The following is a 60,793-nucleotide window of genomic DNA, read 5'->3' as shown; positions in this document are numbered from 1 at the left end:
AGGCAGGAGTCAGATACAAATGGAGTGTGTCCACGAAATGTCATTTTGAAATTTGTGGTTTGGCATTTGGAATGCATTTTCCTAGAGGAAAACAGAACTATGTTAAATGGATATTAGATTCCTAGACTAGACTTCAAAATTCTATATAACTCATAACATGGCTAAATACCCTATCTGGTTTGTGTTTGTTTTTTTCTTTTTTCGAGATGGAGTTTCCCTCCTGTTGCCCAGGCTGGAGTGCAATGGCGTGATCTCGGCTCACTGCAACATCCGCCTCCCCGGTTCAAGCAATTCTCCTGCATCAGCCTCCTGAGTAGCTGGGATTACAGGCATGTGCCACCACACCCAGCTAATTTTGTATTTTTAGTAGAGACAGGGTTTCTCCATGTTGGTCAGGCCGGTCTCGAACTCCCGACCTCAGCTGATCTGCCCACCTTGGCCTCCCAAAGTACTGGGATTACAGGCTTGAGCCCACCGAACCCGGCGTATACCCTCTCTTATAATGAGAAATTAGTAGTAAACAAAATGTCAGTTTGTAATAATAATTTTAGAAAACAAAGAAAAACAATTTCCGAACAGAAAATAAGAGTTTTGGCCAGGCGCGTTGGCTCACGCCTGTAATCCCAGCACTTTGGGAGGCCGAGGCGGGCGGATCACAAGGTCAGGAGTTCGAGACCAGTCTGGGCAATATGGTGAAACCCTGTCTCTACTAAAAAATACAAAATTTAGCGGGGCTTGGCGGTGCGTGCCGGTAGTCCCAGCTACTCGGGAGGCTGAGGCAGGAGAATCGCTGGAACCCAGGAGGCGGAGGTTGCAGTGAGCCAAGATTGTATCACTGCACTCCAGCCTGGGAGACATAAAAAACAAACAAACAAACAAACAAATAAATAAATAAATAAGTCATTCGAAGCCACTGAATTTTGGAGGTGGCTTTTACACAGCAATGGCTAACTGGAACTCGGGTTAAGCCCTAAAGTTGCTTTCCTACCAAGCTCACCAGCATTTCAGTTCCATCTACTCCCATGAGGATGTGTTGACCCACCCCAACCTGCTTAGTGGGAGGGAACATCAAGAATCTCCCGGCATGCCAGACACAGTGGCTCACACCTGTAGTCCCAGCACTTTGGAACGCAGAAGTGGGAGGATCACTTGAGCCCAGGAGTTCGAAACCATCCTGGGCAGCATAAGGAGACCCTATCTCTACAAAAAAATTTTAAAATTAGCTAGGCATGGTGGCAGGCACCTGTGGTCCCAGCCACTCAGGAGGCTGAGGTGGGAGGATCACCTGAGCCTGGGAGGTTGAGGCTGCAGTGAAATGTGATCCTGCCATTGCACTCCAGCCAGGGTGACAGAGCAAGAAAGAAAAAGAAAAGAGCAAGAAAAAAAAAAAAGAATCAGCACACTCAGCCTTCAGATCTCAATTAGTTTCTCCTTAAATCTTACTCACAGGCCCTTTGCTAGGTTAGAAGTCTAGAGATTATAATTAAGAAAAAGAAATAAGACATAAAGACCACGAGATCTTGAGTGAGGTTCATCCTGGAAAGTAACCAAGGTAACATTAGCTACTTGTAGCAGTCTGGTGGGGCAGCCTTGGTGGAACCTGGAGGTAATTCTGGGCCAATGATCCAGAGCTGACTGAAAAATTGTTTCCTATCTCTAAATATTCATCATAGTGAAAATCTCTTATGTTTCTGTATCATGTCTTTTTTTTTTTTTTTTTTTTTTTTTGAGAGACAGAGTCTCACTCTGTTGCCCAGGCTGGAGTACAATGGTGCGATCTCTGCTCACTGCAACCTCCACCTCCTGGGCTCCCCACCTCCTGAGTAGCTGGGATTACAGGTGCCCACCACCATGCCCAGCTAATTTTTGTATTTTTAGTAGAGATGGGGTTTCACCATGTTGGCCAGGCTGGTTTTGAACTCCTGACCTCAAATGATCCGCTTGCCTTGGCCTCCCAAAGTGCTGGGATTACAGGCATGAGCCACCGTGCCCAGCCTCTATCGTGTCTTCTAAGAACCAGCTGCTTCTAGAGACATAGAGCAGTGCAGGTGTCTGTTTTTCAGAGACTAGCTTAAGGAATTGGGTAACGAAAGACCTTCTGGGCACATTGCCGGAGATTTCTTGTGCTGTGGAAATGACTTGATGAGTTGTCAGTGGGTTGTTGTTGTTTCTTATGACAAGGCTGGTAGACTCATCGTTGAACAATTACACAAATTCAGTCAGGCAGGGTAACACAGCCACTGAGGTGATGGAGTTTCACTAATTCCTCCCTGTCAGAAGAATGAAGCATGTGATTATATTAGACGAACTGATAAGACCCAGAGTTTGAAGCCAGGGGAGGTGTCCCATGTCTGTAGTCCCAGCTACTTGGGAAGCTGAGGCAGGAGGGTCCCTGGAACCTGAGAGCTCAAGACCAGCCTGGGCAACACAGAGAGACCCTGTGTCTTAAAAACACAACAGCAATGGCCGGGCACGGTGGCTCATGGCTCACGCCTGTAATCCTAGCATTTTAGGAGGCTGAGGCGGGTGGATCACTTGATGTCAGGAGTTCGAGACCAACCTGACCAACATGGTGAAATTCCGTCTCTACTAAAAATACAAAAAAAAAAAAACCAAAAAAAAAATTAGCTGGGCATGGTGGTGCATGCCTGTAATCGCAGCTACTTGGGAGGCTGAGGCAGCATAATCACTTGAACCCAGAAGGCGGAGGTTGGAGATCACAGCATTGCACTCCAGCCTGGGCAACAAAAGTGAAACTCAGTCTCAAAAAAAAAAAAAAAAAAAAAAAAAAAGCACAACAGCAAGAATAAAAATAAGACACAGAATTTGTCTAGGGGTCAGTGCTCCCTACGAGATTGATAATCAACAGCAGTTGCTTTCCTCCTACCTGCAATGCTGTCATGAGGCACAGATGGCACTCAAAAATGTTTGCCTAGTGAATGAAACTATGACTTAGAAGTCCTGAAACTGAGTAGCTCGGAGTCAGGTAACCCATAGCGATCCTATAAATAGCAAGACTGAAAACAGCTCCATTCATGCAGTAATCGAGTTACACCCTAGCTAACTATACGGGGTGTCCATGCAGTCTGGAAACAGGCAAAAATACAGAATGTCATCAAGAACATCTTCAGAAAATAAATAGTGGGCCGGGTGCAGTGGCTCGCACCTGTAATCCCAGCAATTTGGGAGGCCGAGGCGGGGAGATCACTTGAGGTCAGGAGTTTGAGACCAGCCTGACCAACATGATGAAACCCTGTCTCTACAAAAAATACAAAAATTAGCCGGGTGTGGTGGCAGGCGCCTGTGATCCCAGCTACTCAGGAGGCTGAGGCACAAGAATCACTCGAACCTGGGAGGCAGAGTTTGCAGTTTGCAGTGAGCAGGGGTGGCACCTTTGCACTCCAGCCTGGGCAACAGAGCAACACTCGGTCTCAAAAAACAAAAATAAAAAACAGCAACAAAAATAGTAATAGTATGTGCATTTCCAGACTTCACAGACACCCTGTATGTTAACATCAACCATCTCAGATCTTTGACTGGCTTAGTCTCACAGGATGCGACAAATCCTTTGGTTTTCTGAGGCTTTGTGCAAATTCCTGTATGGCATAAACTCTCTTGTCAGTGCTGCCCAGGGGCCTCCCACAGGGAGGAACTCAGAATTGACAAAGTTGACTGGGAGTCCAGCTGTGACAGCCAGAGAAGCCGGCCCGGCGGGCAGCAGCGCGAGAAACGGATCACCTCATTCCAGTCCTTTCCCAGCAGCGCTGGGCTGCGGGGCCAGAGGTAATAATGGCAACAGGGAAGGCAGGAGCAGAGGTGGGGCCGGCCCACAGAACAAGGAAGGCCCTGATTCCACCCCCACGCCGCTCTCTCCCAGGCCTTTCTGGAGAAACAGTTCCCCTAACGGGACTTGCCTTTCTTTTCTCTCAGCTTCCCCAGCCAACCCAGTAGAGGGTCACCTCAGATTGAAGGACCTGGGAGAATCTTCGTCATTTGTCCTTGTGATGAGGTCAAGAAATAATACAAGGGCCGGGTGTGGTAGCTCACGACTGTAATCCCAGCACTTTGGGAGGCCGAGGTAGGCGGATCACCTGAGGTCACGAGTTCGAGACCAGCCTGGCCAATATAGTGCAACCCCGTCTCAACCAAAAATACAAAAAAAAAAAAAAAAAAAATTAGGCCAGGCGAGGTGGCTTACGCTTGTAATCCCAGCACTTTGGGAGGCCAAGGCAGGAGGATCACGAGGTCAGGAGATCAAGACCAGCCTGGCCAATATGGTGAAACCCCATCTCCACTAAAAATACAAAAATTAGCTGGGCGTGGTGGTGCGTTCCTGTAGTCCCAGCTGCTCGGCAGGCTGAGGCAGGAGAATTGCGTGAACCCGGGAGGCAGAGGTTGCAGTGAGCCAAGATCGCACCACTGCACTCCAGCCTGGGCAACAGAGTGAGACTCTGTCTCAAAAACAACAACAACAACGACAACAAAAATTAGCTGAGCGTGGTGGTGCACATCTGTGGTCCCAGCTACTAGGGAGGCTGAGGCAGGAGAATTACTTGAACTTGGGAGGTGGAGGTTGCAGTGAGCCAAGATTGCACCACTGCACTCCAACCTGGGCAATAGAGCAAGACTCTGTCTCAAAGAAAAAAAAAAAAAAGAAAGAAAGCATAAAAGGAGGTTGTGATCGTTAATTAACTACCAAGTAAGGAGGCTTTCCTGCTATTAAAGGTAGGTTAATGAAAGAGCATAATTGGCCAATAAAACTTTACTGTTTAGTAAAAAGGGTACTCTAGCATGGGTGCAGTGGCTCACGCCTGTAGTCCCAGCTACTCTGGAGGCTGAGGCAGGAGGATCGTTTGAGCCCAGGAGGTTGAGGCTGCAGGGAGCTATGATTGCACCACTGCACTCCAGCCTGGGTGACAGAGCAAGACTTGTCTCAACGACAACAACAACAAAAAAGAATGTTCTAGCATGTACAATGCCAACTGGTTTATATTTCTAGACACTATATTAATCTTCCAGGATCCTCAGAAAACACTTCACCCCTGGCTGGTCCGAGTGCAGTGGTGTTTACAACTAATTGATCACAACTACTTACAGATTTCTTTGTTCCTTCTCCACTCCCACTGCTTCACTTGACTAGACTTAAAAAAAGAAAAAGAAAAGAAAAAGAAAAAGAAACAGAAAAAGAAAACACTTGTCAGAAGAGTTTTACCAAGGAGGAGGAAGGCAATGATGATTTCTATGCCCAGGAAGGAAGGGGAAGGAACCTGTATTGGGCCTTTAAAAGAAATACGCTCCCACTATTACCACCATGAAACAATCACAAAAGATTCAAACTTTAAAGGCACATTTGAAGCTCTACATATATTTTAATGGCTGCGAAGTTCTCACACATCATGATGTAAGAAACAGTTTTAAAAGAGACAGTGTGGCCAGGCGCAGTGGCTCATGCCTGTAATCCCAGCAGTTTGGGAGGCTGAGGCGGGTGGATCACCTGAGGTCGGGAGTTCGAGACCAGCCTGACCAACATGCAGAAGCCTCTTCTCTACTAAAAATACAAAATTAGCCGGGCCTGGTGGTGCATGCCTGTAATCCCAGCTACTCGGGAGGCTGAGGCAGGAGAATGGCTTGAACCCAGGAGGCTGAGGTTGCAGTGAGCTGAGATTGTGCCATTGCACTCCAGCCTGGGCAACAAGAGTGAAACTCCGTCTCAAAAAAAAAAAAAAAAAAAAAAAAAAAGAGAGAGAGAGTGGGGCTGGGTGCGGTGGCTCACCCCTGTAATCCCAGCAATTTGGGAGACCAAGATGGGTGGATCACTTGAGGTCAGGGGTTCAAGACCAGCCTGGCCAACATGGTGAAACCCTGTCTCTACTAAAAATACAAAAATTAGCTGGGCGTGGTGGTGGGTGCCTATAATCCCAGCTACTCGGGAGGCTGAGGCAGGAGAATTGCTTGAACCCAGGAGGCAGAGGTTGCAGTGAGCCGAGATTGAGCCATTGCACTCCAGCCTGGACAACACAATGAGATTCCATCTCAAAAAAAAAAAAAAAAAAAGACCGTGTGCATAAAGGAAAAACAAAGTTGCGAGTCAGAAATACTGACTAGTTTCTTTTTTAAACTTTTAATTTTGAAATAATTATAGATTCACAGGAAGTTGCATAACTATAGTACAAAATCAAAACCAGGAAATTGCCATTGGTACAATCCACGAACTTATTCAGATTTTGCCAGTTTTACAGGAGCTCATTCGTGTGTGTGTGTGTGTCCCTATGCAATTTTATCACATGTAGGTTGCAACACATCAAGATGCTTAACTCTACCATCACCACAAAGCTCCCTTGGGCTGTCCCTTCATAGCCACATCCACTCCCCTCCTCCTCCCCCATCCCTAATCCCAGGCCACACTAAACTGTTCTCCATCTCTAGAATTATGTTATTCAATGAATGTGATATAAATGGAATCATGTGACATGTACCCTCTTGAGGTTGTTTTTTTTTTCCACGCAACATAATTCCCTGGGGATCTGTCCATATTGTTCTTTGTATCAATAGCTCATTTCTTTTTCACTGCTGAGTAGTATTCCATGGTATGGCTGTGTCAGAGTTTGGTTAACCATTCATCCATTGAGCAACATTTGGATAGTTTCTAGGCTTTGGCTATCACAAAGCTGCTGTGAGCATTTGTGTAGAAGTTTCTGCGTAAAAATAAGCTTTCATTTCTCTGGTATAAATGGCCAAAAATGCAAGTGCTGGGTTGTATGGTAAATCCGTTTTTAGTTTTAAAAGGAACTGCCGTGGCTCACGCTTATAATCCCAGCACTTTGGGAGGCTGAGGCAGAAGGATGGCTTTAGGCCAGGACTTCAAGAGCAGCCTGGGCAACACGGTAGTAGATAGATAGATAGATACATAGGCGCATAAATAGGCCCGGCGCAGTGGTTCGTGCCTGTAATCCCAGCACTTTTGGAGGCCGAGGCAGACAGATCACTTGACGTCAGGAGTTCGAGACCAGCCTGGCCAACATGGCGAAACCCTGTCTCTACTAAAAATACAAAAATTAGCCAGGTGTGGTGGCACATGCCTGTAATTTCAGCTACTAGGGAGGCTGAGGCAGGGGAATTGCTTGAACCTGGGAGGCAGAGGTTGCAGTGAACCAAGATCATGCCACTGCACTCCAGCCTGGGCAGCAGAGCGAGACTCCATCTCAAAAATAAATAAATAAATAAACTGTCAAACCATTTCCAGAATGGCTGTACCATTTTACGTGCCCACCAGCAATCTACAAGTGATCCAGTTTCTCTACGTCTCCAGCATTTGATGTCACTATTTTTTATTTTTGCCATTCTGATAGGTGTGTGGTGATATCTCATTGTGGTTTTAATTTGCATTTCCCTAATGACTAATGACAGCATCTTTTCACATGCTTAATTGCCATCTGTATATCCTCTTCAGGGAAATATCTGTTTATGTCTTTTGCCCTTTTTCTAATTGGATTGTTTATTACCAGTAAGTTTTTTTTTTTTTCTGAGACGGAGTTTTGCTCTTGTTGCCCAGGCTGGAGTGCAATGGTGCGACCTTGGCTCACTGCAACCTCTGCCTCCTGGGTTCACGCCATTCTCCTGCCTCAGTCTCCCAAGTAGCTGGGATTACAGGCATGCACCACCATGCCTGGCTAATATTACTGATAAGTTTTACGAGTTCTTTATATACTCCAGATGCTAGTCCTTTGTCAGATATGTGATTTGCAAATATTTTCTCCCAGTCTTTGTCTTTTCATACTCTTAACAGGGTCTTCGGCAGAGTAATTTTTAATTTTGATGTGGTTTCTCCTTAAAGGTTAAAAAAATAATAATGATCTCAGGCCGGGTTCAGTGGCTCAGACCTGTAATCTCAGCACTTTGGGAGACTGAGGCAGGTAGATTGCTTGAGTCCAGGATTTCCAGACCAGTTTGGCCAACATGGCGAAACCCCATCTCCACAAAAAATACAAAAAAAAAAAAATTAGCCATCTATGGTGGCATGTGCCTGTGGTCCCAGCTACTTGGGAGGGTGGGGTGGAAGGATCGCTTGAGGCCAGGAGTTGGAGGCTGCAGTGAGCTGGGATCATGCCACTGCACTCCAGCCTGGAGTGACAGAGTGAGACCCTGTGTCAAAATAATAAAAATTAAAATTACAAAAATAATAATTATTATTATCATCTCCTGGCCTGCCCTGTCATCCATGCCAAGTAAGGGCATGTACAAATTTCATTTACCCATTCAGTCAATGTTTATTGAGAACCTACTATGTTACAGGTTCAGTCCCAGGTGCTAGTGATCTGAAAATGAATAAAATACAGTTGCCTTTAAGTGTTCACAGTCTAGTGGAGACAGAGACATTTTTTTTTTGAGATAGAGTCTCACTCTGTCACACAGGCTGGAGTGCAGTGGCACAATTTCGGCTCACTGCAACCTCCGCTTCCCAGGTTCAAGCGATTCTCCTGCCTCAGCCTCCCGTGTAGCTGGAACTACAGGCCCCCACCACCATGCCTGGCTAATTTTTGTATTTTTAGTAGAGATGGGGTTTCACCATGTTGGCCAGGCTGGTCTCGAACTCCTGACCTCAGGTGATCCGCCTGACTTGGCCTCCCAAAGTGGTGGGATTACAGGTGTGAGCCACGGCACCTGGCCGGGACAGAGACTTCTGAGCATATGCCTTCCGTGGAAGTGTGGTAAGGGATGGAAAGCAGGCTGTGGGAGCTCAAGACAGAGCACCTGCTCTGGCCAGGGAAGTGGGGAAGGCCACTCCTTGCTTGTCAGTTACAAACCACTTGAAATCTTAGTATTATTCTTGCTATATACAGGTTATAGTATATTCTATAAAAACATTTCCAGCCATTATTTTCATCATGATTACCACTGGTTCATTTTCTGCAAGATTCTTTCCCCAAATGCCAAAATGGCTAATATCCAAACTGAGATCTTGTGAAATTTATGGAGGATTCACCCCTATAAATGACCATTTTTCAAAAATACAATGACAACTGTTAGTTCAACAAGTGGTCTTTGCTGTGAAGCTCAGGCATCAAGGAAAGGTGTAGATAGGTCTTATTGCATAACAGTCCTTGGTCCTAATATAGCAACGTTCATCTGAGAAGCTTAAAGGACTTGCCTCACATGACAAGCTGCCTCATTTTTGCACTGACTCTTCGAGGAAGGCAAGATAAGATTTATTATCCAGTGGCCTATATTCCAAGTAGAGAAGGATCCTCTCTGCCCAGGTAACTAGAAAAGTGTGTCTAATGACACATTTGGGAGGAACGAAGGGATCCAGCAGTAAGAAGGGGATTGAACCTTTGGTTTTAGGTTGCAGTTCTCCACCAAGAATTTTTTAAAGTGTAAGGCCTGATCTTGCTTATATAGGAGTGATTAAATTTTTTTCTTACTTTCTTCTTTTCTTTTCTTTCTTTCTTTCTTTTTTTTTGTTTGTTTGTTTTGAGTTGGAGTCTCACTCTGTAGCCCAGGCTGGAGTGCAGTGGTACAATATCCAGCATTGCAACCTCTGCCTCCCGGGTCCAAGTGATTCTCCTGCCACAGCCTCCCCAGTAGCTGGGACTACAGGTGCATGCCACCACGGCCAGCCGGCTAATTTTGGTGTTTTTAGTTGGAGACAGGGGTTACAGGCATGAGCCACTGCGCTCATACTAATTTTTTTTTTTTTTTTTTTGAGATGGAGTTTTGCTCTTGTTGTCCAGGCTGGAGTGCAATGGTGTGATCTCAGCTCACTGCAACCTCCAACTCCCAGGTTCAAGCAATTCTCCTTCCTCAGCCTCTCTAGTAGCTGGAATTACAGGCGCCTGCCACCGCGTCCGACTAATTTTTGTATTTTTAGTAGAGATGGGGTTTCACCATGTTGGTCAGGCTGGTCTCGAACTCCTGACCTCAGGTGATCCTCCTGCCTTGGCCTCCCAAAGTGCTGGGATTACAGGCATGAGACACCGCGCCCGGCCCTTAAATTTTCATTGCAATAAATACTTAGGCCTCAAAACCTGAGAATGCTTTTCAGCCCCATGTCTAATCAGGACCTTGTCTTGTCGATTTTCCCTCCATGAGACAGCTCTGGTGAAACAGTAACAGAGGGACGGGGAACACCGAGGTATTGATGTCTGGGCCAGAGCTGCCATCCAGGGCCCCACACCCCACCTTTGGTCCAGACAGCCCCTTGGCCCAGGTGTCCCTGCTGCCAGAACACACTGGACTGGGGTACAGGAGTTGCATATTCCATGACGCTGGTGTCAGGGGAAGCAGGAAATCTCACATTAGCCAGGTTATTCCTCTCCTCCGGGCCAATTTCCCTCTACAACCCAGGGGTTTCAGTCTCACATCAACTATCATGGTTTTTTTTTTTTTTTTTTTTTTTTTGTGGAGACGGAGTCTCGCTCTGTCACCCAGGCTGGAGTGCAGTGGCACGATCTCGGCTCACTGCAAGCTCTGCCTCCCGGGTTCACGCCATTCTCCTGCCTCAGCCTCTCCGAGTAGCTGGGACTACAGGCGCCCGCCAACACGCCCGGCTAATTTTTTGTATTTTTTTAGTAGAGAAGAGGTTTCACCGTGGTCTCGATCTCCTGACCTCGTGATCCGCCCGCCTCGGCCTCCCAAAGTGCTGGGATTACAAGCGTGAGCCACCGCGCCCGGCCACTATCATGTTTTAAAACAGAAAACGGCCGGGCGCGGTGGCTCAAGCCTGTAATCCCAGCACTTTGGGAGGCCGAGGCGGGCGGATCACGAGGTCAGGAGATCGAGACCACGGTGAAACCTCTTCTCTACTAAAAAAATACAAAAAATTAGCCGGGCGTGTTGGCGGGCGCCTGTAGTCACAGCTACTCGGGAGGCTGAGGCAGGAGAATGGCGTGAACCCGGGAGGCAGAGCTTGCAGTGACCCGAGATCGTGCCACTGCACTCCAGCCTGGGAGACAGAGCGAGACTCCGTCTCAAAAAAATAAATAAATAAATAAATAAATAAATAAATAAATAAATAAATAAAACAGAAAACATGCCTGTAATCCCAGCACTTTGGGAGGCCGAGGTGGGTGGATCACCTGAGGTCACGAGTTCGAGAGCAGCTTGGCCATCATGGCAAAACCCCATCTCTACTAAAAATAAAATTAGCCAGGCATGGTGGCACGTGCCTGTAATCCCAGCTACTAGGGGGGCTGAGGCAGGAGGATCACTTGAACTTGGGAGGCAGAGGTTGGGGTGAGCCGAGATCGTGCCACTGCCCTCCAGCCTGGGCAACAGAGCAAGACTCTGTCTCAAAAAAAAAAAAAAAAAACCGAAAATAGGCAAAATGTTTGTCTAAAATAAAACAAAAACACTGTAGGGAAGAGGCTTGAGTGTGCCGGTGGACAGGCTGCCCTGCTCACCTGTGGGAAGGGCAGGGCCAGCAAGGGCAGGAGAGCTCCCTGTGGGCAGCTAGGCTAGGTGTGGATGTGGCCCTGCAGGTGGTCCCAGGGAGGATGCAGGGACAGGAACAGTCCAGGCAAACAGCTCTCAGGTGAGTAGGGCTCTGCCTGAGGTGTTCTGGCATCAGGAGGCTGCCTGACCCCCAATGGGCATGACACAGTCTCCAGGGAGCAATGGGATATCGGCCCAAAGGATTAAAGCCCAACTTGGTCAGATCCCAAGCTTTACCTACATTATGTCTCTGGCTCTGCAAAGGGTATTCCCAACTCTGGGGACAAGCCGTGGCCTCAAGTGGCAGCTGGCTATGCTGCTGAAATCAGGACACATCTGCATCATACAGAAAGCTGTGCCATCCTAGTGTGACAGGCCACACTCCGTCACCCTAGGGGAAGCTGGAAAAGAACTCCAGATGTGCCCTGGAGAGCCCCCCACCTCTCAGGGGCCACCTCCCAGGGTGCCCCCACCACCGCATTCTTCGAGTTTGGCTTGAGATTTTAGGAAGCATAATTCAGGTGAGGAAGATAACAAAGTCTGGTCCCAGCCCACTCTGGCAAGGATCACTCCCCACCTAGTCGGCATCAGAGGAAGCCACATATACAGACAGGACACACACAGCACACATGGGGTGTAAGGAACCGTGCCTGCACACCACTCACACACACATGACATGACCAAGTGGCAGCCAGAGAGGCCAGGGCACGCTCAGGGGGCCGCCTTCGGGGCATCCATGTAGGCTGGGTTGGAAGGAGGCTGGCTGGTGGGGTAGGGCGTGGCTGCTCCTCCAGCCAGGATCTCTAAGTAGGCTGGCGGGCCCATGGGCTGGGCCGGGTAAGGTGATGGGTACTGCATTGGGTAGGGCGCTGCTGGCACTCCTGGATGGGGGGGGCATGGGGTGGTAGCCCTGGTAGTCCAGGGTAGCTAGGCGCCACACTTGGAGGCTGAGGGTAAGGGGCATGCACCACAGTGGTGGATGTGGTGGTGGTCACAACTGGACGTGGTCAGCGGCACATCTTGTAGAGGGAGCAGCAGGAGCAGGTGAAGCAGATGATGATAGTGACGACAGATAGCACAAAGATGGTCAGGCCGACGGCCACGGTCGCTCTGAATCCCATGTTAGCCTCTGCCTTCACCCAGGGGCTTCCTGTACCCCTAGACTTCCCCTCTTTCCATCATGGGCCACTCAGTTCCAATTTCTTCTCCTTTCGGAGAAAAGGAAAGCAAATCTCCCGATGATGTCAGCCACAGGAAAGACCGCTTCATGAACTTTCGAGTCCACGATGGCATCTTCCTCCTTAGAACAGCTACTGTGCTTTTGGTACTATTCATTCATTTGTTCCACATTTACAAAGATGAATAGAATGCAGGCCCCACCGTAGAGGAGCTCACAGTCTAGATGGCCGGCACTACATATTGCCTCATGTTGTGTCATAATCTTTTTGTGCATGTGTCTTGTGTCTCTAATTCCATGACAGCAGAGGCCATGTCCTAAACTTCTTTGTGTTCCCCAGAGCCCTTACTTAGCATGGTGTTCAATAAACATCTCTTTTTTTTTTTTTTTTTTTTTTTTTTTGAGATGGAGTCTTACTGTGTCGCCCAGGCTGGAGTGCAGTGGTGTGACGCGATCTTGGCTCACTGCTACCTCCACCTCCCAGGTTCAAGCGATTCCCCTGCCTTAGCCTCCCGAGTACCTGGGATTACTGGTGCATGCCACCACACCCAGCTAATACTTTTTGTAGTTTTAGTAGAGACGGGGTTTCTCCATGTTGGCCAGGCTGGTCTCAAACTCCTGGCCTCAGGTGATCCACCTGCCTCAGCCTCCCAAAGTGCTGGGATTATAGGCGTGAGCCACTGCACTTATCCAATAAACATCTCTTGAATAAGTAAAATAATTTGATTTGATTTGGTACTTTCCTCCTCTGTGGTTTACTTGTGCCACCTAGATAAAATAATGTATCACCCATATGTAGAAATGTATTTTATTTATTTATTTATTTTATTATTATTATTTTTTATAGAGATGAGGTCTCACTCTGTTGCCCGCTCGAACTCCCAGGCTTAAGTGATCCTCCCACCTCAGCCTCCCAAAGTGCTGGGATTACAGGGGTGAGCCACCGCACCCAGCCTAGAAACTTGTAAGTGAGGAAATTGAGGCACAGAATGGTGAAGTAACTTGTTCCAGGCTGCAAGTGACTCATGGTTGCTTCATCCAAAATATATGCTGGACAACTTTGGAACCAAAGACAGCTATATATCCTTGATGCCGGTATTTAGCTGTCTCTTAGATTCTGAGATGCAAATTGTGCCTTCATATACACACATACAGACTTTATCAAAATCATGTATATGTTTGAAGTCAGACTTTGATTTATGTAAAATGATTAATATTTCTTCTTATATTCAATATCAAGTTGTGTGAAAGGTAACACGATAGGTTCAAAAATATTCCAGAGAGGAAAGAGTGGGTGGCAGTTGGTGAGCTGCAACATTTTTCCTTTCACAGAACAATTCTTGTAGAAGAAACAGCATTGCTGACTTTTTCTATTTTCAGCACAAAGTAACAGTTAACTGATTAATATTCAAGTGAAGGTGTATAGCCACAAATCTCATTTAATCGACAAGCACTGCAAAACAACAAACTAACGCACAGCGGGGATGCAAATGGGTGGTCTGCCAGCGAAACTGAACTCACAGAAAGGGTTTCAAGAGTTCTCAACTTAATTTTGAATACATAAGAAATGATATTTATAATATTTCTTTTTCTTTCTTTTTTTTTTTTTTTGAGATGGAGTTTTGCTCTTTCACCCTCACTGGAGTGCAGTGGCGCAATCTCAGCTCACTGCAACCTCTGCCCCCACCCCGGGGTTCAAGCAATTCTCCTGCCTCAGTCTCCCAAGTAGCTGAGATTACAGGCGTGTGCCACCACACGTGGCTAATTTTTGTATTTTTAGTAGAGACGAGGTTTCACCATGTTGGCCAGGCTGGTCTTGAACTCCTGACCTCAGGTGATCCACCCACCTTGGCCTCCCAAAGTGCTGGGATTACAGGCGTGAGCCACTGCACCCAGCTGATATTTGTATTTCTATAAGGCAAGAAAAATACAAGAAAACCAAACACTCATGTACCCATCAACCTGGCTGAAAAACAGAACAGTACCAGTAGCCCTGAAGCCTTCTAGACACAAACAGTGCACTGAAATAATAGGAATTAGCTGCCAACAGTTACAAATTGGGACATTTCATACAAAAATCTGGATTTCCAGCCTCTCTTGAAAAAGCTGGCATCACTGTGCCTATATTCCCATAGGGAAATAAGGGGCTGGCCCTTCATGGGGCACCCATGCTGATCACCCCATCCCACCCTCATCTGTTCTCTGCTGCCTCCTCCATCCACATGACCTGTCCAGCCCTGGAGGCATCTACGTTGGTAACCCCTGCCATGCGTTTCCTTTCTGGGTTGGCTCCTTCTCCCTTGATGCTGTTCAAGCTCTCCATTTCCCTAGTTCTCCTGCCTGCGCTTTGGGGCATCTCCTTTCTTGGTGGAGCAGGACCTTTAAGAGGCCAGGCAAGGTGGCTCATGCCTATAATCCCAGCACTTTGAGGGGCTGAGATGGGAGGATCACTTGAGCCCAGGAGTTCAAGACCAGTCTAGGCAACATAGTGAGACCCTGTTTCTACAAAAAAAAATTTAAAAACCTAGCCAGTCACAGTGGTCCACCTCTGCGGTCCTAGCTACTCAGGAGACTGAGGCAGGAGAATCACTTGAGTCCAGGAGTTCCAGGCTGCAATGAGCTATGATCATGCCACTGCAACTCCAGTATGGGTGACAGAGTAAGACCCTGTCTGTTAAAAAAAAAAAAAAAAAAAAAGGCACTAGGCTCCATGGAAATGTGCAGACAAGGAGAAACGGTCTGCCCTCAGTGGACGTGTAGCTATGGAGGAAACTGACCTGTGGGCCCGGCGCAGTGGCTCATGCCTGTAATCTCAGCACTTGGGGAGGCTGAGGCGGGAGGATCACTAGGGGCCAGGAGTTTGAGACCAGCCTGGCCAACATGGTGAAATCCCATCCCTACTAAGAATACAAAAATTAGGCGGGCGTGGTGGTGCACACCTGTAATCCCAGCTACTCAGGTGGCTGAGGCAGGAGAGTTGCTTGAACCCGGCAGGCAGAGGTCACAGCGAGCCAAGATCGCACCACTGCACTCCAGCCTGGGTGACAGAGTGAGACTGTCTAAAAAAAAAAAAAAAAAAAAAAAAAAACTGACCTGTGTCTGATTACATATCATACAAGACAGGCAAAGCTGGAAATAGAAAGAGGGTTATGGGAGCACAGAGCAGGAAAGACTGTATTAGTCAAGGTCTTCCAGAGAAACAGAAGCAATAGGATGCATGGGTATGTGTGTGTGTGTATGGAGAGAGAGAGAGAGAGTGAGAGAGAGAAAGAAAGAGAGAGAGACAGAAAGAGAGAGAAAGAGTATGTATTTAATGAATCAGCTTACACGATAGTGGGGTTAGCAAGTCCAAAATCTTTAGGACAAGCTGCAGGCTGGAGACCCAAGGAAAAGTTGATGTTGCAGTCTTGAATCTAAAGGGAGTCTGGAGGCAGAATTCCCTCTTCCTAGGGAGACCTCAGTGTTTTAAAGCCATCAACTGACTGGATGAGGCCTGCCTGCAATATGGAGGCTAACCCACTTTATTCAGTCTACTGATTCAAATATCAGTCTCATCTAAAAAATACCTTTACATGGCTGGGCGCGGTGGCTTATGCCTATAATCCCAGCACTTTGGGAGGTTGAGGCGGGTGGATCACCTGAGGTCAGGAGTTCGAGACCAGCCTGGCCAACATGGTTGAAACCCCATCTCTACTAAAAATAAAAAAAATTAGCCGGTGTGATGGTGCACACCTGTAATCCTAGCTACTTGGGAGGCTGAGGCAGGAGAATCGCTTGAACCCGGGAGGTGGAAGTTGCAGTGAGCCAAGATTGCACCACTGCACTCCAGCCTGGGCGACAGACCGAGATTCCATCTCAAAAAATAAAAAATAAAAAATAATAAAAAATATATTTACAGTGACGTCTAGACTGATGTTTGACCAAATATCTGGGTACCGTGGCCTAGCCAAGTTGACACATTAAAATTAACTGTCATTGGCTGAGTGAGTGGGTATGCAGGGATTAGAAGGTGGAAGCACAGGTGCCGGGAGGGACGTGGTGAACAAAGGTGCAGAGGTGGGGAGATGCTGAGCACGCTCAGAGAATAGTGAGAAGTCCAGTGGAGGAGCAAAAAGTGCAGCCTGGGGGTGAGGTGGTAAAAGGGGGCAAAGTGCACAAGATGGGTGGGGAACCGTGGAGGATAGGAACCCTCGTGACTGGATGGGCGCTAGGTCTGCAATGACCTTGAATGCCATGGGAGGTGTCAGAGGTTTTCAAGCAGGGAAATGGCACAACAGGACTGTGTTCAAGAAGAAAACTGTGGTAGACTCATAAAGGGTGAGGTGGAGGGGGAGAGATTGGAAAGTTCTACGGAACAAATGATCCATTTTGTTTGTTTGTTTGTTTTTTGAGATGGAGTTTCGCTCTTGTTGCCCAGGCTGGAGTGAAGTGGCATGATCTTGGCTCACTGCAACCTCCGCCCCCCAGGTTCAAGCGATTCTCCTGGCTCAGCCTCCTGAGCAGCTGGGATAACAAGCACCCGCCAACACGCCCGGCTAATTTTTTTTACATTTTTAGTACAGACGGGGTTTTGCCATGTTGGCCAGGCTGGTCTTGAACTCCTGACCTCAGGTGATCTGCCCGCCTCAGCCTCCCAAAGTGTTAGGATTACAGGCATGAGCCACTGCGCCTGGGTTTGTTTTTTTTTTGTTTTTGTTTTTGTTTGAGACAGGGTCTCACCCTGTGCCTTAGCCTCCTGAGTAGCTGGGACTACAGGTGCATGCCACTACACCTGGCTAATTTTTTATGTTTTTGTAGAGATGGGAGCTTGCTATGTTGCCCAAGCTGGTCTCAAACTTCTAGATTCAATGGATCCTCCCACCTTGGCCTCCCAAAGCTGATATTACAGGCGTGAGCCACCAAGCCTGGCCCAGTTTTTCTTTTTCTTTCTTTTTTTTTTTTTAATTTTTCTTTATTTAAGAGATGGGGTCTCGATCTGCTGTCCAGACTGGACTGTAGTGCACTTATAGCTCTCTGCAGCCTCAAACTCCTGAGCTAAAGAGATCCTCCAGCCTCAGCCTCCCAAGTAGCTAGGACTATAGGCATGAGCCACTGTGCTCAGTTTGTATTTCTTGAGAGGACACTGGGTTGCACAGTTATAGCAAGATATCTTTAAAGGGCTGAGTGTGGTGGCCCATGCCTGTAATCCCAGCACTTTAGGAGGCTGAGGCTGGAGGACCACTTTAGCTCATGAGTTTGAGGCTGCAGAGAGCTGTAAGTGCACTACAGTCCAGCCTGGACAGCAGATCGAGACCCTGTCTCTTTAAAAAAAAAAAAAAAAGTCTTTAAATAATTCAAAGTTAAAACCTTGAAAAAGTTTTAAAAGTTTAAAAAATGATTAAATCTAATAGACATCAAGGAAGGTCTGTAGGACAATAACAGCAATAATCTGTAAGTAGGAAGGTGTAGGGGAGAGTAAATTGGTTTGAAGTACAGAGTATATAATTCCAACACAGGACTGCTATGCAGCCCACAGCCCTATCTGTGAGGTATGGCTAGGCTTTAAGTTCTGCATCACCTGAGAGAGTGATTGCTAAAAATGCCCCTACTACCTAAGAGGCAGCTTGGCCTCCTGAGGGCATATGACCCAACCCCCTTCACTATACTTCCAAGACTTCAGTCTTCGGTCATTTTGCATGAACAAAGGCAGAAATGCACTGAGCTTTGCTGTTTGAAAATATTTTTAGCAATTTTAGTGGTAGAAAAGATGCCCTTTGATACAATTTTGTTTTTGATCTTGTCTTCTTTGTGGAAGGAAAGCAGATTCCAGGCCGGATCTGCTGTTTGGGAGTATAATAATTGCCTAAGGCCAGGCATGGTGGCTCACACCTGTAATCCCAGCACTTTGGGAGGCCGAGGTGGGCAGATCACCTGAGATCGAGAGTTCAAGACCAGCCTGACCAACATGGAGAAACCCCGTCTCTACTAGAAATACAAAATTAGCCGGGCGTGGTGGCGCATGCCTGTAATCCCAGCTACTTGGGAGGCTGGGGCAGGAGAATCGCTTGAACCCAGGAGGCGGAGATTGTGGTGAGCCGAGATCGTGCCATGGCACTCCAGCCCCTGGGTGATAGAGCCAGACTCCGTCTCAAAAAAAAAAAAAAAAAAAAAAAAACCAGAGAGAGTAAGTATGGAACTGCATTTACCTCCACACCTATAATTATCCTCCTTATTATAGGGAAGTTCCATGTCTTTGAACTTTATTCTAAATCCACCCTAAAGAAAAGTATGGATCAGCTGGACCCAGGAGGCCCTTCCCCTGGACCTTGCAGAAAAATGACTGGCAATCATGAAATTCACTAAAGGCTTTAAGGTACCTATCTCTTGGAATCCCTTTTACAACTCCTTTTCTTCTAGCTTCGGAATAGTCTAATTATCTTTGCCCCAGGTTTTAGGTTACTTGGGCACATTATTTATGTGCATCGCGATAATGTGATTTCAGTCTATCTGTCTCCATTCTGCATAGAGAGGTGTGACAAATTTCCTGTCCTCTGTGGGCTCACACACAGCTACAGTACCACACGGAATTACAAGGGAGGTTTGAACAGTGGGGACTGTGGGAGCCCAGTGCCCAGAGCAACCTACTCTACGAAGGGAGTTGAGAGGATGGGGAGCTAGACACGTGTATGTGGATCCAGAGCCACTTGGTACTAAGCTCTTACTCCCTGCAAAGCACTTAAAAAAAAAAAAATTTTTTTTAAACACTACCTCTCCTCCCCCTCTTTTTTTTTTTGAGACGGGTTTCACTGTCGCCCAGGCTGGAGTGCTGTGGCGCAATCTCAGCTCACTGCAAACTCCACCTCCTGGGCTCAAACGATTCTCCCACCCCAGGCTCTGGAGTAGCTGGGATTACAGGCGCGCGCCACCAAGCCGTAACTCCCGGACTCAAGTGATCCCGCGTGCCTAGGCCTCCCAAAGTGCTGGGATTACAGGCATTATCCACCACGCCCTGCCTCGCAAAGCATTTTCAATTCATGCACAAGCCCTTGAATCCCAAACACTCTTGGAGGCAGAGACTACTTTTATTGCAACTTTATAGATAAGGAAGCCAGGGCACTGTCAAGGGAGTTGCCTGGTGCCTGTAAGCAGGGAGCTGAACTGCTAGTTAGAGGAACTGCAATTCCCAGGCTCTGGTTCACTGCGCTACCTCCAGGAATGGGGGTGGAAGTGGGGGGAGGGGGTGGTGTTGCAGGAAGTACATTTGCTTCAATATGAGCACTTAAAATGCCTGGAAACATTAAGAAAGGGAGGGTGCAAAAAAAAAAAAAAATTCCCTGGTTTCAGCCATTTCTTTTCTTTTCTTTTTTTTTTTGAGGCGGAGTCTTGCTCTGTCGCCCAGGCTAATTTTTGTATTTTTTTTTTTAGAGACGGGGTGTCACGGTGTTATCCAGGATGGTCTCAATCTCCTGACCTTGTGATCCGCCCGCCTCGGCCTCCCAAAGTGCTGGGATTACAGGCGTGAGCCACCGCGGCCGGCCTGGTTTCAGCCATTTCTAACCCTTTTTAGGTCACTTCAAATAAAATTTGCAAATAACTGCCATGTGGAGAAAATATGCAAATGTTCCTTAATGGAAAAGTCATTCGGAGTGCTGTGAAAGTTGGCTCATTTATTTAGCTGCCTCAAGTGTGCACATCATTCTTTTTCTGAGTGAATGTGTTTGAAGACAAAGCTTTGTATGTTTTCCCGCTTCCTCTCCAATTGGATATTCCAATTATAACATATTGATTAACAAAAAACCCTGGTGGTTTGAACCGAGTATGCCTATGAGCAGGGGTTAATTGAAAATAGGGAACTGCTGTATATTTTAATTCTTTTAGGTACTCCCATGGCGGTACCCTGTACTCGGCTCTACTCAAAAGTAAAACAAAGCCCAGAACCAAGGTAGTCAGTGCATCCCATTGTTGCTATATGCAGTTTGAAGAGCTGTCGGAACTCACAGTTTTTGAACCTGACTCATGTTTACCCTGGTTCATAGGAAAACGAAACTGAAACAAAACCGAGGTCCTTCACCAAAACTCCATGAGAATCCACGAATCTCAGGGCAGGAAGGGACCCTAATATCATTAAACCTAGTGGCTCTCCAAGGGGCATTGTAGAAATCTGTGCATTTCTGGTTGTAACAATGACTGGCGAGGGCTACTGGCATTTAGTGGGCAGGAGCCCGGCACGCTACGATGTTCTATGATGCTGGTCAGTCCCATAGAACGAATAATTGAACCACTGGACACTGATGTCGGTGAAAAACTAGTTCATCATAATCTAAGCCTAGAACTAACACTGTTTTACATATGAACACAAAGTCTTTGCCCAGTTTCCATATATCCTGAATTTTCCACAAATGCAACTACTGTTTCAATTGAAGGAAGATTGTACTATTTTATTTAAACATTATTAATAGTTCATCATTTTGGAAAATGAGGTTCTTAGTAGCAATGCTGCTCATGGAACTTGAGTTGTGAAATCAACACACCTTTCCAGTTTGCATTTGTGGCTCTACTGGGCAAGTATCTTCCCACCAGTTAGTGTAGCTGTGCGGCGGCATTTACATATTATAATACATTGTTTTGTTATAATCATTTTGCTTTCGTTTGTTGACAGATCATGTTTTTTGAAATTGTGTTTGTAGGTTTACATAAACAATTTAGGTTTTGTTATTTCAGTATAGGTAAAGGGGGCGTTAGAAAATACTAGCTATGAAAAGGAGTTGGGTCTTTCACAAGGTTATGGAATGTAGCAGACTCCTTTTATAGATGAGCAAATTGAGACCCAAAGCCGTTAAACAACTTGCCCCCGACAGTGTGATATTCTCTCCCTATCTCGTTCGAATTTCCGTCTCGATTTTAAAAATTGAGAAGGGAGAGAAGTTATGTGTATGGTAAATTATGTGATGAGCACGAGCCATTTGAATTCGGGCAGCAGAAGACCTTTTGGGGGGTGGTGGAAACCACTGCGTTTTATTTAATTCCGTAGGGCTGAGGGTCAGGAGAGAGAGGGGAAAGCGGTCATAAGAAACTACGGATGTGCGGGCGCCGGCTCAAATCCTGGAATCCACTAGTAAACACATTCTTCTATTTAAGGGCCAGCGGCACCGAAGGCAGGACTTGGGGTGGCCTGCCTAGGAGGGGGCCACGGGAAGAGGTTCCTCCGACGGCAGAAACCCGGTTCCTCCCGTTCCTCATCCACCGCAGCGGCCTGAGGGTCACCCCGAGCCTAGGCCGGTAACCCCGCTGCAGCCCCTCCGGCAGGCCCAGGTTGCACCGGCTACAAACATTCCCGACACCCTTGGGCCCTAGAAGAGCCGTTCGCCACCCGCGGGGTAACCGCAACGCCGGTGGTCACCGGCCCTAAGCCGCTGGGCGCCCCGCGGGAGGAAACTAGGGGCAAATGTAGCCCGCATTCCTGCGGAGAGCCGGGGTCCCAGGAGGGCGCGCCAGCGGCGGTTCCGGATCAGCGCGTGACTGTCTCATTGTTCCCTCACCGCGGGGGGCGGGGGCGCGCGCGCACACGTCGGGGGGTTGGCCGGGAGGGGCCATTGTGTGTTTCTAGGCGGCGCCCCCGCTGCCTAGGCAACAGCGCAGGAAGGTGTCCGGCCACCTGCGCGCGCCGCCGGCTCCCCGCCATTTCCCCCCGACTCCCGCCCCGGTCACCATCCTACCCTCCTCCTTTCCCCTTCCTCCGCTCCCCTCTTTTCCTTCCCCCTCCTCCCTTTCCCTCTGTTCTCTCCTCCTCTTCCCCTCCCCCGTCCCGAGCACTCTATATTCAAGCCACCGTTTCCTGCTTCACAAAATGGCCACCGCACGCGACACCTACGGTCACGTGGCCTGCCGCCCTCTCGGTTTCGGGACTCTGCCTAGCTCCGACTTCGGGGAGGCTACACGCGGAAGAGCGAGGGCAGATTAGACCGGAGAAATCCCACCACATCTCCAAGCCCGGGAACTGAGAGGGGAAGAAGAGTGAAGGCCAGTGTTAGGGAAAAAAAACAAAACAAAAAAAACGAAAAACGAAAGCTGAGTGCATAGAGTTGGAAAAGGGAGCAAATGCATAAGGTTGGAAAGGGGAGCGAAGAGGCCTAGGTTAACATTTTCAGGCCTCTTAGCTGGTGGAAAGCGGGAGACACAAGTTCTCGCGAGATCTCGAGAACTCCGAGGCTGAGACTAGGGTTTTAGCGGAGAGCACGGGAAATGTAGCTCGAGAGAACTGGGACAGCATTTGGCGCCCTAACCTCCAAGGCAGGACTGCTAGGGGCGACGGGACTAAGTAGGAAATCCCGTGAGGTTAGACCTGAGGGAGCGCGCTGTAGCCGGGCAGAAGTCGCCGCGACAGGGAATTGCGGTGTGAGAGGGAGGGCACACGTTGTACGTGCTGACGTAGCCGGCTTTCGAGCGGGTATATTAGATCCGTGGCCGCGCGGTGCGCTCCAGAGCCGCAGTTCTCCCGTGAGAGGGCCTTCGCGGTGGAACAAACACACTCGCTTAGCAGCAGAAGACTCCGAGTTCTCGGTACTCTTCAGGGATGAGTCATGTGGCGGTGGAAAATGCGCTCGGGCTGGACCAGCAGGTGAGCCGCAAGGACCCCACCGGGCTGGCTGCTGCGTGAATCCCTCCCCTGACCTAACCTGGCTAATGGCGCAGCGCTAACCAGCACCCTTACTTTTCATTTCCTGGGTGCCCCGGGCTGGCGGGTGTGAGTGCCCCGGGGCTATGGAGGGACAGGAGTGTTGGTTGGGGCTGTCGCCAGGGCCCGGTCTCGGCCCGCTGTATTGTCCCTGGGACGAGCACAATGGCGGCTTTTGTGTGTGCGTGCGCAGGCGGGCGGAGGGGGAGGGAGTGCGCGCGCTCTCGCGGGGACGCGCATGCGCGAATCCCGACTGATTAGTGACCCGGGGGGGTTTGCGGGAGTGCGTAGCGCGGCGGGACACGACTGGAGGCCTTTTTGGCCTGGAGGGCTGCGGCCTTCACGGCTGGCGCAGCCTGGATTCCCGTCCGGAGGACCCGGCGGCATCCGGTGTTTGCGTGCCTGCGAGCAAGGGGTAGAACGCGGCCCAGGAATGTGGGAGGGGGCGGCGGTGAGGGGGGGGGTGGCCTTTGCTCGGGGTAATGGCGGCGGCCTCTTTTGTGTGGTGCTGGGCGGCGCTGTGGCTCACTCCCGGGAGACGGCGGGTCTCGGGCGGGCGAAGGCCTGGAAAGGAGGATGGAATGGGTTTCTTGTTTTTCCCGGGTTCCTTCTGCAGGCTCTTTCGCTTCAGCCCAGGTTCCGCAGGGTCCGGGGGCCCTGCGCCGCAGCCGGGGAGGCTGCGTTTCCGGAGTGGAAAGTTTTGTGACGCAGAAGATTGGGGAGGAGTGGGGGAGGGGTGGGGGCGGGGAGGGGAGGCAGGAATGGGCCGCTGCGCGCAGGGCTCTGGAGATAGAGGTTGGACGCGGCGGGGAGGTTAGGGAGCCAGCGAGGCCTTTTCTCCTCCTTGCTTGTCCCAGATTGTCCCTGTGTGGTGTGTTAGCTGGGAGTCCTGCGTTGTTTTTCTGGGGTGGAGGGGTCATCGCGGGTTGTGGGAGTGTTTTCATGTTAGTGACTGTGATCCAGGAATCCGCCATTGGAAAAACACCCGGCTGAGGGGGGAAGTAAACAGTTTTGTTGTTGACTTGTTGCTGCCTGTGGAGTAGAATCTTGCAATGGGTCCGAGGCCCCCGGGTCTTTTCTCTTAGCCAGAATCCCCTCTTCTAAGGGTTTAGGGGCAGAGGAGAGAAAGATGTGTGATCCGAGAGGAGAAGGTTATGGGCTTTGGTGGCAGGAAGTCTGCATCCCACCGCAGCAGTGGCACCAGGCTTCGGATAAGCTCTTGTGTGGGTTATGCGGAACCTTTAAATAAACTTCTGTCTACGGTGATTAGGGGACCGTTGATTTCACAAACTTCGGAATAATCCTGAGACGAAGTTTAGTGGCACAAATTAATTGAATACATATTTTAATGTAGTCATATGTAATATTTTTTAGGAATTGATCTGTTCCTTTGGAAGCATTTTCTACCCGTTAATGAGCCAATTATATTAAATCCACTAATTGCTGACACTTCATATGTTGAATTGAACACAGGCATTTTAACAATCTACCAGCAGCACAGAGTATTTCCAGTTTTACCATTTTCCATTTAGGTATAGTGTCCTTTTAAGTTCTAGGCACCAGTGAACCTTATTTAAAAAGCAAAATTGTACTATAACAAGTGCAAAAGGAAAGTTTGTGTTCCTACCGTGCTTTAAAGTATTAACGGTAGCAAGAGAAAGCCCGGTGGTGTTTTTGCTCATAGAAATTCTGGAAATTAGGTGCCTGGAGTCTTACACTCATTTTTTTGAAGTATAGCATCTGCTTCCAGTTTTCAGTGACTCCATTGATGATGCATGCAGTTTGGCAGTATCATACTGAGCTTTAAACAAGATTTATAAACATGGTATGTAGTGCATCTTTTGCAAACAGGTTGGCAACGGTACTGTGTGACTTGGTCTTTTGTGGCTTTTTTGAGAAAAATGAAACACTTTGCCTCTACAGTTTTTCCCCCCAACTACTTGTGAGTAGTTCTTGGTTGTAAAACGTTTTGAAGGTAGTACATAACCCTTTTCTAGAACGAAGAGGCTTTTGAGGTACCAGTGTAAGAGGATAGGTAGAAATAGAGATGAAAGGCACTAAGATGTCCTACTCTTTAAGAGCATTGAACGCCAGTTGTGCCATTTATTCAAAGTCATCTTTGAACTTATGTTAAAGTGGGGTAATAAACAGGTAACTACTTCAGGCCGGGCTCATGCTTGTAATCCCAGTGCTTTGGGAGGCCAAGGCAGGTGGTTCACCTGACCTGAGGTCAGGAGACCAGCCTGGGCAACATGGCGAAACCCCGTCTTTACTAAAAGTACAAAAAGTAGCCTAGTGTGGTGGCGCATCCCTGTAATCCCAGCTACTCGGGGAGGCGGAGGTTGCAGTGAGCCGAGATCACACCACTGAATTCCAGCCTGGATGACAGAGGGAGACTGTCTCAAAAAAAAAAAAAAAAAAAAAAGTCAAACTACTTCAGAGTTGTGCTTAACATAGTATTCTGTAAGTGGTAGGTATATTGCTATTTTTTGGTTGTTCTGAAGAGTACTACCCGAGTAAAAATACTTGGGCAATATTTAGGGATGAAGTATCTAAAGAACGGCCAATTCAAAATTTGTCCTGACATTTTTCAGGTGTGCATTTTAGGTTTAAAATATCAAGTATTGCAGAAAGTTGGCATTGGAAACATTTATAACCGGCACTAAAACGAATCCCTTATCTATTTGACATTGAAGAATAATTTTGAGATTCAGTGTAAGCTTTAGTTTGGTGATTAGGGAGCCTGTGCTATGGAACATGTTAGTGAAAATTTACTTTGAATGAATGAATTAAATTTGGACAGTTTCTACTGAATAGCACAAGCATCTTGGTGTGCCGCCTTCTGTAGCATATACAATAGTAATATTGCATTTGTTTAGAGCATTGCAGACTTGAAAGCATTCTTAGTCACATTCTCATTAAGAGCTGGGTATCAGCCCTGTGAGGTGGACTGGGCAACTACTTGAATGCAGTACTAGCAAATGCTAGAGGGCAGGACTAGTTTTCTTTAATGTAGTATTTGAGCACATGGGGTGCTAACCATCTCACTCTCTTCTAGTTTGCTGGCCTAGACCTGAACTCTTCAGATAATCAGAGTGGAGGAAGTACAGCCAGCAGTAAGTAAAACATCTTATGGATTTATTGAATATTAGAGCTTAATATGTTAAGATTTCATTGGGCCTATTTAAAATTTAAGAAATTTGTCTTTCAATTTTTACTGCTTAAAGAATTATGTAGTCTTTGTGTTACAGAATAGTGTAATACTTAGTGATCAATCTAAAGCATCGTTGCCTTTTTTTTTTTTTTTTTTTTTTTGAGATGGAGCTTTGCTCTTGTTGCCCAGGTTGGAGTGCAATGGTGTGATCTCGGCTCACCGCAGTCTCTGCCTCTGGGTTCAAGCGATTCTCCTGCCTCAGCCTCCCGAGTAGCTGTGCCTTTCTGATAATAAAACATCAATGACTAGCTGGTTCTCTTGAGTAAAAGCAGCTAATCATTGGAAAGAACTTTATTATATCAAATTATCTCTAGTTTTTGTCCATTATAAATCCTGAGCCCAGTTTAGAGGTGATGGGAATGTGTCCCTGTTAACTGACTATATTTATTAAATTGAATTAAGGGAATGTGCATTTCATTGGTTATAGCTACTCCTTTCTCCTGAAGAACAGAAGACTACTGAATTTTGGATTGGTGGTTAGGTTAGGTTTTCAAATGTGTCATTTCTTTTAAAGAAGGCATTAGAAAAGTTGCTTTTTTTCTTTAAGGAGGGTTATTTAGAGACTTGTTAGAGGTTAGTGTTAAGGTAGGGGATCTTGGTGGTTTATTATAAGGGCAATAGACCCTTATTTTTAGCTCAGATCTCTTCCTACTTATTAAAACAAAAGTGAGTGTGGGCTATGATGTGTCCTCATTTTTAGGCAAGAACAGGTTCACTGGGCACAAAATTACTTCGTGTTTGCTTTAACTTTCACCTTATTTGTCATGCTAAGAATCTTTTAGGAACTGATTGTCCTAATAGAGATTTTTAAAAATGTTTAATTCAGTCTAGAAGTGAAAAAGAAAGTTAAATGACATGTTTACTAGTTATAAAGCAAATTTATTTGGGTTTATATTATTTGCTTTTTTTGGTTATCCGTGTTCTAGGCTGTACTCCTGCTCGCATACAGAGCAACTGTCAACTTTCCTTAAACTCAGCAAGCCCCAAATTAAAACCTGCAATTCCTTGAAATTAACTCCCCTTTGCAGCTTTTCCTTGTATATTTATTGTATGTTTTGCAACTTACTGGCATAGAAACAAAAGATTGTGAGATATATTACATGAGTAATCTTAAATTGTTACAGTAATACTTAATGCCTTTGTTGACAGTTTTGATGACAGTTCTCTTAAATCTAGCAGGCCTTAAAAAAAATCACATTAAATGACCACTAGTGGCTAAATGTGCTCAATTTGTGGATTTCAACTATTAGGTTCCAAATCAGCTTTTTTTAACCAAACTCCTTTCAGAGTTCTCCTTAGGAAGCAGTAACCCATTTAAAATTACATTCTTATTTTTCCCCCATCAGTGTCCAGGTAAGTAATCAGATTGGAAGGCTGGAGATTTTAATTTCCCAGAACCATTTTTTAGTAACAGAAATTTAAATGGAAGATTTTTTGGCATTTAATTATATATGTATATGTATTTTTTTTTTTAGAAGGGCGCTATATTCCTCCTCATTTAAGGAACCGAGAAGCTACTAAAGGTAGGTCCTCACATGTAACTTCGTAGGTCTATTTTTTGCCTCCTTTAGAAGTTAGTAAAGCCTAAGGAAAATTAGGCGTTTGGGGGAAGTCTAAACATTGTGTTGTTCTTCTATGCTTCTGTCAGCCTTGGTTCAAATATTAGAGCTTAATAATTTTGGAAGAACTCATCTAAATGTTACACAGTGGGAAATTCGGCATTCCTATGTCAAACTGTTCTGACGCCAAGGGCATGGTTTTGTACAGTTTCACTAGTCTTGTGCTGAATCTGTAATCATTTACAGCATGGTTTTAGTTAGGAAGAGGTGGGTGCTGTACTGTGTAAACCAAGCTGTATAATGATAACAACGTGGTTATTTCTGTTGGCAAAGTTGCCAGAAATGAGGATGGGCTTATCATAGAAAAGTTAACAAGTTACAGCGTTGGAGGTGATTCTCTGGTTTCATCTCTTTGCCTTGCTGCTTTTGAAAGGTTTTGTACAAAAGGTATTACGATATCTGGTGTCTTTTCCCATTGTAATTGTAATGTAGCGATAGATAACAGCTAGTATATGTTTCATATTATGAGACAGCTGTTCGGGTGTTTTATATTCTGTAAAATAGACCATCCAAAATTTGGAGGAAAAGGGTAAGTCAGGAAAATCAAAGATGAGGAGGGAAGATACTGTATAAAGAAGGCAGATAGGAAGAGTGGAGAGTCCACAGGGGAGCACGTGGTTTGCTGCTGTTCCTCCATCTCCATATGTAAGTCTGTATTACCTTCACTGTCCTGGCAGTGCATGGATATAAAATCTGTATTATTTCTACCAGAAGATGACTTTGGCATTTTTTGTGTGTGTGTGTGTGTGTGTATATATATATCTATATATATATATATATATATATCTATATATATATATATATATTTTATATAATATTTATATATATATATTTTTTATATATTTATATATATAGATATATATATTTTTTTTTTGAGACGGAGCCTCGCTCTGCTGCTGAGGCTGGAGTGCAGTGGCGCGGGCTCACTGCAACCTCCGCCTCCCAGGTTCAAGCCATTCTCCTGCCTCAGCCTCCCAAGTAGCTGGGATCACAGGCATGCGCCACCACGCCCAGCTAATTTTTGTATATTTACTAGAGACGGGGTTTTGCCTTGTTGCCCAGGCTGGTCTCGAACTCCAGACCTCAAGTGATCCACCCACCTCAGCCTCCCAAAGTGTTGGGATTACAGGCGTGAGCCACCATGCCTGGCTGGGATTATATTCTTTTCAGGGGAGATTATTTTGGAATTTGTCTTTATCATCATAGATGTTCTCAGTATTCCTAGTATACTAGCTAGAATTGACCCTCGTGTATATGGCAGTATCATAGAGGTTTTAGAGCTGGAAGAGATCTGGCAATCTAACTTAACTCTTTCTTGCTAGCAAAGGCTGTTGGTCACCTGACTAGCCTAACGGTAGGAGGTAGAAGGCAGAAGGAAAGTAACTGAATTCAGAAGCTGTTTCTGACTATTTAATAAGGTGTTGCTGAAGCTAGTTAAACCCTCTACCTGTCTTTGGGCTAATTTACATGTTTGTCATCCCCTTACCTAGATATTTATAGCTGTACCCAGGAATCTTGTCTATACTGAGAATATATAGTGATGAGGGTTTTTCTTTTTCCCAGGTATTCCTGATTGTCATCAAGCTTATAGTAGTAGATGAACTACTAAAATAATAGTACGATTTGACATTAGTGTTCTTGTACTTTATACTATTGAAACTGAAAAATACTGTATTAAACCAAGTAATCTGACAGTCTAAGAATGTTCTAAATGAATACCATCTCCAAGAAACATGGAAACAATGGTAACTGTTTCCTAGTAAACTCATTCACACCTATAAAATGAATGGAAATTAAATTGTTATGGTCACACAACATCATAATGTGTTACAGGCAAAGCTGTTGACCACTTAGAGGTAGTATTAATTCAAAAACATTCTTAGACTGTCAGATTGCTTGATTTAGTGTAGAGTAATTTTTTTTTTTTTTGAGACAAGGGTGTTTCACTCTTGCTTCCCGTGCTGGAGTGCAGTGGCGCAATCTTGGCTTAGTTCAACCTCCGCCTCCCGGGTTCAAGTGATTCTCCTGCCTCAGCCTCCTGAGTAGCTGGGATTACAGACATGGGCCACCACGCCCGGCTAATTTTGTATATTTAGTAGAGACGGGGTTTCTCCATGTTGGTCAGGCTAGTCTTGAACTCCTGACCTCAGGTGACCTGCCCGCCTCCGCCTCCCAAAGTGCTGGGATTACAGGCGTGAGCCACCATGCCCGGCCAGTTGACAGTATTTTCTAGTGGGGAGAATTAAAGAAAAACTTTCTCCTGGTGTAAACCAGCTTTAAATCTTGGTTCTCTTACAGCGCCGTGGTAGGAATACCTTGAGATTGAACCTCGAGCCCACAGAGATAAGATGTCAGTGGAGGCTTTCAAATTCAGAAAGATTGATAATACCTTAATATGGTTCCTATTTCTAATTAATAATAAAGTGTATTCGTGCTTTTTTAATCGAAGGTTTCTACGATAAAGACAGTTCAGGGTGGAGTTCTAGCAAAGATAAGGATGCGTATAGCAGTTTTGGATCTCGTAGTGATTCAAGAGGGAAGTCTAGCTTCTTCAGTGATCGTGGAAGTGGATCAAGGGGAAGGTAAGTGATTTCTTATCACCTTACGTGTATGTATAATAACAGTTTCATAAGTCGTTATCCTGACCACCTGTTTGGATGTTAAGCATTATGTCTGTTTGGTCATTGTATTTTCTTAGCCGTAAGAGGCTTTTACTAAATTGAACCTGTTACTTAGAAATTAGATGAAAATAGGAATATGCTCATTGGCATAATGAAATGAGTTATTCTATTTCTCAAGTTTTATATGTTCTACTTAAAAGAGTAAGTTCATCTAGTGAATGGCCTAATTTAGTTGGGATTTTTGTGGACTCTATAACAATTTCTAAACACCTTGTATTTTTGATTACATAAGTGTGGTGAACTGACCCCACGTGCCTAATAGCTGTGGTTAGTCCTGTGTCCTGATTTTTCGCAAACAGGTCTAAAACTCTTAAAAACATCTTAGTTCAGGTAAGGATTATTTTCTACCTTTTATCCAAAGTCTGTCACACAAGTGAATTGTCCTTTAAGTGACATCCTAGTATAACTAGGACGATTGATATTTGGTGTGCTATTTTCTTCTTTTCCCTACCATTAAATATATTTGGATGAGCACTTTAAATGAAGGTTGTGAGCTGTGTGCCGATTTCAAATAAAATCCTTATTCTTAAATTTGGCATCTGTGAAGCCTTTTAGGCTGTACAATTTTATAGAAATGTAAAGATTACTGATTTTAGAAAATGAGGTTATGTAAATGATGTTGGTTAGAGAGACTTATTTGTCAACTCAGAATTGGATTGTTGACATCCTTATAGTTAGCCATAACTTAAGTCTCCAGATACAGTTCTAGAGTAGGGATAAGAATCTGATAATGGTTAAATGATATGATTCTGATTAATTGCTTGTGCTGTTCAGGTTTGATGATCGTGGACGGAGTGATTATGACGGCATTGGCAGCCGTGGTGACAGAAGTGGCTTTGGCAAATTTGAACGTGGTGGAAACAGTCGCTGGTGTGACAAATCAGATGAAGATGATTGGTCAAAACCACTCCCACCAAGTGAACGCTTGGAACAGTAAGTTTTTGAAGTGTATGTTACTTGTGATGAAGCCTTACTTAGCTAGTATAACAAATGAACTTATCCATCTTTTGATTTGAGGGAACTCTTTTCTGGAGGCAACACTGGGATTAATTTTGAGAAATATGATGACATTCCAGTTGAGGCAACAGGCAACAACTGTCCTCCACATATTGAAAGTGTAAGTATTATTGCTTGACTTTTTTAAGACACAGAAAGGTGTAAATGTTTTCATGGTACATTAGAATGTGAGATGGGCTTCATAAAGTCATGTAGACCAGAGGCTTCATAGATTTGTGGAAAAGGAGAAGTTGAGTTCAGTGTCACCATTATGAATAATTTATTACCTAAAATAGAAAATGGGTCAAACATAGGAACAACCCAAAGTCTTCTCCAATGTGCAGTAAGCCTGGGGGTTGGTTTTTCTCAAAGTATAATGTGGTAATTTTACTTAAACTATAAACTGAGTTACAAATCAGCTGTTGGTTGGTTGTTTCCATTATTAGTATAAAACAGAAATAGCTCTAGATGGCATTTCTAACCCCATTGAATTTCTTAACAGTTCAGTGATGTTGAGATGGGAGAAATTATCATGGGAAACATTGAGCTTACTCGTTATACTCGCCCAACTCCAGTGCAAAAGCATGCTATTCCTATTATCAAAGAGAAAAGAGACTTGATGGCTTGTGCCCAAACAGGTAAGCTCAGCTCAAAAGAGTAAAACGTTATCATATTTCTTCTGTAAAGGACTAGACAATAAAATATTTTATTTTTTATGGGTCATGCAGTTTTGCAGCTGCTCAGCGCTGCTGTTGGACTGTGAAAGAAGCCATAGATGATACATAAATTATTGGTTATGGCTGTATTCCATAAGAGCTTTATTTATAAAAATAGCAGGCTTTATTTACAAAAATAGTCTGTTTGCTGACTCCTCTTAGAGGTGGAGCAGAGAAGCCACTTTTTGGAAAACTTAAGCATAAACTAAAAGTACTAATTACTAGTAATAGAGTAGTTAAAAAATACTGTCATCTACTAATGTCTGTTTAAAAGTAATGAGCAGGATTTGTTTGTTTGTTTTTGAACAGGGTCTGGAAAAACTGCAGCATTTCTCTTGCCCATCTTGAGTCAGATTTATTCTGATGGTCCAGGCGAGGCTTTGAGGGCCATGAAGGTAGATGTTTCTTTATAAAATGGGAAATTATTGTAGAACTTTGTAGGTGGCCATTGAGAGGGCTTTCTAAATGATGTGCTAAGACTTAAGTAGAATGAAAACCAGTTTTCAAGTGTAATCTGTAATCTATAAATTACAAAAGGGAATTATGTTGTGATGAACTTTTCAAACAGGGTAGGTAGAGTTAACTTAAAAATTAACTTATTTCTTAGGAAAATGGAAGGTATGGGCGCCGCAAACAATACCCAATCTCCTTGGTATTAGCACCAACGAGAGAGTTGGCAGTACAGATCTACGAGGAAGCCAGAAAAGTAAGTATGAGTTCCAGTGATTATTAGCTTTTTCATTGATTCTAATTAAATGTTTTATGAACATGTAAAAATTTTGACCTTGAAGTTCATAACATTTTTTTTTGCTTATAGTTTTCATACCGATCTAGAGTTCGTCCTTGCGTGGTTTATGGTGGTGCCGATATTGGTCAGCAGATTCGAGACTTGGAACGTGGATGCCATTTGTTAGTAGCCACTCCAGGACGTCTAGTGGATATGATGGAAAGAGGAAAGATTGGATTAGACTTTTGCAAGTATGTTTTGTTTTGTTTTTGTGTGTTTTTGGCAGAGTTTCGCTCTTGTTGCCCAGGCTGGAGTGCCATGGTGTGATCTCGGCTCACCGCAACCTCTGCCTCCCGGGTTCGGGTTCAAGCCATTCTCCTGCCTCAGCCTCCCAAGTAGCTGGGATTACAGGCATGTGCCACCACACCCGGCTAATTTTTGTATTTTTAGTAGAGATGGGGTTTCTCCATGTTGGTCAGGCTGTTCTCGAACTCCCGACCTCAGGTGATCCGCCTGCCTTGGCCTCCCAAAGTGCTGGGATTATAGGCGTGAGCCATCGCGCCCGGCCAAGTATGTTAATTTTTAAATGTATGGGATGCAGTATTAAAGTTACTGCCCATTAGTTTTGTGGTGGTGGTAACATTGTCTAAATGTTAAGGCTGAGAAGTGATGTATTTCAGACATCTAACTTTTACAAAAAGCTTGTTCATTGTAATTTTAATGTTGAAAAATCAGTAACATCTTGGTTGAGGCTTAGAATGATCAGCTCGTGGGACAGTCAACTAGGATGGGCTAATTTGGCTGTGTAATCTTGAATGACTTAGGTAGTGGCAAGAATCCTGTGCTGTGTCTGTAAAATTATGCAGTATGAGGCACCACCTTAATGAATACATAATTGTAATAATTTATACAATTGTAATTGTAATTATACTAACAGCCATACCAAAACCATCTTGACTTCTCAAATTCTCAACTCAGGCTTTTTTTTTCATGACATGACAGATACTTGGTGTTAGATGAAGCTGATCGGATGTTGGATATGGGGTTTGAGCCTCAGATTCGTAGAATAGTTGAACAAGATACTATGCCTCCAAAGGGTGTCCGCCACACTATGATGTTTAGTGCTACTTTTCCTAAGGAAATACAGGTACTGTTTGATGTTGCAAATTTTATTTATTTAGAAATTTGTTTATCTCAGGTAATAATAAAAAATTTTTTTCTTTCAGATGCTGGCTCGTGATTTCTTAGATGAATATATCTTCTTGGCTGTAGGAAGAGTTGGCTCTACCTCTGAAAACATCACACAGAAAGTAGTTTGGGTGGAAGAATCAGACAAACGGTCATTTCTGCTTGACCTCCTAAATGCAACAGGTAACATTATGAATTTTTTATTTTTTTAGACATGGGGTTTCTCTTTGTTGCCCAGGCTGGAGTGCAGGGGTTATTCACAGGCGCGATCCCATTACTGATCACCATGGGAGTATTTGACCTGCTCTGTTTCTGACCTGGGCTGGTTCACACCTCCTTAGGCAACCTGGTGCTTCCTTGCTTCTGGGAGGTTGCCATGTTGATGCCAAACTTAGTGTGGACACCTGATAGGTATAATACACTACAGCCCAGAACTCCTAGACTTAAGACAATCCTCCTGCCTCAGCCTCCAGAGTAGCTGGGACTACAGGCACGCACCACTGCACCCAGCTAAAATGATGAATAATTTCACTGCTCTGGTAATAACCCATTTGGGCTGGGTGCAGTGGTACAGTGCATGTAGTCCCAGCTACTTGGCAGGCTGAGGCTGTAGTATGCCATGATTGCACCTGTGAATGGCCAGTGCACTCCCAGCCTGGGCAATTTAGTGAGACCCCCATCTCTTAAATGTATTTGGATTACCTTTATTACTTTTCCTCCTCAATTCAAAACATGCTGTTTAAAAGCCCGTTTTTAAGAAATATATGTATTTTAATTGACACATTAAAATTGTGCGTACATAATTGCAAAGAGAACTAAGCCATATTAGTGACAAAAACCTGTAATTTTTCAACGACAGGCAAGGATTCACTGACCTTAGTGTTTGTGGAGACCAAAAAGGGTGCAGATTCTCTGGAGGATTTCTTATACCATGAAGGATACGCATGTACCAGTATCCATGGAGACCGTTCTCAGAGGGATAGAGAAGAGGCCCTTCACCAGTTCCGCTCAGGAAAAAGCCCAATTCTAGTGGCTACAGCAGTATGTATAAACATCTTTCTTTTATTCAAGTTGAGCATGTTCAAGTATTTGTTTTCTTTTAAGTGGGCCATATCTCATAAAAGTTATTTTCCAGGTAGCAGCAAGAGGACTGGACATTTCAAATGTGAAACATGTTATCAATTTTGACTTACCAAGTGATATTGAAGAATATGTACATCGTATTGGTCGTACAGGACGTGTAGGAAACCTTGGTAAGTATTTGATTACTTGATGGTTTCATTGTTTTTCGCTGTGATGTGTGCAGGAAAGAACTTGCTAGGATCTAAAATACATTTTTAACAATGAAAGTGACAAAAAAGATTTTGCTCAAAGCACTTGTTTAAATCAACATTGTAATATTTTAAATATTTCTACGTAGGAAAGTAAGAGTAGCGAGTTACTTTATGGAAGATCTTTGTTTATATACTTTTTTGGGAACTCTTTTAGGTCTGGCAACCTCATTCTTTAATGAGAGGAACATAAATATAACTAAGGATTTGTTGGATCTTCTTGTTGAAGCTAAACAAGAAGTGCCGTCTTGGTTAGAAAACATGGCTTATGAACACCACTACAAGGGTAGCAGTCGTGGACGTTCTAAGAGGTGAGGTATAGATGGTATATAATGAGGGGAATGGGTGTTCACTTACAGTTCCTAGTGTTTCCTCTGCATGCATAACGTCCAGGGTTAACTTTACAGTATTTAAAAAGCTTAATCATCTTAGGCTTCCTAGATTCTTTGGTAGGGGGTTGTATTAGAATGGGTGACACTCTATTGGGGAAAATATGGCTGGATGGGGAATTGTTTGAATGGAAAAATTAGAAATTGGTCATTGGGAAGTATGTAAGAGTTAGGTTACTTTAGTGGAATTTCATCTTCATGTGAACCAACAAAATTTTTTTCTTATAGTAGCAGATTTAGTGGAGGGTTTGGTGCCAGAGACTACAGACAAAGTAGCGGTGCCAGCAGTTCCAGCTTCAGCAGCAGCCGCGCAAACAGCAGCCGCAGTGGCGGAGGTGGCCACGGTAGCAGCAGAGGATTCGGTGGAGGTAGTGTTAATCTGTAACTTCATAGTTTTGGGAAGGGCTTTTTTTCCTTTTAGTCATCTTTTTCAAAGCCTAATTAAACCATTTAAGTTCAGCACTATAGAAACTTGATGGCAAAGTACTTAAGGGAAGGATTGTATTTAATGATGGATAACTTCATTAACTTATCTCTCTTTTTAAATCTCTCATTAGGTGGCTATGGAGGCTTTTACAACAGTGATGGATATGGAGGAAATTATAACTCCCAGGGGGTTGACTGGTGGGGTAACTGAGCCTGCTTTGCAGTAGGTCACCCTGCCAAACAAGCTAATATGGAAACCACATGTAACTTAGCCAGACTATACCTTGTGTAGCTTCAAGAACTCGCAGTACATTACCAGCTGTGATTCTCCACTGAAATTTTTTTTTTAAGGGAGCTCAAGGTCACAAGAAGAAATGAAAGGAACAATCAGCAGCCCTGTTCAGAAGGTGGTTTGAAGACTTCATTGCTGTAGTTTGGATTAACTCCCCTCCCGCCTACCCCCATCCCAAACTGCATTTATAATTTTGTGACTGAGGATCATTTGTTTGTTAATGTACTGTGCCTTTAACTTTAGACAACTTTTTATTTTGATGTCCTGTTGGCTCAGTAATGCTCAAGATATCAATTGTTTTGACAAAATAAATTTACTGAACTTGGGCTAAAATCAAACCTTGGCACACAGGTGTGATACAACTTAACAGGAATCATCGATTCATCCATAAATAATATAAGGAAAAACTTATGCGGTAGCCTGCATTAGGGCTTTTTGATACTTGCAGATTGGGGGAAAACAAACAACAAATGTCTTGAAGCATATTAATGGAATTAGTTTCTAATGTGGCAAACTGTATTAAGTTAAAGTTCTGATTTGCTCACTCTATCCTGGATAGGTATTTAGAACCTGATAGTCTTTAAGCCATTCCAGTCATGATGAGGTGATGTATGAATACATGCATACATTCAAAGCACTGTTTTCAAAGTTAATGCAAGTAAATACAGCAATTCCTCTTTCAACGTTTAGGCAGATCATTAATTATGAGCTAGCCAAATGTGGGCATACTATTACAGGGAAAGTTTAAAGGTCTGATAACTTGAAATAGGTTTTTAGGAGAATTCATCTACTTAGACTTTTTAAATGCCTGCCATAAATGAAATTGAAATGGTAGAATGGCTGACCACAGCAATGACCAGCCCTCATTAGGGCCCTGGATGATTTTTGGTCTAATAACGCATGCTAGTGTTGATGTTTTTTGGTCAAGAGGGTATGAACAGGAAGAATTAAATGCAGCAGGCTTTATTTTAAATGCCGATTCACATTACTCTGTTCAAGCTGCGTTGAGATGTTAAACTGGCTTACTATAGACTTTGTAAAAATGGCTCCAGAAGAGTAACAAACTGAAATCTTTGAGATCACACAGGTTGGAAATATGTACATAACTGCACAAGGTGTCAATTCTGCTCTACAGTGCAGTTTTAGTCAGTTTTAGTTGCATAGGTTTCCATTGTATTTATAGTCTGTTTATGCTAAATCTGGCCAAAGATGAGCATTGTCCACCACTAAAATGCCTCTGCCACTATGAATTCTGTGCTAATTTTGTGGCCAGAATGCGGTGATCAAAACGCTCCATCTTTTTACAGTGGCATAGGAAGACGGCAAAAATTTCCTAAAGTGCAATAGATTTTCAAGTGTATTGTGCCTTGTTCTAAAACTTTTATTAAGTAGGTGCACTTGACAGTATTGAGGTCATTTGTTATGGTGCTATTTCAATTAGTCTAGGTTTAGGCCCTTGTACATTTTGCCCATAACTTTTTACAAAGTACTTCTTTTATTGCACATTCAGAGAATTTTATATATATGTCTTGTGTGCGTGTCCTTAAACTTCCAATCTTACTTTGTCTCTTGGAGATTGTTGAACGCAGCTTGTCTAGGAAGGGGATGGGACTAGATTCTAAAATTTATTTGGGACCATGGGAATGATAGTTGGGAAGAAAACTATTTGCACACGACAGATTTCTAGATACTTTTTGCTGCTAGTTTTATGTAATATTTATTGAACATTTTGACAAATAATTTATTTTTGTAAGCCTAAAAGTGATTCTTTGAAAGTTTAAAGAAACTTGACCAAAAGACAGTACAAAAACACTGGCACTTGAATGTTGAATGTCACCGTATGCGTGAAATTATATATTTCGGGGTAGTGTGAGCTTTTAATGTTAAGTCATATTAAACTCTTAAGTCAAATTAAGCAGACCCGGCGTTGGCAGTGTAGCCATAACTTTCTGATGTTAGTAAAAACAAAATTGGCGACTTGAAATTAAATCATGCCAAGGTTTTGATACACTTGTCTTAAGATATTAATGAAACACTTCAAAACACTGATGTGAAGTGTCCAGATTCTCAGATGTTTGTTGTGTGAATTTTGTTTAGTTGTGTGTTTTTTTTGTTTTTGTTTTTTTTTTTTTTTCAGTGAATGTCTGGCACATTGCAATCCTCAAACATGTGGTTATCTTTGTTGTATTGGCATAATCAGTGACTTGTACATTCAGCAATAGCATTTGAGCAAGTTTTATCAGCAAGCAATATTTTCAGTTAATAAGGTTTCAAAAATCATGTAAGGATTTAAACTTGCTGAATGTAAAGATTGAACCTCAAGTCACTGTAGCTTTAGTAATTGCTTATTGTATTAGTTTAGATGCTAGCACTGCATGTGCTGTGCATATTCTGATTTTATTAAAATAAAAAGTTGAACTGCACAGTCTCCTTTGTTGTTGTCAATTGTGGTTTATTTTCAGAGGTGAAAATAAAGTTGTGCTCTTGCCTGAAAAATTGTAAAATGTTATTTTTTGCTTGTCATCCAGTGCTATTTTTTGAGATGCCTCTTGGATACAGAGTGACTCATAAGTATTTGCAATGAAAGATGAAGATGATATTAGTTTGAAATACAGTGAAACAGGATTTTTGTAATAGATGGAAATCTAAAAGGCCCTTACTGATGTACAGCATGTATTAGAAATTGGCTTATACTTTCAACAGTTTGACATGGGTGGGAGTCTCTTTGTTCTTTGAAGTATCCATTATGAAGGATGGTTGAACAGTGGAAGAATGAGCAGGATAAAAGTCAAGTGTGTTTAGTAGTCCAACAAGTGATGGTAAGTATATACTTAGGGAAGGAATCAAGAATGTATTTGGGCCGGGTGTGATGATTATGTAGTCCTATAGTGCTAGCTTACTTGGAAGCTGAGGGGCAGGAAGATTGCTTGAGCCCAGGAGTTCAAGTCCAGCCTGTTCAATATATAGCAAGACCTTATATCTGGAAAGAAAACAGGTAATAAGACATCTATGCTTACCGTACACTGCTGCAGTAGGCTGCGACCACCAAGTGCATAGGTGTTTGGTTAGATTGGGCCATACTAGCAGTTTAATATGTTTCAATCTAATTAATGTGTATTCAGCTTTTGTTTCACTGTAAGTTGAAGGTTTGCAGTATGATTAAAAATCTTTTGCATTGTAAGGAAGTATGATTCTGGATGATCTTTTTCCGGTCATGAACTCAAGCCTTAAGTTTTTAGGGCAGAATTTTGAAACATGGCCGTATGTATTTTGAAGATAGAAAAGATGATGGTAGTTGGTACTTGAGTCTCAAAATAAGCATGGAAAGGTTTGGGGTTGCTAGATTGAATAGCCGGTGGCTGAAAGTGACTCATGGGAAACGATGCTAAGGAGAGTTCAAGTTCCACTTTATGTGAATGATGAGTGAACATGACAATCTGCTCTGGGGGAACTGCCAAAATTTGAGATTATTTCTAGTCTAGCATGGTTAGGATTATGGTGACAAATTTAGTATGTTTACATACTACATTAATCTGGTTTAATTTTAATTATACTTAAGTGCAGTTGTCACTCTTGGGCACTGTTGATGTGTTTCCTGGCTGAATTTCAAGATTTTAAAAATGGCTTCATAGGAGCTGTGTCTAACCTTCATGCTTAAAATGTTTCCCTTGCTCCTATGCTCTTAAGTGACCTGCTTGAGTGGCCACAGGCTTGCTCTTTGGAGCATGGTGATTAATACATTGCTGATAGGGCCTCACTACTCCCAGAATGCAGAGATACCTACTTACTGTAGGTACTGGGCATTGGAAGTTATAAGACTATCTGGGTTTTGCTTGCTTCTGTTCCATTCTATTTTTAATACAATTCTGGGTATGTTTAAACCTGCTTTGCTTCATGTCCTCATTTCAGTTTATGATCTATTTTTCAGCATGTTTAGTGCCATTGTTTCTAATGTGGCTACTCTTCAATTTCTTCATTTTTTTTTTCCTCTGAGTTTTCTCTACATACACTTCACTGGGTTTTTAGGATAATTCTGAGAAAGGACTTTTTTGACAAAGCACTGTTGTATTATGAAAGGATATTTTGTGACTTGGAAAGATGTTTATCATGGGAGAAAACAAAACGAACCAATACGATTTAAGAGCAGAAAATAGGTGTCCCAAAACAAGATAAAGTCAGCAATTCCACTCCTAGGAGGATTCCACCCAGGAGAAATGAAAATGCTAAGTATGTGAATGTTTTGTAGCATTATTCATCATAACCAAAAGGTGGAAACAAAAATGTCCGTCAACTGGCAAATGGATAAATATATACATAAAATGAGATACTATCTCCTCTCTATGGGACCAGCCACATCCCCAATTTCCTCCCCCCCTCTTCAAAGGGTCATTAGGCCTATCAGTACTGTGACATCTATATTCTAAGGCTTTCTGTGGATGTATATCCAGTTTTAGTCCTTATTTTACTGTGTGAAGCAGATACAATCATGGTTTATTGGATATTTACTGTCTTGTTACATTGAAGATGTTCCATTTTTCGAGAGAAGTAAAGTGCCTCATATCTTTCGCTGGAAATCCTCCATTCACTTCCTTTTCCACTCATTCTATTCCCAACAGCCCATCTCATTTACCTAACAGTCAACATCAGTGGTATGCAGAATGGTCCCTGAACCTGTCCTCCAGACCTCAATCACCTGATGGGATCTTTCAGTGCAAGGCGAGGGTTGACAGGGTGCAATCAAAACCTGATTTGGTGTCTGCTTGAGTATTGGCACTGGGAGATGTAGCGATTAATTTAGATTAGTCTTTCCTCTCTTGGAACCTAGCCATTTTCCTTTTGTGTTTCTCCAACTTGGTGTTGCAACAAAGTACCTGGGAAATGATTCTAGGGCAACTCTCCTAACAGGATCCTCCACCTCTGAGGTTCTCTCAGAAATCTGTGGTTTTGGTTTTGGTTTTTGCCTGTGTTTTTATTCCTAAAGCTCCCCAGGCAATTCTGATACAGCAGGCTTAGGTGTGGAGTCCACTGTTCGCTCCCCTTCTTTTTGTCATCTGTTTCAAACTTAGCATTGCCATGATCATGTTTCTGGTTCTTCATTGTGGAAGCATCCCTGTATTCCAAATTAAAACAGATATTGCAAACAAATTAATGGCATTCTATTACGTGGCCCCTATGGCGTGGTTCTAATCTACCACTGCAGCTTTAACTTGCCTCCCAGACCTTATCCTGTAGTTGAATGTCATGCTACTGTCTATGCAAATCCTGTGCTTCTGCCTCTGCCTTAGTTTTTGCTCACCATGTTCCTTCTAACTAGAATTGGAGCTAAATTAATGTTTTAAAATATTGGGCTGGGCGCAGTGGCTCACACCTGTAATCCCAGCACTTTGGGAGGCTGAGGCAGGCAGATCACGAGGTCAGGAGATCGAGACCATCCTGGCTAACATGGTGAAACCCTGTCTCTACTAAAACTACAAAAAAAAAATTAGCCGGGCATGGTGGTGGGCACCTGTAGTCCCAGCTACTCGGAGAGGCTGAGGCAGGAGAATGGCGTGAACCCAGGAGGCGGAGCTTGCAGTGAGCCGAGATTGTGCCATTGCACTCCAGCCTGGGTGATAGAGCAAGACTCCATCTCAAAAAATATATATATTATATATTGTATTCAGAATATTAAGGTGCTGGCCCGGCGCAGTGGCTGACACCTGTGATCCCAGCACTTTGGGAGGTGAGTGGATTGCCTGAGGTCAGGAGTTCAAGACCAGCCTGGCCAACATGGTGAAACTCCGTCTCTAATAAAAATACAAAAAAATTAGCTGGGCGTGGTGGCAAGCGCTTACAGTCTCAGCTACTTGGGAGGCTGAGGCAGGAGAATCACTTGAACCCGGGAGGTGGAGGTTGTAGTGAGCCAAGTTTGTGCCGCTGTACTCCAGCGTGGGCAACAGGGTGAGGTTCCATCTCAAAAAAAATCACTCTATACACACACACACACACACACACACACACACACACACACACACACACAAAGCTGCCATTGACAATTACTAGTGACATAGAGAAAATAATTGCTCCAATGGGTAGAGAAAAAAGTAGGTTACCTCTCAATGTGCAGAATGATCTTATTTTCAAAATACATAGAAGACCAGAAGGAGACCTGCTAAAATACTAGTTTTTGCTTCTGGTTGAAATTATAAAGATTTTCTGCTGCTTTATCCTTTCCTAGCAGATTTTATACAATTAAAATGTATTTTCTAATAAAACCGTATAGATTCACAGGAAGTTGCAAAAACAGCAGAGAGGTTCCACTGTACCCTTCACCCAGTTTCCCTCAATGGTAACATCTGGCATACTGCAGTACAAACCAGGAAATTGCCATTGGTACAATCCACACACCGTGTTCCAATTTCACCAGTTTTACTCATTTGTATGCACTCGTGTGTGTAGTTCTGTGCAGTTTTATATGTGTAGATTTGTGTAACCCCCTCCGCAGAACGATTCCATTATCACAATGATCTCCCTTGTGCTACCTTTTTTTTGAGACAGGGTTGCCCAGGCTGGTGTGACCATAGCTGCCAGGCTCAAGCAATCCTCCCACCTCAGCCTCCTGAGTAGCTGGGACTACAGGCATGTGCCTTTGTAGAGATGGGATCCCACTATGTTGCCCAGGCTGGTCTTGAACTGAACTCCTCAAGTGATCCTCCTGCCTCGGCCTCCCAAAATGCTGGGATTATATGCATGAGCCACAGTGCTCAGCTTGCTACCTCTTTTTAAATCCTGTCTGTCCCCTTCCTGCTTCCCTAACCTGTCCCTAACCCCTGACAACTACTTGTCTGTTTAACATCTCTAAAATGTAATTTAAAAATTGTTACATAAATGCAGTATGCGACCTTTTGAGACTAGGTTATTTTGACTCGGTATAATGTCTCTGATCAATCCAAGTTGTTGTAAATAATTTGTTTTTTTGTTTTGTTTTTTGTTTTTTTTTTTTGAGATGGAGTCTCACTCTGTTGCCCAGGCTGGAGTGCAGTGGCACGATCTCGGCTCACTGCAACCTCTACCTTCAGGGTTCAAGCAATTCTCCCCAAGTAGCTGGGATTACAGGTGCACAACACCACACCCAGCTAATTTTTGTATTTTTAGTAGAGGCGGGGTTTCACCATGTTAGCCAGGCTGATCTCGAACTCCTGACCTCGGGTGATCCACCCGCCTCGGCCTCCCAAATTGCTGGGATTATAGGTGTGAGCCACCGCGCCCGGCCAGTTTGTTCTTTTTTATTGCCGAATAGTATAGATATTCTGTAGTTTATCCGTTCAGCCGTTGAAGGGTATTTGTCTTGTGTCCAGTTTGTGACTTACAAATAAAGCTGCTATGAACATTCAGCTACATATGAACCTATATACAGGTTTTCGTGTAGACATAAGTTTTCATTTATCTGGCATAAATGCCCAGGAGTTCAATTGCTGGGTCCTATGTTAAGTATGTGTTAGTTTAAAACGCTGCCAAACCATTTTTCAGAGTGGCTGTACCATTTTACATTCCTACCAGCAATGCAGGACAGATCCAGTTTCTCTGCATCCTCACCAGCATTTGGTATTGTTATTATTATTACTATTATTATTTTTTGAGACAGGGTCCCACTCTGTCACCCAGGCTGGAGTGCAGTGGCCCTATCATGGCTCACTGCAGCCTTGATCTCCCAAGCTCAAGCCATCCTCCCGTCTCAGCCTCCTGAGTAATTGGGACCACAGGTGTGTACCACCATGCCTGGCTAATTTTTTTTTTTTTTTTTTTAGAGATGTGGTCTCACTATGTTGCCCAGGCCAGTCTTGAATTTCTGGGCTCAAGTGATCCTCCCATCTCGCCCAGCACTCTCAAAGTGCTGTGATTACAGGCATGAGCCACCACACCAGGCCTGTCATTATTTTTAAATTTTGGCTGCTCTAATTGGTGTAAAGTAGTATCTTATTGTCTTAATTTGCATTTCTCTAATGGCTGGTGATGTTGAACATCTTTTCATGTTCTTATTTGCCATCCTTGTATCCTCTTTGGTAAAATATATGTCTGTGTCTTTTGCTTATTTTTAAATTGATAGTTTTTTACTGTTGAGTTTTGAGAGTTCTTTATTCTAAGTACAAGTCTTTTTGACAGTTTGCAAATATTTTCTCTCAATCTAAGTTGTCTTTTCATCTTAACAAGGTCTTTTGCAGAACAAATGCTTTTAATTGTTCTTAAACATTTGAAAGTTTGATGTAGTCCAATTTGTCAGCTTTTTTTTTTTTTTGAGACAGTGTCTCACTCTGTCGCCTAGGCTGAAGTGCAGTGGTGTGATCTTGGCTCACTGCAACCTCCTCCTCCCAGGTTCAAGCCATTCTCGTGCCTCAGCCTCCCAAGTATCTGGGATTACAGGTGCCCACCAACATGCCCAGCTAATGGCTAATTTTTGTATTTTTAGTAGAGACGGGGTTTCACCATGTTGACCAGGTTGGTCTCAAACTCCTGACTTCAGGTGATCCACCTGCCTTGGCCTCCCAAAGTGCTGGGATTACAAGCATGAGCCACCTCACCTGGCCAGTATTTCTTTCTTTTTTTTTTTTGAGACGGAGTCTCACTCTGTTGCCAGGCTGGAGTGCAGTGGTACGATCTCGGGTCACTGCAACCTCTGCCTCCTGGGTTGAAGTGATTCCCCTGCCTCAGCCTCCTGAGTAGCTGGGACTACAGGTGCGCACCACCATGCCTGGCTAATTTTTTTTTTTTTTTTTTTTTTTTTTATTTTAGTAGAGATGGGGTTTCGCCGTGTTGGCCAGGATGGTCTTGATCTCCTGAACTTGTGATCTGCCCGCCTTGGCCTCTCAAAGTGTTGGGATTACGGGCGTGAGCCACCGCGCCCGGCTGGCATCATTCATCAAAAAGAATGTTCTTTCTCCATCGAATTGCTTTTGTACCTTTGTCAAAAATTAGTTGGCTGTCTTTGTGTGAGTCTATTTCTAGGTTCACAATTCCGTTTCATTAATCTATATGCCTATCCTTCCACCATTCCCGCAGAATATCACACTAATTCTTCTTCTTTTTTTTTTTTTTTTTGAGACGGAGTCTTGCTCTGTCACCCAGGCTGGAGTGTAGTGGCATGATCTTAGCTCACTGCAACCTGTACCTCCTGGGTTCAAGCGATTCTCCTGCCTCAGCCTTCCAAGTAGCTTGGATTACAGGTGTGCGCCACCACACCCAGATAATTTTTGTATTTTTAGTAGAGACAGGGTTTCACTATGTTGGCCAGGCTGGTCTTGAACCCCTGACCTCAGGTGATCCATCCACCTCGGCTTCCCAAAGTGCTGGGATTACAAGCGTGAGCCACTGCATGTGGCCTCAATTATTTTTATCTATATAATAAATCTTAAAGTTGGGTAGGAGTGGAGTTATTCCTCTCACTTTATTATAGTTATGCAAAAGTAATTTAGCTCTTCTAGTTCCTTTGCCTTTCCGCATAAATTTTAGAATAAGCTTTTTTTCTATCTACAAAAAAATCTTGCTGGGATTCTGATGGTAATGCTGCTAAACCTATAGATCAGTTTTGAGGAGAATTGACATCTTTACTATGTTGGGTCCAAAACTTTTTTATTTTTATTTATTTTTATTTTTTTGAGACAGGGTCCAGTCTTGCTCTGTCACTGGGCTCAAGCAATCCTCCTGCATTAGCCTCCTGAATAGCTGGGACTACAGGCACACACCACCACACCTGGCTAATTTTTGTATTTTTATTTTTAGTAGAGACAAAGTCTCGCTATGTTGCCCAGGCTGGTCTCCAATCCTGAGCTCAGGCGATCCTACCACCTCAGCCTCCCAAAGTGCTGGGATTACAGGCGTGAGCCACCGCGTCCAGCCTAAACTTATTTTTATGTTGTGAACTTAGAATATCCAACCAACAGTAAAGATTACCTAGTACTTCCTAACATGGGATTCTCCTATTTGTTCATCCTAGGATCGTGCTCCTCTGTGGAGCAAGTGCCTCCATGAAATGCCACATTTTGTGAAGAAAGTGCATGCAGGAATATTCAGGAGTCCAGCATGTAGTCATGGCAGCCTTAGGTATTTGAGACCGAACAACCCTCCTGCTGAAGACAACCATAACTCATGCAGGCATGAGTCTGTAAGCATTCTTAGTCTGTAAGCACCTTTTGGAAGGTTTCGTATCTGGGACAGAGATAGACACTTTTTTTTTTTTTTTTTGAGATGGAGTTTCGCTCTTGTTGCCCGGGCTGGAGTGCAATGGCACGACCTCTGCTCACTGCAGCCTCCACCTCCTGGGTTCAAGCAATTCTCCTGCCTCAGCCTCCCAAGTAGCTGGGATTACAGGCATGCGCCACTATGCCCGGCTAATTTTGTATTTTTTAGTAGAGACAGGGTTTCTCCATGTTGGTCAGGCTGGTCTTGAACCCCCGACCTCGTGGTCCACCCGCCTCAGCCTCCCAAAGTGCTGGGATTACAGGCGTCAGCCACCGCGCCCGGTCGACACTTTCTAATAGTCAATTAAGTAAGTTAATAACTGCCTGGGCAGAAAATGCAGTATTCAGCTAATCCCAAACTTGGAAGGAATTTTCTACCTTTTCAGTTTCGTCTTCTTAAAACTCATCATTTTGAGAGTACTTTGGAGTTACTTGAATATTAATTCTCAGCATGCATTCAACTTAATTACCTTAATGTCCCAGGATTTTAATAACCCTTAAAATTTTCATGTCAGTTTTCATCAGGGAACCTTGTCCTTGAATGCTGCTGCTGTGACTTTCTGTAGAAGTTCTTTAATTGGAACACACTTGGGCAGAGCCTTCCCTTTCATATGGAGCACAGAAGCAGCTGCCATGCTCAATTTGCAGTCCTCTTTATTGCGCGGGGATTTTTTTATTTTTTATTTTTTGAGATGGAGTTTTGCTCTTGTCCCCTAGGCTGGAATACAATGGCACCATCTTGGCTCACTGCAACCTCCGCCTCCCGGGTTCAGGCAATTCTCCTGCCTCAGCCTCCCAAGTAGCTGAGATTACAGGTGCCCGCCACCACTCCTGGCTAATTTTTGTATTTTTAGTAGAGACAGGGTTTCACCATGTTGGCCAGGATGGTCTCGAACTGACCTCAAGTAATACACCCACCTCAGCCTTCCAAAGTGCTAGGATTACAGGCGTGAGCCACTGTGCCCGGACTGTACAGCAATTTTGAAGAAATCTACAGTGCTAACAGAACCCGTGGTATAAATTTATCCCAGGTATCAGTGTCACAAATACTTTTTGCATCTAAGAAACATGCTTTCTTGGAAGCAACACTGGGAAAACTATGTTATTTCACTTTTGCCCACCACAGGAATGAAGTCTTACTGCATTTATTAGCAGTACTCATGGTTGAATCTCTTTTACTTATTTTCTTTTTTCCAACCTTTTCATTTTCTTGCATGGACATCTGAAAGTTGCCTCCAGGCTGGGCGTGGTGGCTCATGCCTGTAATCCCAGCACTTTGGGAGGTGGGCATATCACCTGAGGTCAGGAGCTTGAGACCAGCCTGGCCAACATGGTAGAAGCCTCTACTAAAAATACAACAATTAGCCAGGCCTGGTGGTGTGCACCTGTAATTCCAGCTACTTGGGAGGCTGAGGCAGGAGAATTGCTTGAACCTGGGAGGCAGAGGTTGCAGTGAGCCAAGATGGTGCCACTGCACTTCAGCCTGGGTAACAGAGTAAGATTCCATCTCAAAAAAAAAAAAAAAAAAAAAAAAAAAAGTCGCCTCCAAATTTTGGAGTGAGATAAGGTATATCAAATGAAATGTTAAAGCTATTTTTTAAAAAGTGGGCTGGGTATGGTGGCTCATGCCTGTAATCCCAGCACTTTGGGAGGCCAAGGTGAGTGGATCACCTGAGGTCAGGAGTTCGAGACCAACCTGGCCAATATGGTGAGACCCCGTGTCTACAAAAATACAAAAATTAGCCAGGCATGGTGGCAGGTGCCTGTAATCCCAGCTACTTGGGAAGCTGAGGCAGGAGAATCACTTGAACCCGGGAGGCGGAGGTTGTAGTGAGCCAAGATCGTGCCATCGAGACAGAGCACTTGGGCAACACAGCGAGTCTCCATCTCTTTTTTTGCAGAGTCTCACGCTGTTGCCCAGGCTGGAGTGCAGTGGCACAATTTGGGCTCACTGAGACCTCCGCCTCCTGGGTTCAAGTGATTCTCCCGCCTCAGCCTTCTGAGTAGCTGGGATTACAGACGCGCGCCACCATGCCCAGCTAACTGAGACTCCATCTCAGAAAAAAAAAGGTTGGGTGTGGTGGCTCACACCTGTAATCCCAGCACTTTGGGAGGCCGAGGCGGGCAGATCACGAGGTCATGAGATCGAGACCATCCTGGCTAACACGGTGAAACCCCGTCTCTACTAAAAATACAAAAAAATTAGCCGGGCGTGGTGGCGGGCGCCTGTAGTCCCAGCTACTCGGGAGGCTGTGGCAGGAGAATGGCGTGAACCCGGGAGGCGGAGCTTGCAGTGAGCCGAGATCGTGCCACTGCACTCCAGCCTGGGTGACAGAGCGAGACTCCACCTCAAAAAAAAAAAAAAAAAAAAAAGAAAAAGTGTACTGTTTTGGTTTTTTACCAGACAAGAAAGAATATTTTCAGACAGGAAAATTTAGATTAAACGGTAATAATAAAAAGAATGGGAGGAGGGTGAGTCTTACCTAAAGTTTGGCAGCGGAGCAACCCAGGTCATCCTATTCATTTCCTGCTTCGCAGGAGCTGGGATACAACTCTTAGGTTTTATCTAATTCTACAGGGAGGTAGGGTTTTATCTTCCTGAATTGTTTTAGAAACAATTGTTTTATCTTCCTTACAGAAGCGCATCAAGACTGGATGGTTCCTATGACTGTATTCTCTACTAAGGTAGATAAAATAACTAATGAATAGTAGTGTCAATAGAGTGGACACAGCTATAGACTTACTATGTTTTAATGATTAAGCAGTCAAAATAAAGGTGTTGCAAGATGTGTTAAGTACTAGAAGACAAGTATGTATTTTGGAAATAGCTCTGTTTAAAACCCCAAGAGGGCCGGGCGCGGTGGCTCTCGCCTGTAATCCCAGTACTTTGGGAGGCCGAGGTGGGCGGTTCACGAGGTCAGGAGACAGAGACCACGGTGAAACCCCGTCTCTACTAAAAATACAAAAAATAAAAAATAAAAATAAAAATTAGCCGGGCACGGTGGTGGGCACCTGTAGTCCCAGCTTCTTGGGAGGCTGAGGCAGAAGAATGGTGTGAACCCAGGAGGCGGAGCTTGCAGTGAGCCCAGATCGTGCCACTGCACTCCAGCCTGGGCGACAGAGCAAGACTCCGTCTCAAAAAAAAAAAAAATTAAAATTAAAAAAAATAATAATAAATAAATAAATAAAACCCCAAGAGAGAAAGTAGTGTCACTCCAGCCCTATGTGTGCCTTTTCTTCCCTTAGAAGTTTTCAATTTCCAGCTGGTCATGGTGGCTCACGCCTGTAATCCCAACACTTTGGGAAGCAGAGGCGGGAGGATCACCTGAGGTCAGGAGTTCAAGACCAGCCTGGCCAACATGGTGAAACCCAGTCTCTACTGAAAGTACAAAAATTAGCTGGGAGTGGTGGTGCATGCCTGTAATCCCAGCTACTCGGGAGGCTGAGGCAGGAGAATCGCCTGAACCTGGGAGGCAGAGGTTGTGGTGAGCTGAGACCACGCCATTGTATTCCAGCCTGGGCGGCAGAGTAAAACTCTGTCTCAGAAAAAAAAGAAGCTTTCTGTTTCCTCCTAGTGGAAGAGGTATGGAGTGCTCTTGTTTGTTTGTTTATTTATTTATTTGAGACAGGGTCTCACCCTGTCGCCCAGGCTGGAGTGCAATGGTGTTATCTCGGCTCACTGCAACCTTTGTCTCCCAGGTTCAAGTGATTCTCCTGCTGCAACCTCCCAAGTAGCTGGGATTACAAGCCTGCGCCACCACGCTCAGCTAATTTTTGTGTTTTTAGTAGAGACGGGGTTTTACCATGTTGGCCAGGCTGGTCTTGCACTCCTGGCCTCAAGCGATCCAACTGCCTTGGCCTCCCAAAGTGCTAGGATTACAGGCATGAGCAACCACACCCAGCCTAGTGCCTCTGTTTAAGGCCAAATCTTCTATTTGTTTCTCAGGAACCTAGCGCTTGTGGTTGTCTCTCATCTTATTCATGCATCATCTATATTTCCCACTCTCCTGGCTCACTCCCTTAATATCACCCATCTTTTTTTTGGGGGGGGCACAGTTGGGGCACAGGGTCTTACTCTGTCACCCAGGCTGGAGTGCAGTAGCACCATCACGGCTCACTGTAGCCTTGACCTCCTGGGCTCAAGCAATCCTCCCACCTCAGCCTCCCAAACTGTTGGAATTACAGGCATGAGCCACGGTGCTCGGCCCAATATCACCCATCAAGCCCTCTTGATCTTATGTCCCTCTGCAGCTTGCCGCTCTGTTTTTTTTTTTTGTACTGCCCCCTGCTTCCTGCAAGACCTCAAATCCACTGTGTCTACTTCCTTGCCTTATTTTTATTCTACTCTAATCAGCTTTTATCATCCCAACGAAGTGGCTCCTATAAAAGTCACAGACGGCTGGGCACGGTGGCTCATGCCTGTAATCCCAGCACTTTGAGAGGCCAAGGCGGGTGGGTCATGAGGTCAGGAGATCAAGAACATCGTGGCCAACATGGTGAAACCCTGTCTCTACTGAAAATACAAAAAATTAGCTGGGCGTGGTGGCTGGCACCTGTAATCCCAGCTACTCGGGAGGCTGAGGCAGGAGAATCACTAGAACCCGGGAGGTGGAGGTTGCGGTGAGCTGAGATCGCGCCACTGCACTCCAGCCTGGCAACAGAGTGAGACTCTGTCTCAAAAAAATTAAAAAAATAAAAAAGTCACAGTCACCTATTCTTTGTCGTTTTACTAGGCCCTTCAGCAGTACTGTACACATGCTTCAGTCCCTAGGTTTCCATGTGTGCACACTTCTTGGTTCTCCTCCACTTTGGCCTCTCATGCCTGGCCCTCTTTCGCCTCACAACCCAAATATTAGACAATATATCACAAACAAATCCCAAAGTGCTGGGATTACAGGCATGAGCCACTGTGCCCGGCCGACTTAAGTATTTTCTTAGATTATCTAATGTTCAAATAATGCAATATTCCTCAGCATCTGAACAAATGCGTGGAATGGATGGTGGATAGCAAAAGATACTTGTACTTTCTCCCTCCCTTTCCCTGCCTTCTCCAGGGTCCCCCCCCACATCTCATTAAGTGGCATCTTCTTTCACCTAGTCACTCAGGTCAAAGCTGAGAAGTCATTCCTTTTTCTTTCTCTCATACCACTTGTCATTGAATTTCCTAAGTTCTATCTCCACACCTGCCCACTGCATCATCACCACTGCTAAAATCCTGAGCCAAGTTAACTTCTTTTTTTTTTTTTTTTTTGAGACAGAGTTTTGCTCTTGTTGCCCAGACTGGAGTGCAATGGTGCGATCTTGGCTCACGGCAACCTCTGCCTCCTGGGTTCAAGCAATTCTCCTGCCTCAGCCTCCTGAGTAGCTGGGATTACAGGCGCATGCCACCATGCCCAGCTAATTTTTGCATTGTTAGTAGAGACGGGGTTTTGCCATGTTGGCCAGGATGGTCTCAAACTCCTGACCTCAGGTGATCTGCCCACATTGGCCCCTCAAAGTGCTGGGATTACAGATGTAAGCCACAACGCCCTGCTGAGCCACGTTAACTTCTTTTCTCATCTGAACTACTGGAACAGCCTCCTTACCTGGTCTCCCTGTCTCCATGATGACTTACTATACAAGACTCCTGCCAACCTTCCCTCATCCACTGTGCTCCTATCATACCAGCTGCCTTTCAATCCTTAACTGCGCCAAGTTCATCCTTTCTGCTGGAACCTCCTTTCTTCACATGGCTGTCTCCTCCTCATTCAGGACTCAACTCAAGTATCACTTCTCCTGAGAGGCTCTCCCTGACATCCCTAGCTAACTACTCTAATTATAAAGTTCCAAGGAAGCGCTACAGAAAAGACATCCGTCCCCTGACAGGGCTTTGGGCTAGTCTCTTCCCTATGAGAGGTGGGGCAGGAGCTGCTGAGGCTCGTGATTCTTCTTTGGCCACTTCACTCCCAGCTGAGGAGGGACAGGTCAAGGACAGCCTGTGCTTCCACTGGCTCCTGGTCACTGCATGTAGCACATTCCAGGTAGACAGGTTCTTCCTGGCTCCCATATTATGAGCTCATCAGACAGCCTCCCCTGCTGTCTTCCTGCCTTGAAAGGATCTAACATGAAAGCATTTTTACTTTCTAAAAGTAAAATGCTCTCTATTCATGGGCAAGAGATTACCACCTCACTGACTGGGACCTTCAGCTAATGCCTTTCTTTCTGGGCATTGCTTTCTTTGCTGTGAAGTAAGAAGAACCATACTTGCTGTATACAATTAAGAAGTGATCTATTCAAAGAGTCACTTGATGACCAAGTGCAGTGGCTCACACTTGTAATCCCAGCACTTTGGGAGGCCAAGGCAGTGGATTACTTGAGGTCAGGAGTTTGAGACCAGCCTGGCCAGCATGGTGAAACCTTGTCTCTACTAAAAATACGAAAATTAGCCGGGCATGGTGGCAGGCGCCTGTAGTCCCAGCTACACGGGAGGCCGAGGCAGGAGAATCACTTGAACCCAGGAGGTGGAGGTTGCAGTGAGCCGAGATCGCACCACTGCACTGCAGTGTGGGTGACAGAGCAAGACTCTGTCTCACAAAAAATAAAATAGTTGATGATTCCATGGTTCCTGTGGACATATAATAGTTGACTGTCACAAAAAATATAACCCTGGCCGGGCGCGGTGGCTCACACCTGTAATCCCAGCACTTTGGGAGGCCAAGGCAGGCAGATCACCTGAGGTCAGGAGTTCGAGACCAGCCTGACCAACATGGAGAAACCCCGTCTCTACTAAAAATACAAAATTAGCCAGGTGTGGTGGCGCATGCCTGTAATCCCAGCTACTCGGAAGGATGAGGCAGGAGAATCACTTGAATCCGGGAGGCAGAGGTTGCAGTGAGCCGAGATCGCACCGTTGCACTCCAGCCTGGGCAACAAGAGCGAAACTCCGTCTCAAAACAAAACAAACAAACAAAAAACCAAAACCCTGCCCCAATCCTTCCACTACTCTCCCATGGGAGGAAGCTTAGAGCCACCCTGACCGCTCTTCATTTCACCATCTCTCTCCATTTGTCAGTGACCTGAGGCTGCCTCATTGTTTCTGAGCACTGCTCATGTCAACTGTTCTTCCATGCTTCCTTCAGCCTAGACCCCAGAAACAGCTGCCCTTCTGCCTTCATTCTCTCACCCTTCTGTAACAGATATCCCCTTCCACTCCTTCCTTCCTAACAGAACCCCAATTTGGTTCAGGATGGCAATGTGCCTCTCTAAGAATACTTGGCTCCTCAGCCTTGTATCCCAGGAGAGACTTGCCTCCCAGTTCCGGTCAATGTAACAATGGGAGTAGGTGGGAGTATTAGGTGGAAGTCCATGGGGCGGGTGCCCCTTCCCAAGCAAAGCCTCACAAGAGGCTTTTGGCTCTGCTCTTTTTTCTCTTCTAGAACTTGGAATGTGATGCCCAGAAGTGTGTGAACTGGTCTGTGACCACAAAGATGAGAACCGCACGCTGAGATTGGTGGAATGGAGACTTTAGTGAGCCTACATGCAGATGACATGGTGACACCCGTGCCCAGCCTGAGCTGTTTTCTTCTGGCTCTCTTATTACATGAGAAAAATAAACCCCTATGCACCTTGGCCTCATCCCCTCGGCTGTCTATTCTTGCAACTTTGGGGCAGGTTTAAATTTTTTTCTAAATTAAAAATTGGGGCCAGGTGCAGTGGCTCATGCCTGTAATCCCAGCACTTTGGGAGGCTGAGGCAGGCGGATCGCTTGAGTCCAGGAGTTACCAATGAAATGGAGTGATGTCTGGGATTTGCTTCCAAATAGAGGGGAAGTGGGTCAGGGTATAGATGAAACAGGATTGATCATAGTTGACAGTTGTTGGAGTTGGGTAATTGGTAAGTCTTTAAAAAAATATTCTCTTTGCATAAATTCCCAAGAATGTTGTGCGAACAATTATGAGCTTGACATTGTGTTATGAATTCTTTGTTTTTTTTTTTTTTTTTTTTTGAGAGACAGAGTCTTGCTCTGTTGCCCAGGCTGGAGTGCAGTGGCTCAATCTTGGCTCACTACAACCTCCGCCTCTGGGGTTCAAGTGATTCTCCTGCCTCAGCTTCCCAAGTAGCTGTGACTACAGGTGTGTGCCACCATGCCCAGCTAATTTTTGTATTTTTTAGTAGAGATGGGGTTTCACTATATGTTGGTCAGGCTGGTCTTGAACTCCTGATCTCAGGTGATCCACCTGCTTTGGCCTCTCAAAGTGCTGGGATTACAGGCGTGAGCCACCGTGCCCTGCCTTTTTTTTTTTTTTTTTTTTTGACACAGCTTCTCGCTCTGTCACCCAAGCTGGAGTGCACTGGCACGATCTTGGCTCGCTGCAACCTTCACCTCCTGGGTTCAAGCAATCCCTTCCCCTCAGCCTCCCGAGTAGCTGGGACTATAAGCCCCCACCACCATGCCTGGCTAATTTTTGTATTTTTTGCGGAGGCAGGGTCTCACTATGTTGCCCAGGCTGGTCTCAAACTTCTGCGCTCAAGGGATCCTCCCACCTTTGCCTCCCAAAGTGTTGGGATTACAGGCCTGAGCCACCTGGCCCGGCCTGAATCGGTTCTTCTCCACACTGCTAATGGTGCGTAATTGCTATCTGCTTAAACCCCATGGTTTGTGGTTCCTGAAACACATTTGTCTTCTCCTAATGTAAATGATTTGAAAAGGAGGTAAAAGGTATGCTGGTTCCAGCCCCCTGCATGAGCTAAAAGGACACAAAAGGAAAAGGATGATGTTAGTAAGAAAAGGATTACGCAGCTCAAAAAAGCTGAGCCCAGGCTCCTTTGACTTCCTGCATGGCCCTGTGCCCTCATCAACACCCGAAAATGCTAACTCCAGTTGGCTCCATTGTCCAAGCTCCCCTCAGATGCCTGCTTCTCCTAAACTGCCTGCCGCCACCCTGGTCGAGGCCCCCATCGATGCCCTCGCCTTAATTGCTGCAGCAGCCTCAGAATTGGTCCAGCTGTCCTGAGGGCCCTCACATTCCATCCGTTCTCCACCCAGAAGTCAGAGCCACCTTCCCAAAGAGCAAATCAAATATATTATTCTTCTGCTAAAATAAACCCTGCGGTGTCAGTTTTTTAAAAATGCCGAAAAAAGGCATATCACATAATTTAATTTTTTTTTGAGATGGAGTCTCCCTCTGTTGCCAGGCTGGAGTGCAGTGGCATGATCTTGGCTCACTGCAACCTCTGCCTCCAGGGTTCAAGCAATTCTCCTGCCTCAGCCTCCTGAGTAGCTGGGACTACAGGTGTGCGCCAACACGCCCGGCTAATTTTTGTATTTTTAGTAGAGACGGGATTTCACCATATTGCCCAGGCTGGTCTCGAACTCCTGACCTCGTGATCCGCCTGCCTCGGCCTCTCAAAGTGCTGGGATTACAGGCGTGAGCCACCACGCCCGGCCTAACAAAAAATTTTTTGGGGGGGACAGAGTCTGGTTCTGTCACCCAGGCTGGAGTGCAGTGGTGCGACCTCAGCTCACTGCAGCCTCGATCTCCCAGGCTCAAGTGACCCTCCCACCTCAGCTTTCCAAGTAGCTGGGACTACAGGTGTGCACCACCACACCCTGCTAATTTTTTTATTTTTATTTTTAGTATTAATAGAAACTGGGTCTTGCTGTGTTGCCCAGGCTAGTTTTGAACTGCTGGGCTCAAGCGATCCTCCCGCCTCAGCCTCCCAAAGTGCTGGGATTACAGGCATCAGCCACAGTGCCAGGCCGATCATATAACTTATAACACAAACACCAGTCTATTAATAACTGTCTCCCAGGCCAAGAAACAGAGCTTTGCCAGCATCCCAGAGGCCCATCAGAGAGACTTTCCTGGCTGGACGTGGTGGCTAACACCTGTAATCCCACCACTTTGGGAGGCTGAGGCAGGTGGATCATTTGAGGTCAGGAGTTCGAGACCAGCATGGGCAACATGGCGAAACCCAATCTCTGCTAAAAATACAAAAATTAGCTGGGTGTTGTGGTGCACGCCTGTAATCCCAGCTACTTGGGAGGCTGAGGCAGGAGAACCACCTGAACCTGGGAGATAAGAGGCTGCAGTGAGCTGAGATCGGGCCACTGCATTCCAGCCTGGGCTACAGAGAGAGACTCCATCTCAAAAAAATATATATATACACTTTTCTAATCTTAACCCCTTCTTCCTAGGGGCAGCCATACTCCTTCCTTGCTTTATAGTTTAATCATCCACATACACAGCCCTAAATTTTTGCTTTGCCTGTTTTTGAGCTTTCTTTGTTGTATAATATTCCATTTCATGAACACCACAATTTATTTGCTTGTTTGTTTTTGTGACAGAGTCTTGCTCTGTCACCCAGGCTGGAGTGCAATGGCACAATCTCAGCTCACTGCAACCTCCGCCTCCTGGGTTCAAGCAATCCTCCTGCCTCAGCCTCCCGGGTAGCTGCGATTACAGGCGCCTGCCACCACGCCCAGCTAATTTTTGTATTTTTAGTAGCGACAGGGTTTCACCCTGTTGGCCAGGCTGATCTCAAACTCCTGACCTCAGGAGATCCGCCCATCTCGGCCTCCCAAAGTGCTGGGATTACAGGCGTGGGCCACCGTGGCCGGCCAACCACAGTATATTTAATCCATTTTATTGTTGCTGGACATTTGAGTTGTTTCCAGTATTTTGCTATTGAGAACAATTGCAAAGCAAGATTGGGGGTTACAGAATTTTCAAACCGACACAAAAGTAGAGAAGGAATGGTATAATGAACCCCCATAGCACTGTCTGCAGCTTCAACAATTAACACTGCAATGCAATTGTTTGTAATGAGGGATGCGCATCAGAATCTCTGGAGGTGCCTTTGCCAAACACACAGGCTCCAGCTCAATCTCTGGAGATGCTGAGTTGTTGGCTTGGCTTGTGGATTGGGAGTGTGTAGTTTGCAAGCATTCCCCATGTGACTTTGGGGCACACCTCTGGGTAGGAATCACTGTTTCAGTGGCTCCTTGTTGCCTGATCTTAATGTGACTGATAGCTGCTCTGCTTTTTTTTTTTTTTTTTATTTTTTTTTTTTTTGGACGGAGTCTGCCCCAGGCTGGAGTGCAGTGGCACGATCTCAGCTCACTGCAACCTCCGCCTCCTGGGTTCAAGCAATTCTCCTGCCTCAGCCTCCCGAGTAGCTGGGGCTACAGGTGTGCACCACCACGCCCAGCTAATTTTTGTATTTTCAGTAGAGATGAGGTTTCACCATGTTGACCAGGCTGGTCTTGAACTCCTGACCTCAGGTGATCTGCCTGCCTCGGCCTCCCAAAGTGCTGGGATTTAAAGGCGTGAGCCACCGCACCTGGCCAATTTATTTATTTATTTATTAGAGGCAGGGTCTTGCCATATTGCCCAGGCTGGTCTCAAACTCCTGGGCTCAAGCAATGATCTCACCTTGGCCTTTATTCCTAAAGTCGGATTACAGGTGTGAGCCACCGTGCCCAGCCCCTACTTTTTTTTTGAACTATTCCCTCCTTTACACTCTCACTCTAGCCACACTAAGCCATGTTTATTCTTCTGATGTTTTTCTCGATTCCTGGCTTTTGCACATGCAGTTTCTTTCTTTCTTTTCTTTTCTTTTTTTTTTTTGGAGGTGGAGTCTTGCTCTTTCACCGAGGTTGGAGTGCAGTGGTGCAATCTCAGCTCACTGCAACCTCCACCTGCCAGGTTCAAGTGATTCTTGTACCTCAGCCTCCTAAATAGCTGGGATTACAGGCATGAGCTACCACACCCGGCTAATTTTTGTAGTTTTAGTAGAGAGGGGGTTTCACCATGTTGGCCAGGCTGGTCTTGAACTCCTGATCTCAGGTGATCCGCCCACCTGGGCCTCCCAAAGTGCTGGGATTACAAGCATGAGCCACCATGCCCAGCCTGCACATGCAATTTCTGTCAAAGACATGCTTTCCTTTCCCTTTCTTCTGCCTATTTTCTCCTTTAAATCTCTTTATAGTGGCTGGATCAGTCAGGGGCCCGAGAGAAAACAGAAGCACACCTGGCAAGATTTTTTTTTTTACTTGTATTTTTTAAAGTTTACAGAGTAAAACTGAATTTCTGAGGCCGTACAGTTCTGATTTTAACACATACACAGACTGTGTAATCACCACCACAGTCAGGACACAGAGCATCTCCATCATCTCTAAAATCTCCCTCTTGCTGTTTCTATCACACCCTCCCCTGGCAACCAATGATCTGTTCTCCATCACTGTGGGTTTGCCTTTTCCAGAGTATCATATAAATGGAATCATATCGCATGTAACCTTTTGGACTGGCTTCTTTCACTCTGCATGCCTTAGAGATTCAACCATGTCGTTGTGAGCATTAGTACACCTTTTCTTTTATCTTGGAGTAAATACAGTAGTTCATTGAATTGACGTACCACAGTTAGTTTAACCATTGACATGCTGAAGGACATTTTGATGGCTTCCAGTTTTTGGTGATTATGAATAATGATGCCATAAGCATTCATGTACAAGTTTTTCTGTGAAAATGGTTTTTATTGGATCACATGGTAAGTGGATATTTAACTTTATAAGAAACTGCCAAACTGGTTTGTATTTATTTATTTATCGAGACAGAGTTTTGCTCTGTCACCCAGGCTGGAGTACAGTGGCACGATCTCAGGTCACTGCAACCTCCACCTCTCAGGTTCAAGCGATTCTCCTGTCTCAGCCTCCCGAGTAGCTGGGATTACAGGCGTGTGCCACCACACCTGGCTAATTTTTGTATTTTTAGTAGAGACAGGGTTTCACCACGTTGGCCAGGCTGGTCTCGAACTCCCGACCTCAGGTGATCCACCTGCCTTGGCCTCCCGAAGTGCTGGGATTACAGGCGTGAGCCACTATGCCTGGCCCCAAACTGTTTTCCAGAGTGGCTGTACCATTTTGAACTCCCACCAGCAGTGTATGAGAGTTCCAGGGGCTCTTCTGTCTCACCAGCTGGTGTTGTCAGGGTTTTTTATTCCAGCCATTCTAATATTTAAGTTAATATGTCATTGTGATTTTGTTTTGCATTTCCCTAACAGCCAACGATGTTGAGCATCTATTCATGTGCTTATTTGCCATCTATATTATTTTGGTGGAATATCCATTCAAATCTTTTGCCCATTTAAAAAATTGGCTTGTGGCCGGGCACAGTGGCTCACGCCTGTAATCCCAGCACTTTGGGAGGCCGAGGTGGGTGGATCACGAGGTCAGGAGATCAAGACCACGGTGAAACCCCATCTCTACTAAAAATACAAAAAATTAGCCAGGGGCAGTGGCGGGCGCTTGTAGTCCCAGCTACTCGGGAGGCAGAGGCAGGAGAATGGTGTGAACCCGGGAGGCGGAGCTTGCAGCGAGCCCAGATCATGCCACTGCACTCTAGCCTGGGCGACAGAGTGAGACTCCGTCTCAAAAAAAAAAAAAAAAAAAAAAATTGGCTTGTTTTCTTATTGTTGAGTATTGAGAGTTCTTCATATATTCTGGATATAGGCCCTTTGCCAGATATGTGATTTGCAAATATTTCCTTTCTGGAGCTTTTCTTTCCATTCTCCTAACAGTGTCTTTTTTGTTGTTGTTGTTTTTTGAGACAGGGTCTTGCTCTGTTGCCCAGGCTGGAGTGCAGTAGTGTAATCTTAGCTTACTGTAGCCTCAATCTCCCTGGCTCCAGCGATCCTCATACCTCAGCTCTTTTTTTTTTTTTTTTTTTTTTTTTTGAGACGGAGTCTCGCTCTGTCGCCCA

At 45.0% G+C, this 60,793-nt stretch overlaps 1 protein-coding gene and 1 pseudogene across 4 annotated transcripts; one reads left to right on the top strand and one right to left on the bottom strand.

Moving 5' to 3' along the window:
- Positions 1 to 12,141: 12,141 nt before the first annotated feature.
- On the bottom strand, positions 12,142 to 12,551 carry LOC100588524 (annotated as a pseudogene).
- A 9,675-nt stretch (positions 12,552 to 22,226) lies between these two features.
- DDX3X (DEAD-box helicase 3 X-linked) lies at positions 22,227 to 39,336 on the top strand. Of its 4 annotated transcripts, none has more exons than XM_030806469.1 (17): positions 22,227 to 23,204; positions 26,320 to 26,377; positions 27,951 to 27,998; positions 30,544 to 30,676; positions 31,550 to 31,708; positions 31,793 to 31,892; positions 32,274 to 32,409; positions 32,797 to 32,882; positions 33,095 to 33,193; positions 33,305 to 33,465; positions 34,217 to 34,361; positions 34,441 to 34,585; positions 35,262 to 35,443; positions 35,538 to 35,655; positions 35,891 to 36,044; positions 36,351 to 36,490; positions 36,680 to 39,336. In XM_030806469.1, the coding sequence occupies exons 1-17, from the start codon at positions 23,160 to 23,162 to the stop codon at positions 36,757 to 36,759; spliced, it is 1,989 nt and encodes a 662-aa protein (XP_030662329.1). In that variant the 5' UTR covers positions 22,227 to 23,159; the 3' UTR covers positions 36,760 to 39,336. The 4 variants fall into 4 exon arrangements, with proteins under 4 accessions (XP_030662329.1, XP_030662331.1, XP_030662330.1 ...); XM_030806471.1 differs by having other exon boundaries at positions 22,580 to 23,204; positions 36,357 to 36,490; XM_030806470.1 differs by having other exon boundaries at positions 22,581 to 23,204; positions 36,354 to 36,490.
- Positions 39,337 to 60,793: the final 21,457 nt, after the last annotated feature.

This window comes from Nomascus leucogenys, chromosome X (genome assembly GCF_006542625.1).
Source record: "Nomascus leucogenys isolate Asia chromosome X, Asia_NLE_v1, whole genome shotgun sequence".
Lineage (NCBI taxonomy): Eukaryota > Metazoa > Chordata > Mammalia > Primates > Hylobatidae > Nomascus > Nomascus leucogenys.
Note: the sequence above shows the minus strand (reverse complement) of the source record. Positions and strands in the feature narration are given on the sequence as shown.

Bases quoted from the DNA above. Each gene is read 5' to 3' on its own strand.
- DDX3X (XM_030806469.1), top strand. From the start codon at position 23,160: ATGAGTCATGTGGCGGTGGAAAATGCGCTCGGGCTGGACCAGCAG. The intron at 30,677-31,549 runs GTAAGTGATTTC...TGTGCTGTTCAG, and splicing joins GGAAGTGGATCAAGGGGAAG to GTTTGATGATCGTGGACGGA. The intron at 31,709-31,792 runs GTAAGTTTTTGA...TTTTGATTTGAG, and splicing joins CCAAGTGAACGCTTGGAACA to GGAACTCTTTTCTGGAGGCA.